This window comes from Diadema setosum, chromosome 17 (assembly GCF_964275005.1).
Source record: "Diadema setosum chromosome 17, eeDiaSeto1, whole genome shotgun sequence".
In the NCBI taxonomy this organism is placed as follows: Eukaryota; Metazoa; Echinodermata; class Echinoidea; order Diadematoida; family Diadematidae; genus Diadema; species Diadema setosum.
Window position 1 is genome coordinate 32631279 of NC_092701.1, and position 72089 is coordinate 32703367.

The 72089-nt window shown below is 38.6% G+C and overlaps 4 protein-coding genes across 4 annotated transcripts; 2 read left to right on the forward strand and 2 right to left on the reverse strand.

The window, feature by feature from the left end:
• Nucleotides 1-3844: 3844 nt before the first annotated feature.
• On the reverse strand, nucleotides 3845-20503 carry LOC140240713 (uncharacterized). Its single transcript, XM_072320477.1, has 2 exons — nucleotides 20232-20503; nucleotides 3845-7047 (listed from the first exon to the last, which is right to left on the reverse strand). The coding sequence occupies exon 2, from the start codon at nucleotides 6046-6048 to the stop codon at nucleotides 5248-5250; it is 801 nt and encodes a 266-aa protein (XP_072176578.1). The 5' UTR covers nucleotides 6049-7047; nucleotides 20232-20503; the 3' UTR covers nucleotides 3845-5247.
• Nucleotides 20504-25039: 4536 nt separating this feature from the next.
• On the reverse strand, nucleotides 25040-26427 carry LOC140240678 (uncharacterized). The gene is made up of 3 exons (XM_072320432.1): nucleotides 26373-26427; nucleotides 25523-25860; nucleotides 25040-25126 (listed from the first exon to the last, which is right to left on the reverse strand). The coding sequence occupies exons 1-3, from the start codon at nucleotides 26425-26427 to the stop codon at nucleotides 25040-25042; spliced, it is 480 nt and encodes a 159-aa protein (XP_072176533.1).
• A 24464-nt stretch (nucleotides 26428-50891) lies between these two features.
• Nucleotides 50892-51824, forward strand: LOC140240834 (toll-like receptor 3). Its single transcript, XM_072320605.1, has one exon. It carries the CDS (start codon nucleotides 50892-50894, stop codon nucleotides 51822-51824), a length of 933 nt encoding a protein of 310 aa, XP_072176706.1.
• A 13662-nt stretch (nucleotides 51825-65486) lies between these two features.
• On the forward strand, nucleotides 65487-68246 carry LOC140240619 (toll-like receptor 13). Its single transcript, XM_072320373.1, has 2 exons — nucleotides 65487-65945; nucleotides 67293-68246. The coding sequence occupies exons 1-2, from the start codon at nucleotides 65487-65489 to the stop codon at nucleotides 68244-68246; spliced, it is 1413 nt and encodes a 470-aa protein (XP_072176474.1).
• Nucleotides 68247-72089: the final 3843 nt, after the last annotated feature.

A 72089-nucleotide genomic window follows, 5' to 3' on the forward strand; every position in this document is an offset into this window, starting at 1 on the left:
CCTATGAGTTTACACTCGACACATGATTATTGTATAGGTTCCTACGGAACTAATTCTTTAAAGAAGAATGGGACCCAATCGGGTGTATGTGAATTAAAGGGGAAATCTAGTCCAAATATAAGTTAGTCTGGTAAGAAAGAGAAAAATATTGGAAGTTCAGGTATATAATTTTGATCGAAATCGGATGAAAAATAGGCCTACGGAAGTTATGACATTTTGAAATTTCGCTATTTCTTTCGGAAAACAGTCCTTGAACGGTCAATATGAATATGCAAATGGCGAAGTGAACATGCCATCCCCTCACAACTTACCATGTTTGTATAAATTTTTGAAATTTCCGGTTTTTCATTCAAACGCAATTATGCCCGAGGCTCAAAGCCTTATATATGTAACTGATCACTATTCTGAAGTTATTCAACCACGAATAACAACATGTTTCAGACTTCAATGACAGAAACATTGACTTTTTGTCATTTTGTTACTGTACAAACACGATCAACGGAAATTTGTGAGGTTATGACATGGTTAGATTACTCATTTGCGTAGTTTATTCATATCCACTGAACAAGAAATGTTTTGCAGAAAGTATTAGCAAAACTTCAAAATGTCATAACTTCCTTATTTTTCATCCGATTTCAGGCAACTTTGTTGGAGAACCGGACTACTGCGAGTCAGCGACCATGAAACAATGCGTCGGTGTATATAAAACAGACCGACTTCCGATAAATATAACATTCAAATTTATGCCCACTGATAGAAAATCCACATGTATCGCAGTTGTTGCCTCCGACTACAAAGACGCTTCCCCAAGGATTGCATGTCTTTACGTCACAGCAATTTTACGCATGTAAACTAGATTTCAGACATACAAACCGATGTTTAATGTAGTACAAATACAATTTACACTAACCCCTGTACATGTACAAAAATACAATGTATAGAAACGGATAAATGGAGTAGACCCATGGGCCGAATTCACGAAGGTGGTTATTTGTCCAATCATGGACAAAGATCGTAGTTTGTATGGGGCGCCAAGTGTCGCATGGCCTATTTCGTTACGATATCAGTCATTTCGTTAACGAAACGAAATGACCGATTTCGTAACGAAATAGGCCATGCGACACTTGGCGCCCCATACAAAACTACGGACTGTGTCCATGGTTTAAACCATGGACAAAGATTATACCGCCTTCTAATTCGTGAATTCGGGCCTTAGCCGAAACGAATGAAGTATCCAAATTTGAATGAATAAACCAGCCAATCACAGCTCCCTTATGTAATCTGGGTTTGCAAGCATGAAGTGTAGGCCTATAACTGTATTTCCTGTTGAATAGTCAGGGACTGCCTATTAGTTTGTTTTTTTTCACTCATTCCTTCAGTAAACATATTTAGTGATATGATTGCTCGCATACTAATATTGTGTAAGCCATCAGTCTGCGTTGTAGAGTCGTGTCTACAAAGATTTATTATTCGTTCACAACCAACACACACAACACGACCAGTCAGAGGTTCACTTCACAAAAAGTCTTTATTGAATCAGATGGGAACTCGAATACCAAGTCAGTACTGTACAAGCGCAATGGCAAGGACGCGCACTCACATTCACTGAAAACTAAAGATATCATAAAATGATTATCTATGCACCCCACGGTAAATCAAATAGTATGTGTGCTTCAAATGCGCAATTTCAATTACACTGTAATTGCAGCTTGCTTCACGGCAATCACACCATATTATCTGTACACCCAATCATGATAATATTCTATATCACGTAATGGCACACGACGCGTATGTAGTAAGCGGTGCTAGTATGTTGTCACTCGGGAAGACTTTTACGATAATTATGATATGGATTCTGCTGAGCGCAACATTTCCACTAATGCCCCACAAAAGTGCTCCGTATAGGAAGCAAGCAAACAAAATTGATCAAATTTGTTCGGAGCAATATGTGACAGTAACATATGCATGATAATATCACCAGCATAACATATAAAAGCACGAACGTTCTTCACGTAATCGCACCATTGACCAATTTTGTCCATACCTCTACTACTTGAACCCATGAAGTGCACTATGGGTAAGCACACATGACAATACATTGGAGTTAACTTGTTTATTATAGAGCAATATACATATGTATTTACCACTGCATGACATGCTATAACATCACGCGATCTAAAACAATTTAAGCGACCGTTTTGTTATTGCAACCATAAACACGAGGCGATACGATATAACCGCATAAATTTTATTGTATACAGAGCATTGGGTTCTTTTCCAAATCTTCCTACAGTAATTTTCCTAGCATGCACAGCCCCCACCCGAAAAGAAGAAGCAGGTAAGTGATTACGTAAGACATTACCATATCAATGAATAATTCCTAAAATTCACTTGTGATGGTTTCTATTTACCCTGCTTAACATTATATTTTGCCAGTGTTCTAATGACTATAAAAAAAATACTCGAAACCAATTTGTTGTTGATATACATTGTTATTTGCACCAGTATTTTTTTTTTGAATTTTAAATCAAATTACTTCCTCTTTGTGGACCTGAAAAAAAAAGAGCAAACACTCTTTGAATACACTAAGTTTCTCAAATCTGTTTGAGGTATTCTGGCATACGTTACGAAAAGTGCTATAAATAATTTCTGCAGTAACTGCCCTTACGATATTACACAGATTGTGACATGAATATCTCATTGAGTTGTTTTTACTGGCGGTCAAGTTTCTCCTTAGATCCCTTCCCCTAATTTTTCGTGCATTACAAATGAAGCTACAGTACTTCCTCACGAGGCAAAAACATTAGCGGCCACTTCAAATAGCACGCTTTTTACAAATATACCGATGATAATATTCTTTCACGTGGATGATATAATGCCCCCCCCCCCAAAAAAAAAAAAAATAAATAAATAAATAATAAAAAAAAATGAATATCTTTCATTCACAGAGCTGTAGTCGGGTATGCGCTCTCCTTTTGTTTGACAAAAAAAAAAAGAAAAGAAATCAGAACAGTTCGTGATCCTGGTTTCCAAATACACTGTACCACGTAGGCCTACATCGCTGTAGCAACGGATTCCCAGACTTTGCTTTAAAAAAACAAACAAACAACAAAATACCAAGAAAAAAATACACAATCATCCATTTCATCCCGTCATGACTGTGAATAAATCATCACGCATTATAACTTTTCACACATAAATCATTCTTCAATCAAAATATACAAACCGTTCAAATTTCAACAAATATAATATACTCTTATCCAATTCGGAACAATACGTGCAGCACATATTTCAGACAATTACATATCCAAATTGTGACGAATACAAAAGTTGCATTGATGTACGGCTATAACCAAGGTTTACCTCCTTGGTCTAACTAGACGATCATTTCAAACACACAGCTGACGTTTTATCGTCATTCGGTGAACATATTTGAAAAAAAAAATGTAATGAGCACAGGTTCGAGAAAACGGGAAGCAGCGTAACTCACAACATGCACACGCCATCATTGACGATGGGCGAAATCCCTGTCGCTGTATAAATAAGCCAAAAGCCCGCCGCACACTATACGACTTTCGGTCGCACGACTGACAAACTTTGGATTCGAAATAAATCATAACAACCTCAGAATAATCACGTTAGTTTATTTCAGATCCCAAGTCACTTAGTCGCGCTATCCGAAAGTCATTAGGGAGCTTTAGATTTTAGACGCGCGGACGTTCAAAGAGAAAAAAACATGTTCTGAGCGTGCGCAGTAGCGCGGATCAAGTTACTGCGCACACTCAGATCATGTTTTTTTCTCTTTGAACGTCCGCGCGTCTAAAATCTAAAGCTCCCTAATATCGTGTGCGACGAGCTTTACATTCACCAAGTTTGAAACACTAATTAAACCTGGCAGTTTCCTAGATAGATGTCACATGGAGTAAACATTGAGATATTAATACCGGTAGTCAAGTTACAAACGGTTATACAATGTAACAGAGTTTAAATGGAGGTAGACAAACCGGCGCCGTACATTTCGGAGGAAGAATATCCCGGCGGCAAACACAGGATAAGCGCACGCGCGCGGGCGCACACACACACACACACACGCACGCACATGGTTTAACAGATGCCATACCCACACAGCAGTCCTGCCTATCAAAATGGATAAACGAGTCGCACGTGTTTTTGGAACACCTATAATCATTAATAAGACCAATGAGTGATGCTTTTCAAGTCCTTTATCAAGCGTCATCGTTCAATGCTAGCTGTGTATGGGAATTATGGACACCGATTATGCATCCTCACTCATGCGTTTCATTCACTCTTTGCAACTATTTTTTTGACTCAAGATTTGGCAAAACAAACAAGATTAATATAAAGGCAAAGCAGCTTTCTTTCTTTTCATTTTCTTTCACATCAAGTTAAACAACAGCTTTACAGATTGAACTGTTTCTGTACACGGGAATTAAAAAATAAAAAAAACAAAAGGAGAAAATACTATGAAGCTATGAAGCTATGAAGAAAATATAAAGGGGTAAGCAGTTTTGACTTTCAACGGGCAAGTCTGTAGAAATGCAATGCAATGTACGAAGAAGGGCTGATCAGTACACCGCTCAAATTTCATTCTGGTCAGCTATTTATGTTCAAGTAGAATACATAGTTTACCGGTACTAGAGCATTAGCAGAACAGATTTCAATGAAGGGAGGCTTGCGTTTCCATATAGCCAAAGAGAATGCTACATACTGTAGCCACACATTTTTAACTTGCACAAATTTCGATGTCACGAGTATTGCTCAAGTTTAGAGCTCTTAAAATAGTCTCCATGGACAGACAACAAAACTTTAAATATGTCATTGTTGCTATCCATTTTTGCTTTTGGGTGTCTCAGCATTATTTTCAATAAACGCTTCTGAATGCAAAAATGTGAAAGGGGACCCATCATCTTAACCATAATGTAGCAATCTATCAAGGTACATACACGGAAGAGAGTGGGCAGTCATTTTCCGACTCAGCTCGCAACAACCACGGCATCAATGCCATTTCACAGCAAAAGAGCAAAAGTAATCAATCTTTGAACTAAATACAAGATAAGATATATATTTGCACACACGACTTTAACAAACCAATGTTTACAACCCAAATTCACCTCAACTAGTGGATGGCAAAATATAATCAATAATTCATATCAGATTGCGTCATTTTCTCTATCCCTATACGAGACAAAAATCTGTCCACTCTTAACAAGGGGCAGAACTCCTGAATCACCGGGGACTTGGCGGGGAAGACTTGTCCGTCAAGAGGCCTATCATGTGCATGAGATCGACTATTTCTTGGCCGGCTTCCTGAAGGTTCGGTGGCACCACGTTCCGGTACGCCCTTCGCGCGTCTTCCAGGCTATCCCCCTTCTCGCGATCCAGCTTCATCATCACCTCCAGCGGGTTCGAGATGTGCAGGTACGCCGACGTGGCCGCGCCGAGGACAAGTCCGTGTGCCTTCCTCCACTTCCACTCCGATTTCAGCGCCGCCCACTTCTCCGCCGCGCCGTCCAGGCGGGCCGCCTTGCTGGTGTTGGCATACTTCTCGATCACGGCCTCGAGGTCCTCCACGTGGCGGGGGAATATATGCGGCTTGATGAGAGACTTTGGAAGCACACGCTGGAAGATGTACGACTGAAACTTGAAGGCCGTCTGTCCCGCGAGCATCGCCCACATTTCCCGTTCGCGAGTCTTGTTGTCGTCTTCGTTGAAGAAGTCGTCGGAAAGCACGTCGTTGCTGGAGTTGGAGAGGCTGTGCGACTTCGCCCTCGTGGACGGGCCCGGCTGTGGTTGCTGCTCCTCGGACGGACTCGAAATCGGCGAGCGCTGACGTGCGATCAGCGGAGTGACATCGGTGGCAGCTCGAGGGCGTGCCCCACTGGAGCACGCACCACTGGTAGACATCGGTTCTTGACTGGCTGAGGAAGTACTAGTAGTCTGTACAGCTTGTTCTTCTCTGCTCACGCCAGGCTTGTCTAGCTTGCCCGGACAGCCGTTCTCACCAATCGTCGGTGAAATTGCATCCATTTTCAAAATATCAGCTGCTTTTCAAGTCACTTATACCTATATCAGTATCAAATCTTTTCTTTGGACGGATTCGACAGTAACTGAATTAAGAGCAGGGTAAACCTGCTTATATTAATATTCATATCGACGAAACAATGACATATCTTGTCTCTACCGATGAAGACATCTGGCGGCTGAACACTGTAGTACTCGTGTAAATGTTTCGCGGAGGACAACTGAGCGCAATGGATTAAGGCTTGGCGAGTGAATCATTGCGAATAATACGCGATAGTGCACGCCTGGAAAAATAGCACAACTGATAAGCGGGTCCAAGAAGCTGGTGGGGCACAAATCTTAGGAAGGAAAAAATAAGATAAGACCGAATACAAACACAAAGCACCCACGTGCCCTCCAGATATCTTTATTTACGACGCACCTCTGTACGCAAAGAGGACGGACACAGTCAGGTAGCACCTTTTCCCTTGAAGTTAGCCCGACTTATATCACAGTTCCGATGATGCAATTAAGACAATTCCACTTAAAGGTAATCCTCTTCATACTAATCAACGCGTTCCTGTAAAAAGGGAAGGAAAGAATAAACGCGTGATGATGTCTTCTGCTCAAAAATTCTCCATGTCAGTGTTTCTTTGAACTTTTAGGACGGGTATACCGATGGCAACAAGAACCCCTCTGCACGAACGGTGGCAGTGGCTAAACCAAGGAGGCTCGATCGATTAAGTCCCGCGCGAAAGGACTTTCATCGGCCCAAGACAAAGGAAGATCGAGGGGACTGAATGGCGATCCTTCGGACCAGCTACGCTCAGGTGCATTGTTTACGCCACATTCCCATTTGATCGGTCGATTTTTGCATCACACACGTAGAGAGGACCCACGTCGGATGGCGGCGCGTCTAAGCAACCATACTAGTAGGAACCAGATGAGCTGACCTTGCTTTGTCAGTATCGACAAGGCAAGGGGGGCTCGGTCAGCTTGCCATGGGGGGAGGATGTTCCGTCTAGCCTGCAGGGAAGACAAAAGAGATCAAGAGTAAGACATTTAATTAAAAAAAAAAAAAAAAAAAACGAACAGTCAAAACCAAACTTTGTTGTACCTCATCCTCGCAGGTTGTCTGCGATGACGACATACGTAACGCTGTAAGACCTTGCAAACCGGAGATAATCCATTTGTTCTAACACAATACAATCACGTGTATGCAACGCGACATTCTCTCACCCCTTTTACTTGGCCGTGACAAACACATCAAGCGCCACTGTCAGCGCAAGTGTCGCCATGCTCGGACCTCACGATGAAAAATACATGTACTTCGTTTGCCAAATCAAACGATTTCATCGAAAGAATGCTAACTTAGACACTTTGCCGGCTATCGCACGCTATGATTTTCACACAGTAACCTTTACCCGTAATGATGCTTATCAAATGCTCAGAAGGACATGTAAAGCTAGAGAGTAAATAAGCCCCTCAGTCTGCTACGGAAAACTTCGCAGACTTCGACATAAAAACATTGACAGACATACCCCGTCTGACGCTCCTCTCAACCTGTCTAATTTGTCTGTTTCATGTTTCATGGCAATAATGCCTATTTGTAGTTCATGAATAATAGCCAGGACCGCACACACACACACACACACACACACACAAACAAACAAACACCATTTTTCTATTTTTGAATTGTCTGTATTTGATTTTCAATACTATTTAATCTTGAATGTATACATGAAAACACGATCAAAAACATAGAAACAGGGCATACATGATATAGACAAGAAAAATCACTAAATGAAATATCACTGATTCCTCTCCTATATCTCAATAAATTAATATCACACACAATATGCGCACATAACACACACACACTAACAGACAGATTGAGAATGTTCTGGGCTTATAGCATCAATAATGTGAAAAAACAACAACAGCTGAACAGCAATAATTTTCATTTCCTTCATCAGGATTGAATTCTTCATGATGATATTATTACTCATCGCACAGAAATGGTGACAGAATACCCATTTTTCTCATAGTTTGTTCGACCAGTTTAGTCTGTTTTGTTGGGTTTTATTGGGGGGGGGGGGTGTGCTTCGACCAGGTTTGTTTTGTTGTCGTTTGTGTGTGTTTGTGTGTGTGTGTGTTGTCTTTGTCTAGGGGAGTAATGTTTACTTATGTAAAGGAGGGGTGGGGAAGGGAGAAAAGAATATGGTCATATTTCCCCTGCATCCTCTCCACGTGAAAAGCAATATCGACGTTATAGGGCACTTGTGGATGAAGTGACGGGTTATTGTTTGTTGACATAAAAGTATCCCTAAGCACTTCACAGTGAAAGGCTCACGAAGGAAAGGTGGTAATATAAACCGTCTAATACTGTATAGGCCCCATTACTACGTTGTACCAGCTTGACGTCATTTATCATCAAAGGTTAACCTGGTTTGGTCTCATTTATCATTTTCGTCTTGCTTCGTCTAATCGCAGTCTGTTGTGTTGATGGTTGATTGGCTGCGATTTCACTGCTGGAAGCTGTGGACTCCGATACTAGAGCAGAATTTTTATGTTGATGTCGAAAGAGCTTGAAGGAACATGCAGTGTTGTTCTATGTGATCTTCTTCTCTGACAGTAAGTGAAATAACTGAGTGACCGCGAACCTGACCTCGTGTTGATGCAGGAGAGAACAGACGTCGCTTGAGCGTTTCTGTTGCCATGGCAACGGGGATCAAAGATCGGCGCAACCTCGATTACCTACTCATAGTCTAGCCTCAAGGCTGAACAATTTCTTCACCGCGGAAACAAAGAAAAACAGCAATAATGATGATGATAGAAAAAGAGAATTTACATAATCATAATTTTAATAGTAATGATGATAATGATAATGATGATAACAGACTGGATAACAGTAATAATGACAAAGAAATCGACAGAAATGATGATACAAGGATGTACCAGCAGGATGGCGAAATGAGACGGTATTTTCATCTGATCAGCTATACACCCTTCGCATAGAAATTTCTATTAGTCATCGAAGGTACAATTCGTCGTATTATGATGACATTGAACGGCGATGGGAATTGAATGTAACACATGCACAGCTCTGGGGGCATGCCTACTAAAAGGTCCGTTTTTGCTCAATGCCTGCAGACCTGTCTGTTGTGGGGCAAAGGGTGTGCATGTCGGAGGGAGGGTAAAAGAAGTGATGGGGACAAGGGATACAAAATGGAAACCTTTACTCACGCAGTATTAAAGGCAGCTTGCTTTAATTTGAGGACACGCACAGAGAGCAGTCAGTGTGGACCATAGAGCTGTATTTAATATGATTTAATAATCCAACTCTATGGTGTGGACTAGTACTCGCACAACACAGCGCGAGCGGGGAGCTGCGAGCGTAGCTCCCTGGCCCTTTGCGCGTACCTACGAGTCCACTGCTTGCTGTGTGCGAGTCCATTGCGAGCTGCCTTTGCAAAAGGCTAGCAGTATTAAAGGTGGTCACTATATATATATGCAGGCTGATGACCAATATGATTTTATCGCATACTAACAATACCTATAGATAATAACACTCAAATTCACTGTACACAATATCACATCACTCGTCATCATGCCAGAAATGACTTCACGTCTTGTTTCGTTAGAGCTCTGATTTCACGTTAAAAAAAAAAAAAAAGTGTTTGTGTACAGGTTATAGCAAGACTTGAGAGGTGAAGACATCATCAACTACTGTACATTTAATGTATAGTCCACAATTTATAAATCGTGTTGTCACACAGTTTCATGAAAACACCCTGAAAAGTTTCAAGTCCACATACACAGCAGCTTCCTTATTCTTGTCCATTTTTTTTGATGAAATTTATACTTCCTGTATTCTACTTGTTGGATTTTACTCCACTGAATACATGAAACCCAAATTGGTCCAAGAGTGGAGTTTAAAGTTTGATATATCTGGATTTCTCACATATTTTATAGACAATTTGGAAATCCTACAGTTTTATGAAGGCAATGAATAAGATTAATATCAAACATATAACTACACAAGCGCATATACATATTTTGGGGGCAAAAAGCAGATGGCTATATACCAGTGATGCTAAATGATTGTTGTATACAATGCCTTTTATTTCTTTCCTTTGAACATCTGCATAATGGGAAACTGTAGCAGGGAACTGCTACATGTATTTACATAACCCATCTATTGCGTATTATCTAAAAAATTAAGGTTATGATATCTATAACGTCAATTTGTACAGTTTGTATCATAATGCAAACACCGCAAACCAGGTTATCTTATCAGACAGGCATACAATTGTAGGTGTTGAATGCACTGGTCAGCCCTCCAGGGTAACAAGGGGGGGGGGGGGGGAGAAATGCAAGCTGCACACTCTTTCTTATCACCCCACACAAACATTGAACGTCAATCTACTCACATAAAGCTCTCTCACACTCCAGACTTTGAACATTGTCTGGAAAATCTATTTTTTTTATTCTTTTTAATGGCACAGGACAACAACATCAATAACGCAACAGATCTTGCAGCAACTGCAAATGCACCATCACTGCACTTTACATCATCAAAGAAGAATTTGACATAATATAAGACTATATTTGGGGGTTATTTTCGAATCTGCACTCACAATATACAAATAAGCTACATTTATTACATCACAACTGGCAATATATTATTTCGAGTTATAAAATCTAATTAATACTGGGAGAGTAGCAATGATGAAACTTCAGATCTTTCAGATACACTGTAATAGAATATATAATGAAGGGAGAATTTGACAGCACAGGATGAAAAGTAAATTGATTATCAAAAGTCAAAACAAATGTATCTGATTTAATTTAATCATTATCAACATGATATGGATAACTATTTTTGAACAAAAACTCCTAGGTGAGCACATCTACTTCATCCATCCATTCTGACATCATCAAAGACCATACACAGAGGTGGATTTTGGATATATTATTTCATGCCAGGGAGAGATGAAATAATGGTTTATTGTGCAGACATGTGAGATATCTTGAAACCTGTTTGTACTTAGACCTCGGGTGCTGGGGCACTGGAGCAGAGAACAAATTTACCCAGAAACAAGATAAGACCTTGTCTGATGCTGTGCAATGGAAGCATTAGGGAGTTTTAGATCTTTGCGATGGGGACGTTCAAAGGATCAAAATAACATGTTCTGAGCATGCGCAGAAGCACACATCAAGTCAATCTATTTTTAGCTCGCGTTTTTCACTATGCATTTTTCACTAGTTTTTCATCCGCACAATTTGCGACGTAGAGAACTACTTCATGCACCGATCAAATGGGGGCGCCATTTTATTTTTTATACGTTGCATCCCAGCGTAATCTAAAGCTAGTTTTTAGCACAACACAGGGGAGAGGAGAACGTCCAGCTCAAGCGTCGTCTCAAGCATCCGCACGGCAAAATCTAAAGCTCCCTATTAACTCTGACGCAGAGAAGCAAATAGTGCATTCATAATTAATTCGATTGGCACAATTTTGGCAGGAAGGGTGACATAAACTCGGTATGCTCAAGATCCTATTGATACTAATCTTTACTGTGCTACAATGGCCAATCTGCATCAACTGGCAATCTTCACTTACTGTTGTGCGGACAAAATTTCCTGAAAATGTGAACTGACAGTAGATACACATAATATCAACATCATTATCTATACTCTAATGCAAAAGTCTTCAAGCGGGACCATCCAAACTGTTACACCCCTATGGCTGTGATAGCTTCAAATGGCTTGAAAAAGCAGGGGCACATGAGGGCTTAAAGGAATGGTTTGACATACTGTACCTTTTAAAAGCATAAACCTGAATCAGTTTCAGATGACGACTTGTCATACAATCATGTTCAAAAACATATACAGTATGATGAATCATACATGTATCATAATTTTAACTTACCTTTTTCAAGCATTCTTTACATTCTTACGTATAGTTTCTACCTTCCACTCTGATTAGATTAGTTTGAAATATATACACGTACAAGTGTGTACATCACATCACATCAAGCATTTCACAAAATTCTGATCTGATGCTGAATCTACATAAAAATATCATGAGTTAATCACACAGTGAAGGGGTTTTCTGGATCTGGATTGCAGTACAACATGCTGTCAATTGGAACATTGGTGGCTGCAGGATATGTTGCTATCTACTTTAGCTCCCCCCGTATTAAATTCTCTTTTATAGCCTCTTTATCGGAGTGCTAGGCACCCTGTATGCAAGTTTGCAAATGATTTACACAGGCTTGTCGGAGGAAAATTATCACAGGCCATCTTCATTCCTTGGTCCTCATCCTATGCATTGTTTTAAAGCACTAGGCGACTGCATGTCACACTACACTGTGTTCACTCCCCAGTTCTACATTCTCAAGAGGTCAAAAAAGTGATCATATCAAGTCTCTCTCATCACCACCCCCCCCCCCACACACACACACATCATCCTGCCATGAGCCCAGGAGGCCAGTTTACTGACATACATTTGAATCAATGGACAGTTTGGGTTGTTTGGGTTGTTTGGGAGTTTGGGTAATTTGCAAAAAGCATCAAGTCCATGCCTTATACAATGAATTACATTTTAATACATGGTATGTAACCCGGATTATGTTCATTAGTTATGCAGGGCTCAACACTAACGGTGGCCCGGTGGCCCGGGGCCACCAAAAATGAAAGTCGGGCCACATAATTTCAGAAAAGGGCAAATTTGGTGGCCCACCTGGGGCCACCAAAATTTTTTGAAAAGTGTGTCAATAAATTCGTAATTCTTTGCGCCGGAAATGCATAAATGCATGCAGTGAGTGTGCGACTTATTTAAAAAAATGGACTTTTATCAATGTTTTTTTTTTTTTCGGGCCACCAATTTTTTTCTCTCGGGCCACCAAAAATTTGAAATTGATGATTTTGGTGGCCCCATCGGGCCACCAAAAAATAAAGTTAGTGTCGAGCCCTGTTATGCCAGGCAAGACTTGCTCAAGATACAAATGTACAGTGTAGTTGATAGTGAGAAACATTTTAAATTTTAAATTTTAAATGTCTGCTTAAAACCTTTACAATACATAAACTTGTCTATAGCCAAAAGGTATACATGAGCTATCACAGTGATAACTTTAAAGGGACTGTACAGTACTGGTTGAGGTGGGGATTCATGTTTTGAACATTCCTAAGTGAGATAATGAGAAACCTCGTATGAAATATGAAAGAGCACGTAATTTTAAGAAGGATTCAACGTTTATTTGATGAAAATTGGTTTTCAAATGGCTGAGATATCAAAAAAAAAAAGTGATAATAATAAAAGGCGACAGGCCACGCCTTTTATTAGGATCTCTTTGTTTCACATTGTTTTTGGATATCTCAGCCATTTCAAAACCGATTTTCATCAAATAAACTTTTGATACCCCTCAGAATTGCATGCTCTTTGACATCTCATAGAGTGGTTTCTGAATATCTCGCAGAACGTTAATAGCTAAATCCTCACCTCAACCAGAACTGTACACACCCTTTAATCTCCCTGCTGCTCTTTATCCTTGGTATTGATTACACAGTAATAGGCATCATTTATACCTCCATGGAGATTACTTATGTTCATGCAAACATTGGTTTGTTTGTCTGTTTGCAAAATAACTCATAAGAGATCTGAACGGATTTGAATGAAATTCACAGGAAAAACTGATAATGACACAAGGAACAGAACTTTGGTAATGATGCAGATCACTGTCTGGATCCAGGATTTTTTTAAAGTTTTGAAGGATTGCTTATCCCTAGCAAATGAGGCCTACAAACAGGGGAATTCAAGCTGTGCATATTTGACTTGTGCATATGTGCACTGATGAGCGCGGCACTTGAGGCGCAGCAGGGAGCTTACAGTGAAGACACTAGAAAGGATTCTTTATCACTGGGAAATAGGGCTATTTTCAGCATATAAATAATCATTAATCATGTGGAAATGAGCTGCTTGGGAGAGGTCTGGGTCTCCAAGTGATTTTCCAGTTTAAGTATCAATTCTTTGGCGATCACCTGGGCTGCCAATGGCAGTGAAAAAGTCGACTTTGGGACTGCGATCATAGCAGTAGGTATGACGGTGTGATTTGACCACTGCACTGGGATTTCTCCCTACTCTCGACAAGAGAAGTGGGTTTCTTTTACATGCATAGGGTACGACTCTCCAATGCATGGGACAGACGGCTTTAAGTTTCCTCTGGAAGACTTGCTAATAGAGGAAAATCACCTGTCCATAGGGCACTACTGCTGGGTATTGCCATGAACTTTGTGATACAGAAGTTTATTTTCAAATAATGTTTTTATCAAATAATGATTGGAAGATAATACATCAGAGAACTTCGTGACACAAATGATAGTGAGCTTGGGATTAAAATGGACCATAAATCCATGAGATCAAAAAAATTCACATTGCCAATACCATACCCTAGAAAAACAAAATGAATGTAACCATCCATTGAAATAATGCACCCCCCCCCCTATCATTTTTTTTTTTTTTTTTTTGGGGGGGGGGGGGTCAGTTGGCAAAAAATTTTAATCGAGTTTACCGTTTTGCATTTACAGTGTATTATGCTCTGGGGTGTTGTTGTTGCAATTATTATTATTATTCACTGCTGCCCTGTTTACAACCATTAACTTACTGCATGTATTACACTAAGCTGGCAGTGCTCAGAAAGATGTACCAGATCCACAAATCTTTCTGCAGATGTGGCAATTTGATAACTATACTAACCATCAGATTCACATGTCAGGTGAACTGACACTAGTCCTACTAATCTTAGTCAAGGCTTTTATGGTAGCAAACAATGTAACTACAAACCATGCCTGCTTCAAGTTCCTTGTCCCTACAACTAGCTTCCTTGTTTGCCGGTTATAAAACCAGTAAAGCCAGGCCAGATGGGTCTTGGGAATTCATAGTTCTTTAATCAAGCACTCAATGAACACTCCTGATGTTTGAAATGATGTACTTGAGTCTCTGTAAAGGCATCCAGACATGCTCTTCAACTACACAGGCTATTTATTAACTTTGAAAATTGTCCAACCATGCTGTCCTACCACACAACACAATGACCATATTTATGGACCTAACATGTGGGCACGCAAATAAATCTAGTCACACGTATTAGGGTATAAGGCTCACAATGCTGTGGCGTATTATCCCATTGGCATTGTAAAATTTACCATTCTCTCTGTGCAACCAACAATGAACATGCACATACAAGGTAGAAAACCATGAGGTCTAGAACAACAGAATATGGAAGTTTGTTTGATTGTGATCATGTCACAGTCTTTTGTCAAATATCATTGCACAAGTCTTCTTGCAGTGGCTTGGATCTGGGTACAAGAATATGGTTTGCAACAACTGACTTCACAAATATTTGGGAGCTATGTTTATGTGAAGTTGTTTAGAACCAGTTTCCAAGGCACGGACTGGCTATGGCGTCAAGTGTACACTTAAGTATTCTTCTATAGTGCAAGATTATCCATCGAGTTCTAGAGAGTATCAATTCTAGACATACATGTACAATGTAGCGGCTGTTTACTGTGCACAGCTTAAGAACTTCCCCAGTACCAGGCCCCCAACCACAGCTTGGACTACAGTACTGTAGATACAGCATCCCCTATCTAATGAACTTATTCCTCACCCATCTTTCAAGTTAATATAATAAGGGCTCTCCTCAGGTTGTGTTGAGCATGTTCTACCCAGGTGCCTACCCCCCCCCCCCCCACACACACACACACAGTTTACAATTGACCTTTTTGGGCAGGGAGAAAATGAAGGCACATTAAGATGATCTCTACAAGTGCAGCTCAATTTAGTATGTAAATACTTAGGTTCATCTTATTCATTACACACTTAGAGCGTGTTTCTACTGAGAGCACCTCGCATCACCGTGAATTTTGTCTCTCGCATCACCTCGTATTTTACGATCACTCAAGCTGTTTCTACTGAGCGATAAAATATGCAGTGATGGGAGGTGACGAGCTAAATGCGGTGAATCCAAAAGTAGCGTATTTTCAGGTCACAGATCGGGTCGCGCTGCCTCTGCCATTTTGTGGTACAATGTAGGCCACTGAATTTCGTTTTGTCTTTCCGTCCAAAATGCCCCTCACCAACATTTCCTGCCACTTGGTTATTAGGAATCGTTACAGGTCGAGGATCCAGTTAATGCTCTCCCGGGGCTCCGACATACTAACGTCAGTATTCCAGCGAAAACAAATTAAGGAATCTACAACTTCGAGACGATACGATGTTATGGGAAAATGAACACAGTGTAAAAATCAGAGTATAATGTAGTATAATAGGCTGTTGGGCACGCAAACAATAGATGATGAATGCACGCAATTCACATGTACCACCTCATGTATTTAGTAGGAGTTGGTACAAGGCATGATGTGCGCGCGAAACTACTGTTGCTGTGTCGGAGTGTGCGATGAACCAATATGAAAAGCGCGGGGTGAAAGCTCCCAATAATTTGAGACTTCCGGTACACCGCGAATTTTGCTACCCGGTGTGTTTCTAATGAAAATCGTCCCTCGCATCACCACACATCGACCACCTCAAAAGGTGGACAACAGAGCACCTCGCATCACCGCGCATCGGCCACTACCCGATCTGTTTCTATTGAGGAAAAATTTGAGGTGTCACCGCGCATCGTCGCACATCACCGCGAATCACCTTGCATCGCCTCACATCACCTCGAATTTTCATCGCTCAGTAGAAACACGCTCAATGATCTACACTAAATAGGAGACTACAATGTGTGTAGCGCTATATAACACAAACAGAAACACTCCCAGCACAGCAATGTATTTTTCAGGAGACCCTTGAAAATAGTACCTGGTACTGAAACCTGTAATGCATCATTTCAATTTTACCAGAGTGCTACTCAATGGGGTTGTTGGTGTCTAAACATTCTTAATGTCTAGAAACCTAGGTCTTGGACAACTACCTAGAGTACATTGTAGGTCTACAGTGTGTAATAATGATAGCTGGGTATAGGAGATCTAGTATTAGTACCGTAAATGCAGTGAGTTTCATTACCTGAATTATTAATGATGATGCCCAGTACGTGAAAGACTTGGGACAATCAATAGGTCTGATCCTGAGCCTCGAAAGTTCAAAAATGATATATCCACAAGGTGGTCAGTTTATGCATTCTGGAATTATTACACTATTGTTTTCAGTGGTCACTGAGTTTAGACTTGAGGCCATTAACTGATGAAACCTCAACAGTATTTCAGCAGAAAGAGCTGTTCCAGGAATTCACTGATCTCTGCAGGTATCTTCCCTTATCAATTTAAGCTTATGACTGCATGTACAATCTTAAATCAACACGGAGAACAGCTGGATCAAAATCTTCCATATCATGCATTATCTTCAGGAGTTAAAATATCTGCATGTTCACATCTATCAAGTTGAGGAATGAAATTCCAAAAGACCTCTCAGAATATGACAATGATTTAACTTCATCAGAAACTAACTTGGTCGCTCTCCTCTAACCCAATTCAAGCTTTCCTGCATCACACTTTTTAAGTTCACATTTAGTTAAAAGAACAATCTTCTATTAACTTTTTATGCGCCATGGTGTAAACCCCCTATGTGCCACATTATTCTGAGACTGCAACTGAACATAGACATGCTTTGGGAAAACATTAGTTCTTCAAATCTATGAAACTTTTTGTAGATTTTTTGATACACTGGACATGTAGTGGGCAGAGCTGTAGAAAAAATGTCAAGCTTTGCTTTGATGTATTCCTAAAATCTTATGACAAATCTATGATTATTTTTCTTTCAAATTCATGACCAGTAACTGTATCACTGCCCATGACTTTTGCACACAAGACAGTGACAGAAACTTAAGAATTTACTCACAAATCCAATAGGTAACGCCATTTGATATTCAATCAGCACTTATACAATGTAATGAAAGCTGCGTGTGACAGTTATTGAATCAAGGGCATTAATATTGCACTGTGGCATTCAGCGATTTATCCATTGGTTTGGGCCGGTTTGTGGTGTTGAGCAAAATATGCAAACTTGGCAAGCCGTCGATTGAGTCGAGCATGCGAACTAGCACACACAGAGTTAAAGGGGAAGGCTAGTAACTGATCAGTGGGAATCAGTAGAAATACTGGGAGATGATTGTTCCAATCCTTATGGGATTCATTCAAGAGTTCATTGTATATCTATTGTTGTGTGAAAATGATTTGCTTCAGAATGGTCTCATATTCAAGTAATGTGCAGTTTAATGCTTCCAGGTTAGCGTCCCTGGTCAGTGACGGAGCATTAATATGCACATTACTTGAATATGAGACCGTTCTGAAGCAAATCATGTTCACACAACAATAGATATACAATGAACTCTTGAATGAATCCCATAAGGATTGGAACAATCATCTCCCAGCATTTCCACTGATTCCCACTGATCAGTTACTAGCCTTCCCCTTTAAGAGCTGCCTGACTATTAACTAGAGACTTATTACACAATAAAACAAACACTAAATTCAGAGTCAAGTTAGTAAAAGAAAAAAAAAAAAATCTTTTGCTCTTACCAAGTACTTAATTTGCACTGGGCAGCAAAAAAAAAAAAATGGCTGCTGAAAACTGCTTATCCAATGAAGGCGAGCCAATGAAGTAAAATGGAGTCAAAAGGGGCCTGAGCTTTCAATCCTAGCAGAATCTTCGTCAGAGGCAAAAAAAAAGAGGGATTTTTTTTGCCTCTGACGAAGATTCTGCTAGGATCGAAAGCTCAGACCCTTTTGACTCCAATTTGCACTGGGAACGACTCTGTGTACAGCACTGTACACAGTGCTGGGAAAAATGTGTATGGGTAAGACTTCCTTATTAATGCATCCCCCCCCCCCCCCAATACCCGACCACTTGCCTATGTGTGTGGGACTGTGAGTGCATGCATCCGCACATTAAAGCTAGCAAAGGCAAGGTAGGATACTAGGACTGACTGGTTAGTGTAGAGTGGTGTAAGTGGAAAAATTAGTGGGGGGGGGGGGGGGAAGAGACATTTAATTTTAAGTTTTTCCAAGAAAATACAACCCAATATCGCCTTCTTCCTTTGAATGTAACTTACTATCAATCTTCGTTCATGATGATCACTCTCTTCATCTGAATTTGAATGCATCTGATATCGAGGGTTTTTGCTATGACATGGGGATGATGCATCAAAGTGACATTTTCCAGGACTGAATTTGAGCTCTAAGTTTATTAGAGAGTGTAACACTAACAGTTAGTACCACCATACGTCATTACGTGGTCGGACCGGAAAAGTTGTGGGACCGGACTAAAAATTTACTTCCGCAAACACAATAAAATGCCATAAAATAAACACAAAATACAATGGCTTTTGAATGAATATTTCATACCAATTTTTGAGGTAACTTCTCTAAAGCAGAATTCGGCGATTTGTTTCATGATATGTCAACCAGAAGAAGCGCACAATTGATCTATCACTCGGGCGATGTGAAACTTGTGTGCGTGTTTGAGTCAGAAACAACAAACTTCAGTGTTAATCCATTCCCATAGACAATACACGCAGGCTGGAACAATGTACAACGTTCAAAATATATAAATGCAACTGCAAGGGTTTCAGTTAAGTTCTCTAATCACGACGAAAATTGATTTCGTTCGCTTTGCTTTGGAAGAACTGTTAAGTATCATTTTCAGAACCTCATCATTGTGTATTGGAATATTTTTATTGAGAATGGCAATGTGAAAAATTCATCTAACGTTAAATCTCAACTTCTGAAGTGTCCGGGTACACAACCTCTAACTAACGTTACACTGTATGTGTAACTCGTTAGAATCTGACTGGCATTTGGCATCATCTGCATACAGACTTACACTATTAAAGTACAATGTGATACATCATTCATAACGTTAGAACCCTATTTCACAATGACATTTGGAGCAGAACTGGGCCTTGGATGTTGGACACTTCCCTGGCTCCCGAGGAACACCACTCCAGTGCCTCCAGACTGTCCTCCACGAAGCCTCCCTCAGCTCAGCTAGCTCACCTCGAGTCGTACAATTGTACTCGTCCTCGGCTCGGACGATGACCCTGCGTCGAATCCTGCCACTCCTGCAGATGTGTAAGATGCGTCAATCTAGACTCTAGTTTAGGGGCTATATTAATATAAATTTCACTCATAAATAGATCACAACTTACGATTAGAAAAGCTTGAATGCATGGCCTGTGGGATCACCAACAATAGACAACATCGCTTGTCACTCCACTTTGACTGCACGGCGCGTTTCACGCAGCAGCTGCAGATGTCGAACGTTGATCGGTCCGGATCGTTGATCGCCCCTCGATGTAAATGTTTGTGGACAGCCACAGGGGCAGGATCGAGCTAGAGGATCTAGATTAATGGATCATGGACATAGACCATACACAGCTAACGTTAGCTGCTGCATGCATGCAGTACAGTAGGCCCTATAGTAAACAGAACCCTGTCTGTATTAGCTGGCTGTGTTGCTAGCATGCTACGCTAGCTTTTCGTCATAGCATAGTGAGTGTCCCTGCCCGCGCCTCGAAATCCATGCGCTGGGGTGTTACTGAACCGCGCGGGTTGACTACGACGTAACTACGGTGAAGCGGCTACAGCGCCATCACTCGTTTTTATGGTTGGATGGCGCTGTTTCACAATAGTGCGGCGTCGTCATTGTGAATAGTACATGTATTCTATTCCCCTCTTCCTCTCTGTATTTTATCGTAAAGTAATCATAATTATTTTGGGATTTTATCATCAAAATTAATCAATAACATATTATCGGGTTCGGAACAATGTCGCGGACGAATTTCATCGGAAAAAACAGTGAAAACAAAAAGTCCTACGAAGTACATAAGAAATTAAAAAAACAATAAAAATGATTTGTTTTTTTCCTGATGGCACAATTTTTTCATCTACATCAGCTATAAGGATACTAGAAAGGATATTTACACAAAAATGTGACTTTTTTAGCTTTAATTAGTGATTTATGGCAAATGGTCTTATATTTATGCATCGTTATGCATAAATTAGCTTAAATTACCACGGTAATGATCGCAGTCTCTTGCCTTTCTGTGATTATAATGCCCAGAAATACACAATATTCTAAAATCTATTCTTTTAAATCCCCGGGTTTTTTTTTTCTTCTAAATTTCATTTATTGTAACAACATAACATATTCTGAATAAATGATAAATCACTTAGTTAGTGTTTATCGTGATTTTCACGATTCCTGCTGAACTTTTTGTGATATTATGTAATATAATTATTATGTCTAATGCATCAAATACTGTCATGTTCATAAAGTATGCATGTATTGTGTTTTGAATTAATTCGTAGGACAGTGTGCTAAGCCATTACGCCATGTAATGTTATTTTCAAGATGTATGTACTGTATTCTCTTTATTAATGATGAAGAGAAAACATGTGTGATTTTTTTTAAGGCAAAAAACAAAGCAAACAAAGCAAAGCAAATGATTTTTTTTTTTGGAAAAATCTGAAAAACTTTACATTTTTTTTTTCAGATTACGTCACAGGCAATGTGTGTGTTAATTTTCGTCGCTATCGCTCGGTAAACGGCCGAGATTTCGGCTCTATCATCTTCCGAAATAGCCCGGCCCACCCTGAAGGCGCTTTGTCATTCATTTCGATTGGAAGTAAATTCCAGACGATTTCCATAATCATTCCACATCATGTAGTACACACATCGACAGCCCATGTATAGGTTTGTGGAATTCCTTGAGATGTGGTCCTTGAACATGAGACACCAATACTAGTACTCTGAAAGGCCCAAAACAATCATTGAACGAGGATGATGACATAGGAGGCTCCCATTATATCAGAAATATACAATGTAAATCCATTACAAATTTTTGGCGCTTGCTTAAGAAGTTCAACACGACAATTGCTCCTGCGACAACATTGCTCCAGTCTTATTTTCTCCAAGGACTTAGGGTTAGGGTTAGTGATGTGAGAGAGTTTTATATAGGTTTAGTTTGATGTGAGGATTAGGATTAGGGTTATAGGGTTATGTGGGGTAGAAATTATGTTTGGCTAAGCGTAACATTTCATGGGAGCAATATGGATTGTCGCAGGAGCAAATGTCATGGAATTGTAAAATTTCTGCATTTTTTTTTTTTTTGTTATCTCCCACTCATGCATTCTTATGGTGAAGCTGGCCATGTCGTCACGACCTTGTTCAAGGTGATTTGTTATAAACTTTTAAAACGTTCTTATTCCTCATCCAAATCACTATAAATTCTGAAAATCTGTACCCAGTATAACCAATATATAGTTTGTTCAAAATGCCTGTTATTTTTTAAAAGTCTAAAAATTATCCGGAGTTCTCAACTCTGAACAAACTCGGGCACATGCCCGCCGGGTGTGAAATGGTCCCGGTTGCCTGGAGCGAAATACTACAATATCCCTAATTGAAGCTGTAAGTTGGGAGAAAACACACACACTCAAACACGCACGCGCACACACACACTCAAATAAACAAACAAACACACGTATAAACTCACTATTGTTTTCGTTAGTTACGGAAAGATGTCATTTACACTAATACTTCTCGCTGTAAAGAATCAATGCTCGTCATTAAATCACATGAGTTTGCATATTACAATTGCTGAATCAAATATAACACACAATGTAAGCATACAGATTATATACACATACATAATCTATACGTACTATGTAATATGTCTGTGTGTTAGTATTTTATGAGTGTTTGTGGAAGACAGTGTCCAAATTTGCTTCATATCAGACCGTTTTTCTTCATTTTCAGCTGCCAAGGTGAAAATGAAATGTTTACAGGGCCTATACGTATCCGTTTGATCCATTGGTGTTACAATGTAATCAAGATAGATGTTTACAACACATACACACACACACACACACACACACACACACACACACACACACACACAGTCACATGAACAAGACTACACTTGTACGAACAGATTTCAGATGCATGATTGTGCGCTTTTATTCACCTGTTATACACAACAGGTTTGTGACAAAATTTGACAAAGCATGAATGCTCTCAGGTAACAAAGTGATCCACTTGTGACACATTGAGTATGACGTGTACAACACAAATGCATTTCTCGTTCATAATTTTGCACTTGTCTTTAGCATGATCGTCTTCTTAAACACATTATTTGTGGATCTTGATCCTCATCCTCATAACATCATTAGAAATATTTTCATTACCTTGAATTTGGTTTTATGCAACGCGATTTTATCACGAAGAAAACACGACCATGTTATGGAATGCTTTTTATGAGACTGACATAATTATTATCCAAGTCCCTTCCGAAGGAGCTAACCAATGAGGGTTTATACCTTGCGGTAGCCCAAGCCAAACACAAATCGTGGCCGTCACCCAGAACTCGAAACAGGGACCTCGAGATCGGGAACTCGTTTTCTTTTCCACTGATCCACAGCAGATCCTCTATTGTTGAATCGACCTTACTACGTTTGCTTCTTTCCTGTAGTATACCATTCCTTCTGCTTCACATTGTGCCCATTAGGTGAAGTAATTGGAAACATGAAATTTATATTTGACTATCACTTTTTATCCTCCTTTGGTTATTATCATTATTATTTTGATATGAAGAGATCATTTTGAATTTTTGGAAAGTATCTCATACTTTCAGGCGTATCTTTAACATTTCGGAGGATGCGATTTAGTATTCATTTGTTAAAATAACCAGGAGGCCACAAGGCTTCTTTTGGTTTTAGTACTGATTGAAAAAAAAAAATCGGGTCTTAATCTCAATATGACCAAAAAAAAAAAAAAAAGAGTAAGGCACCTTGTAGTGGAAATAAGCTCCTTCAGAAATAAAAAAAAGAGCAATAATAAAACCCACAGCCTGATAAATGACACCAGTCGCGTGGTACCATTCGCAATCAAACTCCGCTGAGTAATACAGTACAGTTGGCACCGAGTTAAAAATGCGAAAAAAAAAAACTTCATGAGTTTGAAAATATATAAGTTGATATAAATATAATATACATATATATAATCTTTGAATTTCTATATACAAGCGACAGATAAAAAATACTCGTGCCTCATCTCTGTGTCCGTGATGTCCATTTAAAAGCACTTTTTTTTTTTTATTGAGAGTGTAAGTTGATGAGTGGGAAAGATGTCTTTTCCCCAAAAAGTCTCTCTTTAGTTTGCGGATGTTCCTGTCGTCAACACATCGAGCGTCACAAGAGGGCGGTATTCCCCTGCAGCGAGATGGCAAAGCAGCTAGCTCACGTGGGAGGAGGACCGAGTCCGGTCTACTTGAACTGTATGCAGCTATCACGCAGCGGACGTGACTAGGATATTGTCGCCGCCGCCGCGGCGCGCCGTGCGTCCCGCTTCTTGTACCAGTCCTCCCGGCTGCCGGTGTATTGCTTTCGAGGAACGGAGCAATGAGGGAGAGCAAGATTCATCCGACGCGTAGTTTAGAGTACTGTTCATCATCTACATTTGGAAAGATAAGCCATAGGAAAGATGACGTAAGTTTATGAAATACAAGTCACTATGGGGAATACAATGAACAGAAAGTGCACAAGTTTCGATGGGAGGAAACAAACAAGAAATGTTTTTTGATCGACTTACTGTCTAACATTTATAGTTAAAACGAAAATTGTATTACAGGACAGTCAGACTTTTGTGTATTATTTTCATGAACTTTTAAAAATGAAAATGTGACCTTCTGTTAAGGAAAAATTGAAATATAGGACGAAGCTTTTGTGACAGCTTTCGTGACCCCGACGGCAGTTGCCTAACAAATAAACTACCGTACTTGGAATTACCGTGCTCGTGTATGAATGGTTCTAATATTTGTCAGACTATGTTCCATAATATCTACAATCATTTCCAGTAGCAGGAACAGTGTAAGAGACGATACTTGGCAAATAGCGTCATTTATACACCATACTTACGATTTGACCATTGGCGCGGCAAGTTGTCAGTCGAACTCGACGTTCATCTTGACGTCGACTCTAGTGATGACGACGACGCTGTCCGCCTGCATGACGGTGAGTAGGGAAACTCGTCCATGCCATTTGACTGCTGGAAAAAAGGACAAAAATAATGATGATATTTAATTGCATTCAACAACAAAAAAATGTAGACCATTAAGTAATTCGTCAATAATAATGTATGCTAGTTAACCCATTGACTTGATTATAATGCATTTTTCGTAAAATGCGAATTAATCTTACTTGCACTTTATTTCAATTCATTTAAAATTCATTTGGGAATGATATTAGAGTTAATGTGTGATTGAATGTGGATTAAAGGTGTACTATTTTTTTTTTAACATGAGTATCTAAACAGAATTCAAAACAATCACATTTTAAGGAACTTTATCATTGTTAATAGCACTCCGTACAGGAAAGTCTGCATGATTTTTTTTTCTTAATTTACTTTCAAAGAATAACTGGTAATTCTGCCTCTACAACTCACCCTAAAGTATCGGGCGCTCTTCATGACCTGAGCGAGGTTGACTATCCTCCTCGTCTTTGATTCTTCGTCCTCCTCCTCATCGTCTTCCTCGTCCTCCAGGTCGAGAATGTTGTCGTCGTCGAGATTCAACGTCAGACTCGGTGGAGACAGAGCGCCGATGTCGACGGTCGTCGAAGAAGTCTTGTCTTCGTTGGATGGCCGGGACATCATTGATCGCTGTCGGAGCGTGTGAATGGAGAAGGCGGCGACGGCGATGATGCAGCCTGCCATGGCAATAAGGAACACCGGAGCGATGGCGGCCACAACGCCGGACTGGCCGTCGGCGGAAGCTCCGAAAGCTGAAAGATCGACATTAGCGAAGAGTTAGCATCTGCATCACTGGGGATCAGGTTGGCATGATCTAATCGCGTATTAGCAAGTAAGTGCAGCTTACCAGCAAACGATGTAATTATACGGACAGTTTGATTACTACGAGGTCATTTACAACTCAAGAAATAATGTGGGGGAAATCCTAATATTTTTTTACATGTAAATTACTGAACAGCGTATACATCAGGTAATAAACTTTGTAATGTAATAAAACGACATAAAACGAAATGAAAGAAACAATCGAAATTAAATGTATAAATGGCGAATTCAAAACAGGACCTGGTGACTAATCTTTTCGGACCCAGCTCCATACAGGACGCTTCGCATCGATTTTGTCGATCGAATTTCCGAATATCTGGAATGCGTTTGAATCCCAAGAACGCCAGACTATGCCCGTTTAAAAAATTGATCGATAAAGAGAAAACGGAGGTTTTGTAAAGTGGAACAAATTCAAAGGCAAGAAATTTAAATTTGATCTCACCTTCAGCAATCATCGAAGCAGACAGGACCCAGGTAAGTACTGAAGAGGATGCCATTTCTAGCTGAATAATGAACTATCGTCCGATTCTCCAACAGAGTTTGCGAAATGATTTTATCGGAGCAGCTCCCTTGATGTGCTCAGCCTGATTGCCAAAACCAGAAGTGAAGAGTTCTTGTGAGTTGCCGGAAGGTATACCAATCCTTGATGTTTACTTTGGGTAAAGTTTACCGCGCATGGACGTCATCCAGAACCTTGACAACTATGTCCCACCATTGAAGCCGCCGTGGTATCAACTGAGACCAACGCCCAAAGAGAGAAACTCACTTCAGGAAAGCAGGCGTGCAGAGCGTGAGAGAGCGGAGCCGCGAACCGGGCGCCACGATGCGAGATCAACACGGAATGGGCCTCTCTGCACGATGGTGGTCCGCTTTATATACCCGTCCCAAAATAGCTCGAAGAGGAACAAAAGATCGGGGGTACAATGCCAAGCTAACGATTTCTAAAGGAACTTTGTGAAGTTGGTTTTGAACAAATGGTCGGTTTGCACAGTACGTTCACTGAAAGGGCTTTAAGCAGACAAGCGTGTTCGGGTTTGACAACAGTCAAAGTTTTTTTTTTCTTTTTTTTTTCAACTGTAGAGTTTAAGATGTAAAGCATGATTTCTGAGCGTGATCAACATTAATGTGCACTCTAAACTGATGTCAAGATCATCAATTAATAAAATCCATCTCCATACGTATTACAATGTCTTTTTGAAGCCATTGAGAAAAAAAAAATGAATACCTAATTTCATGTCCTACAGCATGACAATTTTATCAATTTGGTAGACGCTTGATTTGCCTAGCACGTACAGAGTAGCTTGATTACTGCTAATTATAGTAAACTCGATATTTGCAGTCGACATGTCATTATGAAAAAAAAAAACACCTTCACACAAGTTCAATATTCATCCAAATACTAAGAGATCATGACATTTCTCATTCGACAATTCTCAAGGAGGCATCTGACTAACCTTCAAAGGCATTATTTACCATTTACAAATGAAACAAAAACCCAGGTTTAGTGCTTCAAAATACTTCTTAAATGTGAGTTAGGGATAGGACAACCAATGTAAAAATGTTAATCCTCCAGTTAATACAAAATGTGAACAATAAAATTGTTCCTACACTATTAACCTTATACAGTTATGGTTAAGAAAGAAAAATAATGATATCTCCTTAATGTCCTAGGCTTTATTGCAAAATCATTAAATGGTAGGATGTTTTGTGATACAACTAACCTACATGTGCATCAAATGTGATAACTCTAACTTAATTCTTTTTAATCACTTCTCCCAATGGTTAACAATACCTTGAAGTTACACTTTGGTAAAAATTTGACTTCCTTATGAGAATCGATTAATTGAACACCATACAGAATTTCATAACGTTAATAAAATCATTCTGACACTCACCCACATAATATGAACACTGATCCATGTATATATATGATACAATTTTTATGTACAAACATGACTTGTGTGCAAGCCTGCGTTGTTCCCGTGCATGTTACTTTAAAATAATGTCATTGTATTATGTTGATTGGATGAAATAAAGGAAAGGAAAAGTTGATCGAAATATTCTCCTAAGTTCTTTTACATGACATATTGTGATAAAAGTGCACAAGTTTCGTTTTTTAGTATGATCACGATGATTATGCTTTTAAACATTATCAAAAAAGTTTTACAGTAGAAGTCGTTTAAACACATTCACATTAGATACACGATGGGCATGAGGAATGAAATTTCGTTGAACGCAAGCAATAAACATTATGAATCGTCATTCTGATAAGTATTATATAGTGAGGTATGCCATATCATTATATGTCTGTCACTATCACCTTGGTCGGTTTGATCTACATTCATTTCGGAAACACATACACATTAAATTGATGAAGGACTGGAGAGCGCATGTATTTAAAGGGGTAACCCAACATATCATATATATATGTATATATATATATATATATATATATATATATGTATATATAATATATGATATGTCTCTTTGGACACGCGTCACTTGAGTATTGCAGGAGGTCTAATAACGAAAGTGGAAATTCGGCTGACGCCTACAAACCACGACCAGTAGCGTTAATGATGGCATAATGTCGGACAAAGGGAGGAATTTCGTATTGTAATGGGGCCAGTCTTAACACCAACTCAGGAAAACCGATGGATAATGAAAGGCATTGTTCACACAGGAATGTCGAATCCTCTATTAGTGGTCATCCCATTCATGAGCGTTGGACCGATTGATACAAAGAGAGTCTATGTTGGAAGTGAAAAGACACTCGGATTGTTCAGGGCGAAGCCGCATGGAATCTCTCTTCTCTTTAAGCCCCTCCCTTCTCTTCCTCCCTCTCTCCCCTCCCTCTCCCCCTCCCCCTCTCTCTCCCGCCCTCCCTCTGTCCATACATTATTATAATATACCCATCTATTTCCTTACTAGTTGTTAGATGATTATTATTTTGTTGCCCCCTCCCCCCCCCCCCCCATGACCACCACAGGCTTGGCCCATTACACATGGCTTATACAGAGAATCAATTCTCCTTGTACAAGAGAGCACTGAAGACTAATAGTTGTCTTTAAAAACTAAAGAAAAGAAAAATGAAGCTAATGACGAGGAGGAAGAAAAGGACAGGGAAGAAGTGGGAGCAAAAGAAGAAGTAAAAAAAAAGAAGGAGAAGCGAAGGAAACAGCAAAATATTATAGTGGCCATATTGTAACTGTGATTACAGTAAAAGGAAGAAATGAAGGAGGACAAGAAGAAGAAGAAGAAATAAGAAGAAGGAGAGGAATATGAATTATGATAGAAGGGAAGAAAGATAGGAGGTTACATATTAATTTGTACATTTGTGCCAGGAATGTCTGGTGTACGTGCTTTATTGTGCGCCCTGACGGATTTTCTTACTTGATGCGTCGCTGCTACACTGCCCTACTTTGGCAAAAGGAAGCAAGTGACATCGAGTACAAATACTACAAATGAAGAAAATATGTTTTTGGGTAGGCCCTTCAACATGGAAATTTGTGATGAGAAATAATGTCGATGTTCGTGCAAGTTATATGGTGATGTTTTTATGACAGTTCGAAGAATTTTGATATTCCCATAGAAACTCATTATTATGTAACTTGCTTCCTTTTGCCAAAGTATTATAGATTTGCAGCAAACATAAAAAAATGGCAAAAGGAATCAAGTGATAATCATATCATAAGGTTGTAACTTGCTTCCTTTTGCCAAAGAATTTCATATTTTTAGCTAACATGAAAAATCTGGCAAAAGGAAGCAAGTTACAATCAAATCATGAGAATGTTACTTGCTTCTTTTTGCCAAAGTATTATAGATTTGTAGCAAACATTGGGCAAAAGGAAGCAAGTGACAATCATATCATAAGGATATTACTTGCTCCCTTTTACCAAAGTACTTTAGATTGTGTGTAAATATAAATGATTTGGCAAAGGGAAGCAAGTGACAATCAAATCATGAGGTTGTAACTTGCTTCCTTTTGCCATTTTTTTTTCATGCAATTTTGTGCACTTGCTTCCTTTTGCCATCCGAATATCTCAGAAATGGGCCAAAATTGTAACTTTTGGATTTTTCAGTTAAATAGTGCATGCCTCAAATATGCCAAATCAATAAAAAAGTCAATATCCATAAAAGATGTCACTTGCTTCCTTTGCCAAAGTACGGCAGTACAGGGGAAGATTCCTCAGACATGATACATGCGGCTGCATGCAGAGTATAGTACTTACAATCTCTTTTAACGTTTGTTTGTTTGTTTGTTTGTGTGTGTGTGTGGTTTTTTTTTTTTTTTTTTGAAAAATGACAATCTGTCATAATCTTGATTATATAATAATTTTCAAAGCATTGGTCGATTATATGTAGCACTATTTCTAATAATGATCTCCACTACAATTTATGATTTCGCAAAGATTAAAACAATGTAAGTACAGGACGATATCAAGAGAATTGTATGCATCTTTATTTGCCAATAACAATATAATTTGTATACAAATTTCCTGGGTATATTAAAGATTTTTTTGTCGAGGGAACTATATATCTTTATCGAAATTTTCCAGAAGAACTCAGTTTCCCTCTGTGACGATGTCAGAGAAGTTTTGGAAGGATTGTTGGGTTTATCTCATACTTTTAACGAGTGTTTCATTAATCTTAACCGATATACATGCGCTGAATGTATAGGTGATTGGGGGATTGAATGTAGGGTACAACGCTTAGTGATAATGATTTAAAAAAAAAAGTTATGCAAAAATTCAGATGATCTCGTTTTGAGATTTTTTTTCATTGTTTTCAAAGCATTTACCACGCCAAGGTGTTGAAGCTCCAAAAATGATTCATGACCGTCACGCAGCTTGTTACATCTCAGTGCTAAATTTGCAAATTTGCCAATTTGCCAATATTGAAGATATTTTTTTTTTCGAATAACAAGAGTGATGTAAGGTAAAAAGGTGTGCGGTAACATTAGGTTTAAGTAACCCTTGTGAGGACTGTTGATTGGCGGGAGACGAATCTAGAGCGAGCCGAGGAGAGTTGAAGAGGGAAGCGACATTTAATAGCGACAGTTCAGGGGCAGCGGTGAGCTTGAAGTAGGGGCTTCATGATCTGGAATCAGAATCACTGCACAAAATGCTCTGGTTTTCTTGTTACAAAATAGCGACCTTCGACTCATAAGAATAATTGTCATATATATATATATATATATATATATTTGTTGTTGTTGTTATTGTTGTTGTTGTTGTTTTTTGTTTTTTTTTTGGCTGTCTGTTGATGTCTCATGTCTCCCCAGCCGTCACAGTGTCCTCTAGAAAACTGTATCATATCTTTTGTTCTCTGGCCATTAACATATTAATTCTATATAATATTCCAGACCCATTATTTCTCTAATGACTACTTATCAAATCTCTTATATTCTCCCCTGTCTGTCAGATGAACCCATTAGGCTATCATTAGCTGAATTCATAATTGTATTTACCGTCGTGTCTATAATTACATGCTCGACTTCCCTGTCTACCTCCAAAAACAATATTTTGTTTGACATTATGTATACATGAATATATAATATATGTATATATATATATATATATATATATATATATATATATATATATATATATATATATATTATATCAGTTTATTCTGCGAACGTGTAACATAAATAGATATCGAAGAAATGTGAGTCAAATAATTTTTGAGGGGGAGAAGGAGCCAAGGAATTTTTGGCTCTTGCTCTGTTTATTTCTAACTCAAGAATGTTATATATATATATATATATATATATATATATATATGTACATTACTAGTATAATGTACATTTATTGTATATTGCCAGCAAAATTTGCATGAGAGACGTGTCTGTGATGCTGAGTAGCAACCCCTTTAATTGATATATTTATATGATAGCAACATAGGCCTATTTGACTGTCCTTGAACCGTCCCGCCATGTTCTGGTATATATTAGTAGTTCAGTTCAGTTCAGTTCAGTTCAGTTTTTATTTCTGCATTTCAAAATCAATACAAATCCACAAATCAACAAAATACTTACATAGTCATTTACACAGCTAATATTCGTAACGTTTGGATCTTACATACATTTTTTTTTTTTTCAAGAACGAATATCATATATGAAAGGAAGCAATAGGAAATGATAAAAATGAAATGCAGGGGACCATCATCATAAGCTAAGCTTGACGAGGAAGATGGCCCCAGGTAAAGAGATACATAAAGAAAATCTTGCCACTCACTGAGTGGGGGGGGGGGGTAATTGTGCAAAGGGCACAACGAAGAGATACATAAAGAAAATCTTGCCACTCACTGAGTGGGAAGTAAATTGTGCGAAGGGCGTGCGGTGCAGTGCGGTGTGCATTGTGTTGGGATGAATCTTGGTTTGTACGTTGAGTGTTATTTTGTGTATCAGTGTGATGAGGTGAATATTACTTCAGTTATGGCCGTGAACTCATTGTTTAGGGTGTTTGTTGACCAGGTGGTATGAATATTTTTATGTGTCAGAAGTATACTGGATTATGAGGGTGTTTTTTAGTTCTCGTTTAAAAATGTTCAACGACGTACGTTGTTTTAAATTAGGGGTTAAAGAATTCCAAATATCTGGTCCATTGTGCTTTAAAGATTTTTGAGCTAAAATGATTCTGGGGTTTTCGAGATGGTAATCGGACGACTGACGTGTTGGATATGAATGAACGGTGAAATTTGGAGTGAAGAAGCCATCAAAAATTTTTGGAAGACAATTAAATGTATATTTATACATAAAAACAGCAGTTTGAAAGGTGTGAAGATCCTCAATTTTCAATGTTTTTAGTTGATGAAATAGGGGATTGGATGGGGATAAGTAACGGGAATTGGTAATCAAACGTACAGCACGTTTTTGGAGAGTAAGAATTGGATTAATTTTAGTTGAGCCACAGTTTCCCCAAACGATATTGCAGTATGTGATATGTGGTAAGATTAATGCATTGTATAGAATAGTCAGGGAATTTTGAGTATATGGTAAATTAGTATATGGTTAGGAAGGGTAGTTAAGCTAGCTAGGGAGAATGTTTGAGGGACGGGTTTTAGTTTAGATCTAATATAGGTCTACTGCCATTTTTCTTTGGTAATTTCTGTACTATTGCCATTTTATTTGTTATATTGAAACATGAAAAATGTATGACTATTTCAGGTACCTTTAAAGGAATTATTCTTTTATGTTTGTAATACAGTAATACCAAAGTAAATTGATGTTTCTTGTATTATTTGAATGGAAGTGAATAAATATCACTTAAAAAAAAGAAAGAAGTGTTAGTATATAGGGCAAACTCCCTCTTTGGAGCCTCTTGTACCTTATGTGTCTTCTAGCTTTGATGTTACTCTCGAGGCCACGGGGTTGTTCCCCGTAACTTGTTTACACGATTCGGATATGTAGCATATTATGTAGACGATGGTCGGGAATACCACGTCAACATTAAAGAAGAAGAAGAAAAAACAAAAAAACAAAAACCGTCATTTGAACACAAGACCGCTCACATAATATAATGTGTCCTGTCAACATACGACTTCATTCCACTCACCCTTTCTGATTGCCATAACATCAAATCCTTCCTTTCAATAGCACAGAGCAAAAGCCTTGATTTCTTCTAAATTTAGTGAGAGACAATGATCTACATACATATGCCTATTGAGTAACATTGTTTGAGCGCGGTATGTAAACAGTTAAAAAAAAAAAAGGAGACAATTGTCAAGAAAAGGGTAGCATTCATGTCATCAACTGCACCTATCATGAAATAACAACCCGCACAGACCTCGGTTAGTTAGCTATACTTTTTAAGAAAAAAAAAAAAAGAGGATAGATCAACTCGCATCACAGACGGTCGATTTTTTTTTCTTTCCTTTTTTTGCTGATGTTGGACAAGAACGTATGAAAATAGCAACTCTTTCCACACACTGTGAAACGTCGTGAATCTCAAAAGCATATTAACCCACAGACTTCCAACCATACTTATTGGTCCTCTTTCTTGATCTTCGTGATTCTGCGAAGTTAACTCACTTCACTTCAGGCAACGTTTTTATTTCACTCCTATAGAATGGGTCACGTAGGTTTTGGACGTCAAGCACGGCGCACGTGGAAATATTGCCACGTGAAATTTTCTTTTGTTCACACATGATTATTTGCTTTTCATTTTTTTTTCAGGTAAGGTTGATTGAAAGAGCGTCGTAACCGAAAGTAAAACTCATTGTCAGTCGATGCCAGTAGCCTGGTCATCACTATACTGACTATAAAGTGTGAAAAAAAAAGATCCTCGGACCTGCAGTCACGTAATCCATATACTTTTAATCAGTATTGAGTTTGACACTCGGAAACAGGAATTTCGACAATCATTTCTCCACATTAGCGCACGGATACAATAGTCATGTATTATATGATTTGTTTCTCATCTAAGTTGACGAGTTAGATGCAGCTGTGTTAGACCTATATTTCACTCTTGTATGCTTTTCCATTCATAAGACAAAGTATATCAATCAGAAAAGTTTGACATCACTTCTGTGAAAGCGAAATATCTCTTCAACCGAAAAACAAAACAAAACAGAACAAAACACGGTTTTGTTTATCGGGGGGGGGGGGGGGTGAAAAGCAATCTAGCCTTACGGCATTACAAGCAGGAAAATGTAGGCTAGTAAGTATGTATGTATGTATGTATGTATGTATGTATGTATGTGTTTGTATATGCATTTCATACAGTTGAATAGTGAACTTATGATTATAACTGCAAATTGTATGAGACTAGCTGATTGGCGTATGAATATAGATTATCATATCGAAATGGCAGTAAGGCAAGACCTCCGACAATTGGCAGCAGCATGATATATAACACAAAAGGCTGACTTTTTTGAGAGGGGGGGGGGGGGAGGGGATCACATATCTTTCATCATTTCAGTCTTCGCTTTGCATGTAATTTCATGTCTGTGATTTTAATATTATCCTCCATAATAAAGATTGATGATATTTGTACATTAAAGAGATGTATCATTATAATTATGTATAGGCCCTACACATTGACATCGCAACAGTATTAGGAGCCGCATGTCTGGAAAACCATGAAATTCCACATTGTGTGTTATCTCTTACTCCATCGAAGGACAGAGAAGCATTCCATTTTAAACGATTTTACGAAGTCATCGTACAAGACCCAGAGTTTACATGCTAGAAATTCAATTGCCTCATGTTAACACAACGTTGCGCGAAGAAAATGCGCAAGATCGTTTGCCGTGTGCAAAACTCAGTCAACGCTCTGCCCGAGCATGCGTATTGGTTGTCTCACTATCAACTACACAACCAATCGATCTAAGTAGCCTTATCCATTTTATATACTTCTTTATCAATGCGGCACATATCTAGACAGGATAGTGATCACCAGAGCTTGCTGGTTGCACTGTTTAAAGGGATGGTATAGTTTTGGCTGAGATGGGGATTTAGGATTTAACTTTTTATTATTGATTATTAAAGAGCATGCAAATCTCAGAGGAATTAAAAGTTTATTTGAAGAAAATCGGTTTTGAAATGGATGAGAATTCTAAAAACAAAGCTAACCAAAGTACTTGTTCCAACTAAAAAGTGGGTCCCACATTAGATAATGACCACTTTGTTCTTGATATATATGTATATATATTTCAAAACTGATTTTGTTCAAATAAACTTTGAATTTCTCTTAGATTTGAATGCTCTTTGATATTTCATATAAGCGGTTTCTAATTATCTCGCAAAAAGTTAACATCTTAATCCCTGTCTCAGCTAAAACTATACAATCCCTGTTTAGAGTACAGTACCCTCCATTAACGATAGAACAAAAGCGCAAAAGGAAACAAACCACAAATTCAATGTCATCGGAGTAAACGCTGTAGCTGATTAAGTCTCGCAAAAATTTCTAAACACAGTTTTCGCTACCATGACGTACTATGAGCATCATGTATCGCTTTAAGTCGACTTGATCCTAATGTATCTCCGTATGGAGAATGCATTCAAAAAAAAAAAAAGAGAGGAAATTTCACACTGTTATTGCTATTCTGACGTCATATAAAGCTCGTTAGTTGATCCAATGTTGCAGCAAATCAAGAGTGCTCTCGAAAGTATACATGTAGTAAATTAGAATACTTCCTGTCATGTTGCGACATTGCTGTAATACCTGCCCCCCCATAACACGCACGAATAGACTTCGTGATCCTCGTGTTGACAAAGTGCGGCCATGACGACAAAATAACTGTAAACCAGTCACAAATAACGAATCTGAACATGTTCTGTTACTTTTTTTTCTCTCTCTCTCTCTTCAACTGATGTGGGAATAAAGAGTGAAAAAAAATACAAGCGAGCAAAAAAAAAACAACAAAAAAACACGCACTCACGGTCTACCGTAAACATGAGCTCTGACACCACACCCGATAAATCTGCACGCCTTTCATGGGAAATTCATTGACGTACTATACCGCTATGCTGTGCTCCAATGAATGAATATCAACCACTTCCTTCTTTAGGCTACGGTCACAATTCAGAGCGGCGACCGACCGATGTGTAGCCTGCTCGGTCGCTGCTGAAATTTTGGCACCGCTCAGCAGTTTTTGGAGATGCTGAGCAGGCTGTAAAACTCTAGCGATGGCCAAGCAGTGCCCTGTCGATTTCCCGTCGGTCACCGATCGATTTTCAGTAAAATTTTGGCCAAATATGGGGATCTGCAACGCGCAGAGTCCGAGCAGTCACCGAGCGATGCCCCATCGGCAACTGGACGATCTCCTACCGGCCACCGGCCGATTTTTACGAAATCGCCCAGCGACCGACGGGTGATCGATAGGTCATCTACCGGTGACCCGTAGGCGTACCGACGGCCACCCGCCGGTCTCTGCCGGAAATTTCTCACGAGCTACCTGTGTTTATTAATGTACCTATGTGATTTGTGATGAGTTAATTAATTTATTTATTAAGATAATACTCAAGGCAAAACATCTAAGAGTTAAATTATCAACTAACAAACCTCAGCTATGTGATACCAAAGATAACTAGAAATTAGGAAATAAAACAAAAGGGAGGAATATCCAAGATGGAACAAAGATTAGAATAGATTAGATTTTTCCAAAATATCTTGTTTGCTTCTATATTTTACAGTATTTTTCTATTCCTATTTAATTTCATATTCTAATTTTTCCCATTTCTTGTCATTCATTTCTTCTTCAATTACTAGGCCTTTAATGAACGATAAGGTAACCAAATCATATTTTACTACGTCAACATATCAACACTAACTTTTAGCTTTCATCTCTTTTGCCCCAAAGTGGTTGCTTCTGACTTTCATGTCCCTCATGTTGGTTGCCTAGATTATGAGATCCTAAAATGTTGGTGCGGTTCCTTGCCTCTTATCCCTCCCCCTGCTTCTTCCAAATTGCGCTACATTATCTTCTCCATCTAGTCCCTGGTTTCTTTCAGTGCTTCTGTCATTTTTACCTTAACATTTTTTAGTCCCTAAATCGCTCGACGGCGACCGCTCGATCTATTCTCCTGGTTTTCTTCTGTGCTGCTGTCATTTTTTGTCTCTATTATTTTTTTCCCTAAATCGCTCGGCAGCGACCGCTCGATTAGGTCAGTGCCTGGTCGGTTCCCGCTCGGACACCGAGCGTATTTTGGGCAGCGAGTGAAAACTGGTCGGTCGCCGCTGAAATTTTAACTCCGCGTTAAAACTTCAGCAGCGATCGACCGATGCCCTAAAAATTATTTATCATATTTTAGGTTGGATTGAACGAAAGCTGAAAAGAAATTATTTTTGGGTAAGTGATTTAGTTAATAGAATTTATAATGTAATGAAAGAATAAAATTGTTAAGAGAATGAGGGATTAGTAGTGTAAAACTAGAAAAGAAGAGACGTTTATATATGGATTGTGTATATGGATTGTGAAAACAAAATGTATCAGAGTGTATCAAAACATATTAAACTGATGTAAAGTTTTGGTTTAAAAAAAAAAAAAATCAGTGGCGCCTGGTCGATCACTGGTCGGTCACCGGTCGTTGTCCGACCAGTTTTGGCTAAAAACTCGCCGACCGGTCGCCGAGCAGGCTGATTTTGGGGGTTGTGACCGTAGCTTTACAAAGGCCACAAAAAAAAAAACAACAAACAAACAACTATTGTGGTGTGGAAAGTGCATGTTCCAAATTTCTAGGAACATATTAGACTAGAGCAACTGCAACAACAGAGAAATCTGAAATATTTTATTCACATAATATATCTATACGGTTTCTGCAATCTCTTTAGGAAAGAAGTGTATTTAGCTTATAAGAGAACATGCACATTTCCCACAACAACCATATTGGAATTTTGTAAGAGTTGTCGTTATAGGTATAATAGACTTCCTTTGACGAACAAAAGTTTTATCGTCAAGGGTCAGGGTCGATCACACACACACATGCACACAGAAACACACGCACGCGCACACACACACACACACACACAAACAAACAAACATGCATTGCAAACAAATACCAAATTCCACAGAAAACACAAGTATACAACAGATTTAGTGTCGCTTCTAATGAGGTCTTGATTCGCACTTCGATACTCTTATATAGCAATCATTCAGTAACAGTACATGTCTATTTCATCAAAAAATGGAGCATGTTGTTCTTTTTTTTTCTAATTAGTTTTTTTTTTTTTTAATTCCATTTCCTGATCATGTAGTCTGGCCATTCTCGACACGTGAAAAGTGGAGAAAAATATGCTGACGGTCTTTGCAAGAAAACAAAATTAAAACAACAATCCCAGCACACAGTCATGCACACACGTAACACACAACTCCCACACCCACAAAAAGCAAACTTTTTACACAAATCTGGCATTTTTCCCTCCGTAGACCTACCCTATATTCAACCTTTCTTTAAACGACAATGGTAATGATAATAACGACTATGATTACATTAATGAGGAAGATCATGATGTCATGATAACAATAGCATAATACAAAAAGTAACAAAATAATGTAACTTGATAGCATTACTAAACATGATAGCATCAATGATGACTGTTATGATGTTGATGTGGACGTCATTAATGCTTGGTTTAGCCCAAGACAAATTCTATGGTCTGAACTTTGTACCTGAAAGGAAATTTCAAAATCAGTTTTTGTTGCAATACTGCTAATCTCCCTCAAAAACTTTCCCTTGAAATCTTTTTTTTCGGAGCTAAATCATCATTTATCAAGAAAGACTCGATTTTCTTTCCCCCCTATTTTCGTGAAGTAATTTCTAATTATTAATTAGTTATTTCTAATAATTACAAATTGAGCTAAGATGAACTTTAAACATTAAAAACGGAGAGGATCAAGATGCCTAAAAGCGGTGATATCACTCCCCCGCTGATTTGCATGGTACAATAAGTGTATTTGTGATTCATACCCCTGGTTGGTGAAGTTATGTGAAACTTAAATTTTACATAACATTCTTTATTGAATAAAGAATGTGTTCGATGTTATGGGTGGTTATTTTTTTTTTTTAGTTTAATCTTCTATTGGTATGTCATTATTCTTAACATTAGAGTCAACCTGAAAGTGAAATATGAATTGATAAAATCTTAAATCAGAGACACGTCACTCATGGATATACAGAGAGAAGGCGAATAGGAACAGACTTGGGAAGGGCAGAACTGTCACAGTTCGTTCTAAAGGATTGTTAAAGGTTCGTTAATCACAAAATGAAATAGGATTGGTTAATCCGCATAAGAAAAGAAGGTGCTTACTAACGAACTTTCGCAATTACGAGCCTTATTTCATTTTAGGGATTAACAAGCCTTAGTATTAACGAACCTTTTTTAATTTTATTGAAATAAATTTATTTAAAATTTATTGAATTAAGAATCTTTGCAATAACGATTCCCTGAAATAAATCCACAAAAAAAAAAAAAAAATGTTCGGATTAACGAACCCTTATTCACTTTCGGATTAACAAACATATAGGTCTACGGAACTTATTGTTTTTGAATAACAACATATGAGTGACGATGCTTCTGAACCCGCGCCGATTTGGTGAGTGGGCCGAGTTGGATGTTGTCATTTTTTTTTTTGACATTAAAATTTTTCTGTATTCTTGGCAAATCGTGCGCATGCTCCGTATGAACAGCCCCTAATCCAGACGTTACACTGTACCGAAGTTGAGCAAAGATGGACACACGATAAAGGAAATATTCAGATACGGCTCTTATCGTATCAACATCGGTAAACATTGATATATTCGTGAGGACATTTTGAAGGCATCCTATAACTACCTGTCCTGTGGAGTTTCTCAGGCTGCATGCTAACGAGCGACCTTATAGTTGCACAGTTGGCTTTTAATCGACTTTTAACCAAGTTCGGTGCTAACTTCGAGCGAAATTGAAAATTTCATATTTGTAAGACAATTTTTTTTTTTTTTTTTTTGCGTCAAGTTCTGAGCAGTGTGATGCCAGCCTATATAAATGGCTGATTTCAGGCAGCAAGACTGGTTCTCGGTTCCATTGTCAGAACACATTAGGAGAAAAAAAAAAATCAGAATGTTGCACTTTGCGTTTTTTCGACATTCGCAAATAATATCAATCCATATTCTCGTGCTCAGTGCAGTGAAATCAGCCCTTAGGCTGACGTCGGACTGTTCTGAAGTTGAGAGAAGATAGCAATACGAATATGGAATTTCCCTTCAAGCGATCGAGGTTGGCCCCAATCCCATTCAAAAGCCGATCGATATCCGAATCCGGAGTTCCACCGGTGGTTGAACAATGGCATTAAGATGTCCTCGCGAATGGCCCGATGTTTTTTTACGAGCCGAATTTGAAAATTATCTTTATTGTGTGTTTATCTTTGATCACCTTCTGGGCAGTGAGACCCCTGCTTAGATTATTGTTTGGCACCTTCTTCTGCACGTTCCAATGCAAAGCTCCTGCGCACCACAAAACACCAAACCAAAGGCACAATGTTTGCTTTTTTTTCTCTCTCTCTTATTTTTTTTTCATTCCTTTCACTCATTCATGACCGCTGTAACAGTTGTCCTTGTGTACAGTTCTGCTTATGATAGTCAGGGATAATCCTACACAGCAGTAATAATGAGGCGCTTCAGCTGAGATAGAGAAAAGGAAATAGGCGACCTAAATATAATATTTCTGACCCGATTCTTTGACCTCATATACGGCACTCCAGGCTCACGTGCGAGAAAGGACGCCGCCTACGGGAAGAACAAAAATGCACAGATTGCGCACCTGTACACAAACCCGACTTTGCTGCTGTCTTCAGAGCCTGGCCGAACTTCCCCATTTTTTCCTAATTCCTATACATGTAAATTATTAATTGACAGTGATCAAACACTCAGTGCGGCCGAACCAATAAAACTACCTCGACAAATATGACCAGAGGGGTGAAATGAGAACTGTTTCAGATGTAGGATTTAAAAATGTGTGTGTTTAATTTCAAAATGATGGGTACATCAACTGGAGATGATTATCATTCTTAATTATGATGGGGTTGTCTTTGTTTTATTGCATTTGCACTGACGACTCATGCTTTGCAACAAACATGGGGAAATAAAAACAGGAGGAGAAAAAGAAGCGTTAAGATTATAACCGCAAAATTTCAATTCTTAATTAAAGTGCACTTTATCGTCTTTCATGTAGACGGGAAATAAACACAGGAGGTGAGAAGAAGGCTTAAGATTATAACCGCAAAATTTAAATTATTGCTTAAGGTGCACTTTATCGTCTTTCATGTAGATGTGAAATTTATCGTCATTTATTCTGATGGGCTTTCATTGGTAGGTGGAAAGCTTGTTTTACACCGTGTGATTGTGTTGGCACCAAAGCGGGTAACTCCCCTTGCAGGTGAAGAATGCGATGCTGCAATTATGAGGTCCCAGTGTGTGTGTATTTTTTGTTTTGTTTTGGGGTGTGTGTTTTTTTTTCGCGAATCCTATGCACCAGATGAGTTTTCCTAAAATCGTTACCAGACTTAATGGGTAATCTGTTTTCCCGTTGTCATATAACAGCATATTAGGTAATTTTTCTCTTTTCGCTTTGAAGTTCACTTCAGGCAATATTTTCCTCCGAATTCACAACAAACATTAGCTCCGCAGTGGTTTCATATACTGGACTTTATTGATTAAAAAAAAAAAACACACTTTTATCTTTCTCTTCAAAAGTCTGCTACTGCTGTATTCAACTCTCCACACATTTTTTGCACTATGCACACATTGAGTAGGAGACTTTTAGCATTATCTTAATTCTGTTGCTGTTGTTGTTGCTATCGTTATATCATAATATGTACATAATGCTGTATTTTACCTTTATGTCATACTTTTTTTGATTGATGCGCTTAGAAACATCAGTATTAAGCGCTATATAAATGTTATTCATTATAATTATCATTATCATTATGTGATAATGCTACATAACAGAATGAGCTTAGACTTATCATTATGTGATAATGCTACATAACAAAATGCGCTTAGACTTAATCATTATGTGATAATGCTACATAACAAAATGCGCTTAGACTTAATTATAATGTGATAATGCTACATAACAAAATGAGCTTAGACTTGTCCAGCGGTAAAAAAAAAACAAACAATGAACCATGCTACATAATACAATTTTATAGTAATTTCCAGACAAGAACATAACAGAAAAGGAAAATGGTTGGAAAAGTAGGGAACTGCTTAAAATGCAACTCTGCTGTAATCAGGAGGGAAAGAGGAAAACTAAGTAAGTGTTCCATACAGTGAATGTCTTTACATGAATCCGTGTGCATTGAATAAGAAGGAGGATGTGAGTTTATCCTTTAATGGGAAAATTCGGCGTTGTGCATTTTGATCCATTTTTCCTGAATGATGCCATTGGTGAGAAACATGTTTGTTTGTTGATTTCTAGGGGGGGGGGGGTCGGAATCGAGGAACAAGGCTAAAAAAAAGCAGATAGTAACACAATATTCACAGCTCCAGGCAACATGACAAATGGTGTAGACGAATAACGGATGAAACACTTCTTCTTTTTTCGTTCACTAAGTGTTTTATAGCGGCACCTCCCCGCTTCATATATACTACAAACATGGTGTGGAGGAGGGTCCCCCTCCCCCACTAGGGCAAAATAGGGCGTAACCTAGTCTGGTTTCCAGACCCTTTGCCAACTGGACTCCGCGGCGACGAAGTCGCCGCCCCGCGACGAAGTCGCCGCCTTTGCCGAAGCCTCTGCGCGAGAAAATCAACTTAAACTATACTAGTTTTCGACGTTGAGGGCGTCAATATCATGGATAGCGAAATAGTATGGGCAGAGGGTCTGGAAGCCAGACTAGGCGTAACCATTTTGGGTCCCCACTTTTTTTTTTTACCCCGGAAGTGGCAGTACAAAAAAAAAAAATAGAATGAAACCTTTGAGCCTGGTAAGGCCTTTTTTTTTTTTGTTGCTCTAAAGACTTTTTTTCGTTTTCTTTTGTTTTGTTTTGTTTTGCTTGATTTTTGCTTGTTAGCTCATGAAACCCGGAAGTGCTCCCCTCCCCCACTTTTGGAAACGTGGCGTCGGCGGTAAACCTACAGACAAAATGGAAAGCTGATACATTGGGTATGAACAAATCACTTTCGCTTCTCTCTATATTTCTTTCTTTCTTTCGTTATTCATTTCTTCCTACTTGCTCCTTTTGGGAGAGATATTGCTTTGTTTTCTTCCATTCTAATTGCACTTTCTCTCTATCTATAGCTCTCGATATTATGACTAGATAGAATTTCAAGCACCTCTTCTGAAAGGTAGCTTTACAAAAGAACAAAAGTGAAAGAAAGGGATGAGGTATATCTTTTGCTCTTGCTCATTAAGTAACCTAGACTCCTAGGAAAGGCATAACAATTATTTCATTCAGTACTGTAAAGTCAAAGTGTAATCTACTTCGCTGCAAACCACGATGGCTGGAGGTACTGCTGTCACGGTTTTGACTGCCCTGATGACTTTGTCATTTATTGCTGGTCACTTGGAACAATCTCGTTCCAAATGCTCCTTCTCTTACCCCATCCCCTTACCGTATGCAGACTGCTCTCACCTCAACCTCTCCGCTGTCCCCCAGACTCTTCCAAGCAACCTTTACAAGATGGACTTATCACACAACGACATTGTTACCATCACAGATGTTTCGTTTGTCAGATATCGCAAGGTCCAAATCTTGCTTTTGTGTTGGAATGCCTTGAATCGGATCGACGGGAAATCGTTCGAGTTGCTCCGAGACTTGAGAGTGCTTTACATGAGTTACAACAACATCAGCCGACTTCCAGACTCTCTGTTTCATAAGAATCTCCGTCTCTCGCTCCTTGATCTGTCGCACAACAGACTGACCGAGATCCCAAACAACGCTCTTGGGTCTATCAGAGCCATGCAGATCATCTCTTTCAGCAACAACCTGATCACAACCATCAATTTTGCTAAGTTTTCTTCATGTAAAAGCCTATCAAAGATCAATCTAGCCAACAACACTATCACGCATCTTCACCAAGAGAGTTTTGCTGCCCTCGGAAACTTACGTCACCTGAAGTATATCGATTTGAACGACAACAATCTCTCTACATTCGACGTTATGGCCTTCATGGGAAATTATAACATCACTGGCATATTCATCAAGAGTGCAAATATCCATACCATTATTAGTCTAGTGGGATTTCTGAAAAAGGGCTCTCTAAAAAGGTGTTAGAGGCATTTTTTAGTAAAAGTTGGGAACCGGGCTATTTTACCTAATTTGAGTATGCTGAATCCAAAAAATCCGGTTCCCAAGCGAAATTCACTGATCTTGACCATCTAATTTGCATAAACAAAATGGCTGCTCAGCCACAGAAATTGTCAGTTTCAGACACGCATTTTCTAGAAATTCTTTGCAAACAAGCTTGAAAAAAGTGATTTGAAATCTTTGTACAGAGAATGGAATTAGCAATTTGAGTGATAAACGTTTCCCAGGTGGTAAATGGTATATTTCTTTTGTAATTATGCAAATTAGGACTGAAATATGCATATATATATATATATATATATTAACACTGGAAGAGTAATTTTTACATTTTCCTTTTTCTTGAGAGGCAATTAAGTTAGGCACTAAATATGTAGACTTTAAGGTTTTGAGGGTTAGGAAAACTCTGGTTCCCAAGCGAAATTCACTGATCTTGACCATCTAATTTGCATAAACAAAATGGCTGCCCAGCCACAAAAATTGTCAGTTTCGGACACGCATTTTCTAGAAATTCTTTGCAAACGAGCTTGAAAAAAAGTGATTTGAAATCTTTGTACAGAGAATTGAATTAGCAATTTGAGGGATAAACGTTTCTCAGGTGGTAAATTGTATATTCTATTCATAATTATGCAAATTAGGACTGAAATATGCAAATATATAAGTATATAATAACACTGGAAGATTAATTGTTACAATTTTTTCTTGAATGGCAAGTTAAACACTAAATATGTAGACTTTCAGGTTTTGAGGGCGAGGAAAACTCCAGTTCCCAAGCAAAATTCACCAATCTTGACCATCTAATTTGCATAAACAAAATGGCTGCCCAGCCACAGAAATTGTCAATTTCAGACAAGCATTTTCTAGATTTTGTTTTTTGTTTTTTGCAAATGAGCTGGAAAAAGTGATTTGAAATCTTTGTACATAGAATGGAATTAGCACCTTGAAGGATAAACGTTTTTCAGGTGGTAAATAGTAGGCCTATATTTCTTTCAAAATTATGCAAATTAGGACTGAAATATGCAGATGAATATATAATTATTAACACTAAAGAGTAATTTTTACATTTTTTGTGAGAGGGAATTTAAAAACATTAGATATGTAGACTTTCAGGTTTTAAGGGTTAGATAAATACCAGAATCCCTTCTCAGTGGTATCAAAATAAATTGCAAATATTGTAATTGATATGCACATCATAATGTATGCTTCATGAGTTTTTAATTTGTGCATGTAGTTAATTCAATAGCCTGTATACCCTGGTGGGATTTTATTTTTCAAATCCTGTAAAAGGGTCCTTTTGGATTTTGTTTTTTTAGAATTCAAGTTAGGAACCCGATTCTTAACCAAAATTGATTGCGCTAGGGCAAGAAAACAAAAACAAAACAAAAAACAAAACAAACAAAAAAGGGTCTTATTCAAGAGAATGAACTTTAACATCTAATTTGCATAATACATACAAAATAGCCGCAATATTGCGTAGTACATCGATAATCGCAAAACGAATTCATGAAAACTCTCTCTACGCGGATCATGACTCAACTTTTTATGGAGGGGGTGGAAAAATGTCATCGATCAATGCCATCGTGTTCATATGCAACATCCATTATTGTATTGTTTCAATATGCAAATCTGTAGCATCAGCACAGAAATTCTATTTCCCAGTTAGCCAGAGCATGGTACTCTCATATATGATAACATATGATTATACATAGCAAGAATTCGTCTATAGCATGTATAGGTTGAAATGGGATAGGTGGTTTTATAGTATTTTCTCTTGAGGCGTTTTTTTTTTTTCTTGCAAGTCGAAGAAAAACATCTTTAATATCACAACAAGCATTACTGATGCCCCAATGAATAAACAAAATATGTTGTAAGTCCGTTAGATGAAATCATATATTTTTTTTTTAAAGACTGGAGAAGGATCCATTGGGAAGTTAAGCTTGTAGAATAGCCGCGATCACACACTGGCAAAAGATCAAAAAGTTTAAGATCGCGATCTCCAAGATCTCAAAAAACGCGGTCAGATTGGCAAAATATCGAAAAGTAAAGATCGCAATCTTTAAGATCTTAAAGTTTTTCAAGTGCGTGTGACTGCAAACTTTCCGCGAAACTTCCCACTACAGGGATATTTCATTTTATAATGCCATCCCCGCCAAACTTCTCGGTCTCTTGCCAGTGTGACCGGACAACAAAAGATCGCGAAGACTTCACGATCTTAAACTTTGCGATCTTTTGCCACTCTGACCGCGCCTTGTCATGATAATCTTAAATAACGATGTTACAATAGCAGTGAGGGAGAGGAAATGAAAAAAAAAAAGACGTGTGGCATACATCTACCTAGATTTGATCCTTCTACATCTGTTCAAAGAATGTAACTTAGTCAACTTCAAGACAGTTTGAACTCTGAAATTGCCTCGGCCAGTGCAATCTGCGAAATAAGGGGTTTACACCTTCCTGGTCCTTTTTTTATTTTGTTTTCAATATGCGTGGATAACATACCGCCAGTGATAACCACTAGGTATTGATGCATTTCAATTTATTCTTAACTGGACAACGCCACGTTCCCTTGTGTGTCTGACTTCTGATATATCTCACGAGGTGTGATTCAGATCATAGAAATGACATTCTTAGCAAATAGGCCTCTAGCTTTAAGGACCAGTGGTTTGTAAAAACTAATGAATACTGAATACTCATTAGGAACCATGTTACATACAAAAGATTCCACATCGTATCAGACGTAAATGGTCGCCATTTCGCCTCTCATTATATGCTTTATCAAGTATAGTTTTTGAATATCCATGTTGTCACTTGAATTTCTGCCCAAGAATTAAGATATTGATCTTTTTTATGGAGGACCTGGGTTTTCCACCACCTTGCGAACATGAAGTTACTTTTGTTCCCTGGAGAGATAACATCGATCCGATAGCTACCTCAAAGAGACCTTTCTTCCGTAGATGCTGGAGTTGTGTTTTTTCAGTCAGACTGATACTGACAGTAGCACTCTTAGTAAAGTAAGTGATCAAGGACTCACAATCACCAAGGATGCTGCTTGTACGAGAAGAAAACTAAAGGATTCCAAGACATGGTTGTTATCAGTCGTCTTTATAAGAATAAACTTATATTATATTCAAAAGATGCATCACACAAGCTCGTTTGGCACAAAAAAAAAAAAAAAAATTATGTTCCGCCATTTTACCGACAAAAGTAAACTGAACGCTCGCGGAAGCAGATCAACGACAATACTCCTGCATAAAAAAGAAAGAAAGAAGAAAACCTGCTCACTGTGCCAGACCTGATCTTTCTTCACCTTTAGATAATGGGTGGGAACGTTTTGATCTGGCCTACAGCCTGTACAACTGATGTATCTAGCTCCAATCCTGCAAAGTTGCCGTGAGATGATTTCATTTGCATGCGAAAGCAATGCAGAACGTTTCGATGCAAATGTCACAAATCAGGCCTACGATGTTCAGCAGCGTGTGCATGTTAGCAACAGTGTGATGATGCAAACCTTGCATGAATGTATAGATCAATTAAGCTCGATTGAGAAATAGACTTTTCGACTCAGATTATGTTTCTTCGACAGCCAAAATATAAAGGTGTTGATGACTGAAGAATTACAAAGTCATCCTTATTTTCTGTTTCCGACACTGTCCGGAGATACCAGGATTTTTTTTTTTTTTTTTGACCCTGAAGAATGGGTGAAGAGATAGATAAAAAAGCCATAAATTATGTTCGCAGACGAGATTTATGAAAGTTGCCAGACTTGCAGATTGAAACTGCAGATTGAAAATAATTATAAACCAATTTATCCAATGGAAACGACAAAGTACAGGGAAGGATAAAGTGACCTTGCACTAATCTATAGGGTAATGTATAGTGATGTGATTGCCCGATAACTAAGATAGCAAAAACTTGTTTTTTGGTAAATATGGACAGAAAATGGGTAAATATTTGCATAATTTATTATGCGAATGAGATAATAGAGGTGTGTTGGTTAGTAGTTGCAGTTAATTTTTGTATCTCTTAATCACACCAGGAATCATTAACAGGCCTTGATGTAATCTGTTATGAAACATATTCATATATTGCGGCATGCGTTGAAGAATCTTGAAACCTGCCTGGTCTACGGCCTCTTGAATACCAATTTGCAAAATTTGCATCAATTTAGGTCTTGATATGATCACTATAATGATTGAGATTCCTATATCGCGGCAATGTGTTGGGGAATCTCTAAGCCTGTCGTAGTATAGCCTCTTGCATACCAATTTGCATACGTAATTGCAAATTTATTGTTATATTTTTTTTTTTCTGAATTGGTTGATTCCAGTGCTTAATTTTCCTCGGACTCTGATGACACCATGTACACTTTGTTTGACCGATAGCATATCACATTTCACTACGCCAAGGTACATTTTGATAGCAAAACTTTGTTTTAGGGGAAAATATGTTGAGAAAATGGAAAAAAAATGCATAATCTATTATGCAAACGAGATGCGTGTTTTATTTTAATACTTAACGTTGGTTCTTGTATCTCATTATCAGACGAGGAATCGTGAACCGGTCGTGATACAATGATAACTATCATCAGAATTATGATTCAGATTCATATAATTTATTGCGGCGATGCGTTGTAGAATCTAGAACCCTGCCAGTTTTATGTATCCTCTTGTATACCAATTTGTATAGATATTTGCATAAGTGTCATTCAACTCTTATGAATTGATTGATTGCAGAACTTGATTGGACTCTGACGACACCACGTACTTTTTGTTTGCCCGATAACTTGTTAAAATGATTAAAAATAGAAGTGAATAAGTATAAGTAGGGCTACTGTACATATGCGGTAATGCATTGCTGTATCAGCGGCAACTCCTAATTTGCATATTTCACTTCTTAATTTGCATATAATAAGTGATAGTTATGAACAACAACGACCTGGCTATTGTCTCCGCACCTTAATTTCTAAAATTATTACTATTTCTGCATGTCTATGGAGATTTCATGAAAATTAGATCATCGAAATACCTTAAAAAGCGATGGATTGGCGGCCATTTTGTTTATGCAAATTAGATGCTCTTAGACTCAAAATTCCGCTTGGGAACCGGAATTTTTGGATTCAGCGTACTCGAATTATACAAAATAGACCGGTTCCCAACTTTTACTAAAAAATGCCTCTAACAGTCATATTTTCTCCAAATCCCACTAGACTATATCCCCCTGACACACAATAACAAACGGCTAGACGTTCCTCTTTTGAGAAATATTAGTCTGAGGCAAAACAAACTCTCTCAGATCCAGAGCAACGCATTCAGGGGGTTCAGAAACCTGCGTTATTTGGACCTCCAGGACAACCACTTAACCTTAATCACTAACGCCTCATTCTGTGGATTGGATTCCGTCATCCATTTGAATTTGGGTTGGAACAGACTTTCACATTTGCCTATTTTTGCGTTTGCTTGTACCAAGAATCTAAAAGTTCTCATTCTGTCGAGCAATGAAATTACAGTGTTGAAACCCTCAGTGTTTTACGGAGTTCCCTCTCTTCAAAATCTGAATCTTTACAAAAATTATATAGACAATCTTGCAGGACCTTGGAATCTGCATTTCTTACAGGTACTGCACCTGCAAAGAAACAGACTAGTTTCTTTGAATGAAACTATGTTTGAAGGAATGCCCAATTTGCAACAAATCAACATCAGCCAAAATCTAATCGCAAACATCGCTAAAGATACATTTCTCAGACTCAATTTTCTGGAATCTATTGATTTGTCTCGACAACCGTTACTTACCCTAAATGGTATTTTTGAAAAATCGAGGCATCTCAAGTACATAGCCATGAAGGGATATCGGATTCAGTTTTCGTCACTAAATCAATTTACATACCAGCAAGCTCAATGAGAATACTAGTCATGTCACAGGCAAAGTTAACTACCAGTCACCTGGCAGGTGAGCGTCAAAATTTGTCTGTTTTCTACGGGCTAGAGTCACTAAGAGTCCTCAATCTATGGGGAAATGACTTGGCTGATTTACACAAGTTTCCTTGGGTTTTCCAACCGTTACGTACACTGCAAGTAATTAACCTAAGCGAAAATAAAATCACTGTTTTGACAGCAGGATTGTTTTCTTACTTATCATCCCTAAAAATACTACTTCTATATTCAAACAAGATTCAAACAATCCCCCACATACTTTCCACGGACTGGGAATCTTACAGCAATTGAAGCTGAAGAATAATATGATATCTCTGCTTGACAAAAATCTATTCAAAGACACGCCGAAACTCTTAAGATTGTACCTTCACGAAAATCATCTCACTACGATTTCTGCAGACACATTTATGCCAGAGACACTCGTGCGCCTTGATATCTCCCGCAATCCTTTAACTTGTGACTGCAGCTTGGCGTGGTTCCGAAACTGGTACCAAACGACCAACGTTGATATCTCCCCAAACAATGAAACCGTATGTTCCCAAACCTCCTTCAAACAACTTGTGAACGTGCCTCTTGTAGAATTCTATCCAGACGACTTTTGTGGAATCAACGTACCACTCATCTTTGGAGTCATCCTTGGCAGTATCATGGTTACCTGCATGGGACTTTTGATTTACCGGAAACGCTGGTGGCTGAACCACAAGATCTTCTTGCTAAAACTTTTTGTCCTAGGTTATAAGCAACAAGAAGAAGACCGACAGGCAGATGACTATGAGTATCAGCTTAACATCATGTGTCATGATGATGATGATGACTGGGTTCATGGTGTCCTGAGACCTGCATTGGAAGAGAGGATGCCCCATCTCCAACAGGTTGCCTATGGCGACGAGGCTCTCAGGGTGTCAATGTACTACATCGATGCTATCTACCACATCGTCGAGAACAGCTACAAGACTGTCTTATTGCTTAGCAACCACTGTACTGATGATGCATGGTTCATCACCAAGGTCAGAGTGGCTCTAGAGCATGTGAATGAAACAGGACTTGACAAAGTCATCCTGGTATTTTGGGAGGACATACCAGATGAGCGGTTGCCATACCTGGTAAGACTCTTTCTGAGCAGAGACAGGCCTAACCTGGTCTGGACGGAGGACCACGATGGTCAGGACTTGTTCTGGGCATATTTTGAGAAGTGCATGAGGTCAAATCCACAAATCAATCATGCTCTTCCGATTTAATTGGGATCAAAATATGACAATCCTTAATCTCCGTCTACCGATCATTATAATATAAGACGAATTTGCTTTGAACACATTTTTTTTTCTCGCATGATAGCGTTGCACACTATAACTACAATTGTATTCAATTTTATGAATACTGATAAGCTGCAAGATCAAAAGAAAAAGACCATGTTATTTCATTTGAGTTATGTCATTATCTTTTCTCATTATGAAAAAAAAAATAACATGCACAATATAAGAGTTACATATTGTGTAAAACGTAAGAAATACAACGAAAATTCTACTAATCACTCCAGTGCTGTAGAGAAATAGGGCCTATATGAATTTGTTTCGTGATATGATACCAAACATTAAAAGACAGAGCGCTGGGGGTCCATTACCTTTAAAGGGTAAATCCAGTCCAATTATAAGTTATTCTGATGAAAAAAAATAAAATCTTACGAGGTCAATTGTAAAAAATTGACTGAAATCGGATGAAAAATAAGGAAGCAATGACATTTTGAGGTTTTGCTAATTTCTGCAAAACAGTTCGTGTACAGAGGATATGAATAAACTATGCAAATCAATGAGCTAACCATGTCATAACCTCAAAATTTTCTATTGATCATGTACAAAAATAGAAAAAAATGACAAAAAATTAATGTTTCTGTCATTGAAAACTGAAACATGATGTTATTCTTGGTTGAACTTCAGAATAGTAATCAGTTAGATACTGTATATGAGGATTTGAGCCTCGGGCATAATTGCGTTTGAAAGAAAAAATTGCAAAAATTTATGTACAAACTATGTGGTAAGTTGTGAGGGTATGGCATGCTGACTTTGTCATTTGAATAGCCATGACCAATCAAGAACTGTTTCCTCCAAAATAGCAAAACTTTGAAATGTCATAACTTCCATATTTTCCATCCGATTTTGATCAAAATTTTACTGTTGAACTCATACGATTTTACTCTTTCTTAGCAGACTAACTTATGTTTGGAGCGGATTTTTTTCCTTTAAAATCATTATTGTTCAGACACACACATGAAATTGTGAATACATTGTAAATTTGTACTAAACTGACAATAGAGAATGTTTTATTATGTATCAAGAAATTCTTCAATTCACCAGTAGTTCTAAACACTCTCTTAGATCATTTTATTAAACGTTCCTTTCAATATTTGTTTTTAATTGATATCTTTACATACTTTATTAAATTATGTTATCACTGACTGTTATATTCTGTAATCTTATCTGTTTATCGCTACATGAGTCGTGTAAAAACTATAGACAAGTTTGTTGTATATGCTGCTCTCTATCACACGTTCTATAATATTTTTACTACATGGAAGAAGTGAGAAGAATGTCATTATTATTGCCTTTCGATTTATGTTCAATATCTAATCATTTACTCAAACACTTTAATGACTTACCAAAAGGCTCCAAGAATCTTCAGCTTATTGAAGGAGGCAGACTTAGCCAGAAGAAGAAGTCCCGGTTGAGGTGAAGGGAACGAGGCCTGTAGCCTCGCCCCGAACCCTCACTCTCACTTTTCGATTTCTCCAAAATAATAAACAAGCCACACAATTATAGGAAAGAAGCAAACTCAAGAAAACCATGACTTCCAAAGGGCACCATGGGGGGGGGGGGGCGGTGGAGGTGAGCTTTGTAGCTTGACCCACCCACAAAAACAGTAACTACACCCAAAACCCCAAGCTCACCTCCACCCTCCCCTGCAGCCACATGAATTCCGGTGGCCCCTGATTTAAATCTCAACTTGTTAAGTGTACATGTAATTGTGTATAAATCATGAGGATTTGGTGAATCATTTTTTTTTTTTTGTACTTAGATTTGCTTTGGTTTTGGTAGATTTTCTTATAATGCGTGTAAGATTGCAAATGTATTTGGTCTTATTAGGCGTTTTCACATCAGCCCGATAAAAATCCAAGCTCGAAATATTTTCCGCGATTGCGAATTAGAGCGGTATTTAATTTCTTATTCACATCAGCCCGAAGAGGGGGGTAGCCCGAATAGTTAAAAATTGTAAAATAGCTAATTCGACAGCTGAGTATGTGCAAACAGCATCAGTAATGTGTGTGCCCTCTCAAAAATTCCTCATGATTTGTGTGCAGTTTGCCTCGGTCGATCGGGTCACACACGCTAGGCATGATGGGATTCATCGCGCTAATTTCTCGAGTCGTTTTCACATTATCAAATAGCGCGCTACTATTCCGCTATTTCAGAAATTTCCCGAGTTGGACTCGAGAAATTTTCTCGATCAGAGCAATACAACTAGCGCGTTAATTTGTGTTCACATTATCAAATAGCGCGCTATTTCGCTATCGGGAAAATTTCCCAAGTCAGAAAATAGCGCGCTATTTCGAAACATCGGGCTGATGTGAAAACGCCTATTGTTTCTGACATCTCTTCGTCAATATCGATTGTGTATATATCACTCAACGTTACTTCATTTATTTCACAGTAACTTTTATAAATATGTTGAATATGGACTATTGGCACCTAAGTCACTATTTATTTTACTTTTTATGAGTTAAATCTTTGATGTACTCGTGATTATGTTTCGGCCATAAATGTTCTAATTCTCATCACATTTACTCGGTTTTATTTCAATCTCATTTTCCTTTTGTACGTTTGCATGAATAAAAATATAAAAAGTTGTATGTATAAATATCATGGCATGCACACACCTGTATTTAGTGCATATCTCCTTACTGAATATTTATCATGTTTATACAATAGACGTACAGAAAACATTTTCCCAGTTTCGGGTGTGATGATTATACGCAATAACAATATAGGATCTGCAAGGGTTACATTTGTACCTATAAATATTGTTTGTACGTCATACAAAGCGTATAAAAAAAAGGTAATCCAACTTTGGAGGATTACCATTTCGTAATTGTCAGCTCTGGAGAGTCCAATGTTAGTTGTGAGGAAAGAGGAACTCGTCCTCGTTACATCAGTACCTAATTATGCTGACAAATGTTTGTTTGTTTGTTTGTTTGTTTGTTTGTTTTTATTTCTGCATTCAATCAAATACAATTTGAATACAAACTTCAAAAAGTACAAAAATTAAGATAAAGAATAACAAGTGCAGTGAAATAAATTGATAACAGTACATAAATAGATACACATAGGTGATTACATTGAGCAATGTAGATACACAGAAACATAAAATAAGATATACAGTATTTTTCAGTAAACAACAGAGATCATTGAATGCAGGAGACCACCATCGTAAGCGATGTCATGCATGACAGAGCACATGAACTTTAACGACAATGACAAATTAAACTTTTTCTAAGTTTTAGTGATATCGTGAAGGAACAATGCATGTCTCACTGAATGGATGGAATCTCTCAATGAAAGTGGTAACATTAACAGGCCAGCCTGCATGACTGCAGGTATGTGTTTAGGGCTAGTGTTTAGGGTTTCTTCTAACCTTTATCGTTCATAACCTTTAACATGGCCACCTGTCCGATAACTTGGTCACTCCTACTAAGGCAAACCCACACAGTCCACGTTTCCCTGTCCATCAACACATACAGCTCGCAGTGCAAAACCAAGTCTTAAATGTGAAGAGAGAAAATGTACTTTGGTTCAGCCTTTATGGGAGTGACCAAGTTATCAACAACGGTTGCCATATTGAAAATTACAGACCATTACAGGTTAGAAGAAGTCCAAAACACAAACCTGCAGTCTTGCAGGCTGGGCTGTTAATATTACCACTTTCATTGAGAGATCCCATCAATTCAGTGAGAATGCATTGTTCCTTCACGATATCACTCCAAAAAGTGTAATTTGTCATTGTTGTCTTTAAAATTCATGTGCTCAATCATACATGGTATTTGTCAACATAATTAGGTATCAGTGTAAAGAAGAAGAGTTCCTCTTTTCTCACAACTAACACTGCACTCTCCAGAGCTGATAATTATGAAAAAGTAGCCCTTCAAAGTTGGATTACCTTTTTCTTTCTTTTTTTATACGCACTGTATATTAACTGCACTTGAACTGTTTCTCTCCAATGATATGCCCGGAAAATTCTTAAATGAGTTTGTAAACTTTTTTTTTTCGACTACTACCCGTTGGCCACATTATTGTACTGAGATTTTGTCTTCTATGTTCATAGGTGATGTTCGTTATTTCTATGGTTTGTTAATCTTAAAATGAAATAAGGTTCATTGATCTGAAAATGGAAAGACTCCCGGAATAAGGGACTGTAAGATCGGAAGACCCTCCAGACGTATGTGGTGATTGTGATTGTTACAGTTCGTTTCTCCAAAGGTACATTTTTGTCCGAAAGTGAAGAAAAGGCTTGTTATTCTAAAGGTTCGTTAATCCGAAAATAATTCCACTATTTCGTTAGCAGGTACCGTCTGGTCGTTTTGATGTAGAATTTCTGTGTAGGCATACTTCACTTTGCTGTTAAAGATGAAATAGAAGTAATGGGAATGGACCCGTAAAGGAGAAACATTTTGTGAATCAGAGTATAGAGAATAAATTAGCATAGATTGGCCTAACTTATCACAATTTTTTTCATGTACATGTACTGTAAAGTAAAGGTAATGAAAGTTAGACACCATAATTGGTCGATAGAGTGTAGACAAAGAAGTAAAAACATGAAAGCGAATTAAGCAGAAGAACAAAGGAATATAAGGCAGGCATCTGCATTAAAATTTGGAAAGTGCACGATATCATATTATATAATGTTCTTTACTTCCTGTTATCACTGTCGTTATGGAGTACATTGTGGTCGTGTGATAGTACGTGCAGAAGTGGTGGCCTGAAGAGCGGGAAGAGTGCGAGATTATAATAGGGACACAGGGAGTCATCCCAGGAGACCGACACCTAGGAGCCATACGGCCCACGAGTTTTAAAGGTCCATGAGTCATACAGACCAAGGGTCATACACTCCATGAGTTCGACGCTAGGCAAATAAGGGTAATGAGACTAGCACTGGGCAACCGAAGCCCACAATTTCAAACAAGGCCCACGAGTTCGACTCCAAGAAAAAAAAAAGACCTGCGAGTTCGACACTAGACACAAAACGGCCTATGAGACGAACATTATATCACGTGGCTCAATATGTCCGTCTCGTGAGTCTCTTTTGCTTAGTGTTGAACTCATGGGTCTTGTTTGCCTAGTGTCGGACTCATGGGCCTTATGTGCATATAGTGTCGAACCTATGGCCCTTATTTGCATAATTATAATGTCGAAATCGTGGGCTGTATAATTCGTGGGCTCTGGGACTCTGGGCTATATGACTCGTGAGCTATTATGACTCGTGACGTGCACCCAGGGCACAGTATACTCTGTGTGTGTGCGTGCGTGTGCATGTAAATGTGTTTGCAAAGAGAGAGAGAGAGAGAGAGAGAGAGAGAGAGAGCTAGAGATAATCTTCGGTCACAATAATTCTTGCCCAGTGCCGATAGACTTTTGAAAACAACGCTAGGGCCCGAATTCACGAAGGTGGTACAATCTTGTCCATGGTTTAAACCATTGACAAAGACTGTAGTTTTGTATGAGGGGCCATGCAAGTGTCGCATGGCCTAGTTCGTTACGAAATCAGTCATTTCGTTGACAAAATGATCATTCGTTAACGAAATAATCATTTCGTCGACGAAATAATGTTAACATTTTTGTAACGAAATGAACATTTTGTCGACGAAATGACTAATTTCGTAACGAAATAGGCTATGAGACACTGGTCTTGTTGCCCCGTACAAAACTACGGTCTTTATCCATGGTATAAACCATTGACAAGATTGCACCAACTTCGTGAATTCGGGCCATTAAACATGAGCTAGAGGCATCACATTATAGCTCGATCGCTCAAAACATTATTACCCATTATCAGCTGGATTCATGTATAGGACAGTAATGATAATTTCGTGAGTACTGGTATGTAAGGGCAGCATTTAATGTCAAATTGCAGCAGAGCTAGAGGGGATAAATAACAAAGAAAATGGATGGAAAAAAATGATACCGTATATAATCTGTGTTGAATGCAAAAGCAACATGTGTCGCGGATTCATCAATTGAAAGCTACTCTCTAACAAAAGAAGAGTGAAAAAGTTCACTCTTGAAGGAGTGAATAACAGAAAAAAGTGAGTTTCAAGTGAAATTGGAGTGATTTTTTAGTGAAAATATCTATTTTCACTAATTTTCGAGTGACCTCAGGTATCACTTGAAAATTTTGGAGTGATCCCTGAGGTCACTCCAGAATTAGTGAAAATGAACATTTTCACTACAAATTCACTCCAATTTCACTCGAAACCCACTCTTTTCTGTTATTCACTCCTTCGAGAGTGAAGAGTTTCACTCTTCTTTCTTTAGAGAGTATAATGTACATTTTCAAGTTGATTATTATTACGATGACTAGAAAGTCACACTCCACACTATGATGTTGGTAACAATTCATATCTAACAATGACTGAAGAGTGAAATATATACGCTCTATGAAAGCTGATCATATGAAACAATGGCTGTTAAAAAGTGAATCGTACTTCGTCTGATAGATGATCAGATCAAACAATGACTGAAAAGTGAAATGTATACTCTCTATCATATCATAGCTGTGCATTCAAATCTACAGACTATGTAGACAATTAACTTTCAGTTTATAGCTCTGCTATATTTTGACATTAAATGCTGTCTCAGTGATGTTATCAGTATTCATTTCTACTCATCTCTATGTCTGTAATCGTGATATGAATTGATAACACTGTCAGCTTATTGGAGACAACAGTTATTTTCCCTCTCCTTTTTTTGTCATTTAAAATTGGGCAAAAAAAAATGATAGCTTTTTATCTTGTCACAAACTCAATGACAACATCAAAGCATCGTCAAATTTGTCACCAAACTTAGCAGGAACTATCGCACGAGTGCATGATGGAATATAGATTTGTTCAATCCATCTATCCCCCCACCCCCCCCCCCCCCCCCCCCCGCCCGGAATATCAGAACCCACCAAAATATAGAATCTTAAAAGAATCAATGCTCTGATATGTTAGTGAACGTTCTTTCAAGTTTGTTTATAACATGTAAATCCAGTGATAGACCATGATGGGTCGGGACCTAGTGGTCAGTTCTCAGTTGTCAAGTTGTGAACTTCTTTTTTACACTACATTGTCAAATTTTCTACTTGGTTGGTATTATTGCCAGTGTGATAGAATTTACAAATGGGTACATAAACCCCTATATACACTTAAAGCTCATTTTCAAAATTCAGAATATCGCCCATATTAACCTTATTTATAAATTTCCCAATTTTAGGAAGGAGTTGTGAATTCTTCACCCAACTTATACTTTCATGTACAAGCAGATGTAAAGAAATTCAAATGAAAAGTCAGTCAAAAATCTTCAAAGGGTTGATAGTGTATAGAAAAGAAATAACAAGAAACTGAACTAGAAAAAGAAGAATGAGGTAGTCATCTGCATTGAATTTCTTTTCTCATCCCCCGATATCATTGTAAGGAGATGATTTAAATCTTATCTAAATATCTCTCCCGTTCCAGAGCAAGTTAGAGTAATTTGAATAGGAATTCATTTGTAAAGTGGGTGGAATCCTACAGGTGTTCGACAACTATTGTCCCCCAGCACCCAGTGCGAGCTGTGATGCACAGTTAAGTTTGCAGCAGCCAGTGTATATAGGCAAGCTCACAAGACAGTGAAACTGCCACACCCTGTCTTACCAGAAGACTGAGCAAGCACCACTTCGCCAAGCAGTGATGTCTGAGCTGGTGTGTCCAAGGTCCAACTGTAAGTCCAGGTTTTATTCATAATTTTGTACTGCTAATAATGGAATGAGTTTCTTTATTAACTGTTTATTGTTTGAGTTATGTTTTGGCGTTAAGCCGTACCCCGTACATATTGGAATTAGGGCAGTACAGAAGTCCTATTAATTGCGGTTGTGATATGGCTATAGACCTAGCATAATTTAATTTGAGAAAATTGATGGACTGTTAGATCTAGGGTCCCTTATTTTGTATCGGAGCTCGAAGAAAGTTGAAGATATTAACGTTGAAAAAGGCTGATTTTAATAGTTGAAATTGAAGTATAGATTGTAATATGTGGAAAGATGTTTCCGCGTAGTGAATTGCAATGACGATGGTGTTTTGAGATTAGGGTGTGTTTTGAGATTAGGGTGTGTTTGAAAAGTGTTTTTGTAAGATTTGTTGTATTTGTTATATAAATGGCTTAAGCAGGGTGTTCGAGTGCATTTATAAGGCACTTATGATGATAGCGAGCTGGTGACAGTTATAAGACAAAGGTGTTATAAAGACTGATATTTTAAGACAGCTGTTCCATAGGATTTCGTTTATAATATGTTCTTTTAGACGGCTGTTAGGGGTATAGTGTAGCTTCGACCACATGGATAAAGTCTGGAAGCTCGCACATTCTCCGGGCCGAGACTCCATAGGTGTCTCTTGTTCAAGCGCTACCTGATCCCTTTGCTCGGACTTCCCTCGATGAGTTCGAGACACACCCCATCTACAACAACGCCGATTACACGGGGCTGGATTCGTCGCCTTCGCTGAACCGCGGTCGGCCGGACTTCGCGTCGCCGCGTCAAAGGACGTCGTTGTCGCCCTGGCATATTCTCCAAACGACCCGCGTTCACCGCCTCCAAGGACACAAGCAGACAAGGCTGTCGTCACACACGGAGAGCGCTGATTCGCGAAGCAAAGTCAGTATGTAATTTCCCACCGTTTGATAAACCAGAACAACAATTTTCGAGCTGAACCGAACTTTACCCTGAATCAACATAGATGTATTCACGCATATGATTTGCTGTGGCAAGCCACATCCCCACGCCGTCATATAGGTTAATACTATGAGAATTTCATTATGTGATAACTCAATAGTTTTATAAGCTGCAGTGGATAACATTGAGAATTATTAGTTTCAGGAATTAGACAGTTGTTAGTATTTGACGCATGCAATTAAGTCATTCAATTCGGAAGGTATGTCCATCAATTCTGAGCTCAGAGGATTATATATAATTATAATGGATGTATGGTTTGATTACGTGATTTCACGCAAGTGCACTTGTAATTTCATTATTGTGTAAATGCTGAAACTCCCCCCCCCCCCTGGTATTTTTATGATAATTTATGTTACAACTCATTCCTTGAAATAAAATCATCTACGATAGATTAATAACAAGTCCTATCAGAAGATTTTCATTTAAAAGAATGTCTCCACACGACAGGTAACCAAAGAGGGACAAAGTGGATAAATAGTCTTGACGAATGGTGCGCTAGTCAGATTTGAACCCAGGATCTCCCCGCCGCACATTATACGACTCACGACCTTACGACTGATAGACTTTGGATCCGAAGAAATAAATCACAATAGCCTCAGAATAAACACGCTTGTTCATTTCAGATCAAAAGTCTGTAAGTCGTAAAGTCGTGAGTCGTATAGTGTGCGGCGGGCTTTACTCTCAACCGCAACATCGCAGTGTTTCCATGAGTCGGTAATGTAAGGAAATTTGAGAGATTGATATTGACCGAGTCACAATAGTCTTCTTCCCTTTATACCAATGTTCGATGCCGCCACTCAAAAATATATATTAAGTAGGCCTATATGTCAAATAGACCGGCCTCACAGATAGGAAAACAAAGTGATTCATATCATAATGACCAGCCACTCTCTAAGGATGATATGTCTTTTGGATGTTAGTTACTTTTTTTCGCCGTTCCCTCTTATAAAAGAGTAGCGGTTAATGCTGTTAGAGCCATGGGGATGCGCGAATAATTTTCGCAAATTGCGCAAAGATCGATGAAAGGAAAAATCAAACTGACTCGATTTTACATGCCTTTTTCTGACTTATCAATTTATAAAGAACGCTCCTTGAAGATCATACCATAATCAGTTTCATTTGTGGGAAGTGATAAAAAAAAAACCCGATAATATCGGCTTTCAAGTGAATGTTTTTGAGTGAGTTATTTACTTTTGTTTGAAGGGTGAAATTTCATTTTATGTGTAAACAAACACAATTTACCCAACATAATATTGGATCAGCGTTCAAACTGAATCTTCAGATTGCTCAGAAAGACGGGGGCATAGAATCCGATTATCAGGGCCCAAGTGCACCTGAGCAAGTCTTTGTGCATTCATAAAGGGGAAAAAACTGTCAGCTTCTTAAATATTAGCGGTGGTGGCTGCATTCCTGGAGCAAATTCAATGCGACGCCGGTACACATGTCTGATAAACCTGCTCTTTGGATTCCTTGTTAGCATCCCATTCTATATTATGACCTCCCTCTTGGAGACATTATATTGTATATCTAATAATAATCTTTGATTTGTTTAAGATGTATTATGGTCTGATTTTATGTTCATATTGTCTGGGGCAAATTATTCCTTAATAGGGTCCCATTTTTGTAGGTTTTTCTACATTTCCCTTTAATAACAAAACCCTCTGGAAGTCCATCTAACGACAGATTATCGTATTCCTCATTGGCTCTATGCAATTTTACCTTTGTTATCCATCGCGACGAAAAGGGCGGCGCTTTAACGCAGCGCCTTTTTTCTCACTGAAGACATTTATTGGTTCGCCTATAGGTGGCAGTACAATACGAGTCATACTATTTCTCAGCCTAAGCTGTTTGACGAACACCGAGGACGCGGCAATATAAGCTCTCAGGTTTTTCATGCATAATGAAGGCGAAGACTCGAATATGACACCATAGCAGAAACAAAGAAGATCTATCACGATGATTTTGATTTTCCCTTTTGGAACAAGTAAATGTCAGGAAAACAGTGCAATTTGTACGTTGACGACGCTTGCACTGTGTGTTTGTGTATATTTTTTTTTTGCGAATCCTATATGATTCAAATGATTTTTCTAAAGTCGTTACCAGACTTAATGGATAGTCTGTTTTCCCTTTGTCATGTAACAGAATGATATGTAATTTTTCTCTTTTCCCTTTGAAGTTCACTTCAGGCAGTATTTTCCTCGGGATTCATAACAAACATTAGCTCGGCAGTGGTTTCACATACTGGACCATATTTATTATTAAAAAAAAAACCCCAAAAACACTTTTATCTTTCTCTTCAAAAGTCTGCTACTGCTTTAGTTCACTTTTCACACATTTTTTTTTTTTTTTTTGCACTATGTGCACACACCGAGTCCGAGACTTTTAGCATTCTGTATCATGCTTAATAACAAAATAAGCTTATACTTGTCCAGCGACATGTTTGAGAAATTCTCATATGTGCGTGGGGCAATTTTGTCTATGAAGGAAAATACTTGGGGAAAAAATGACTTAACGAGACTCTCCTATTTAAATACGTAAGTGTTTTAAGACTTAACAAACTCCACAGAAAATACTGATAATATTTCAAGACCCATTGCTCTGGGAGACAATTTCTCTTCCCAATATTCCCCAAACCAAATAGTCATGTCATGTCCATTTCAAAAATAGAAACCATATACACATAATGGTTTATATAATGCGTAATCTAAAACCTGTAGAAATTAACAAATATAGCAATAATGAAAGACAGGAATTCATCAAACTTGTGTCGCGGCTATACTGGGAAATACAACAAAGAATGAAATAGCAACACTGAGCCCTGATTTCTAGCCATCAGATATACTGGTATTCGATTGTTTTTACGATAGATATTTTGATTTCATGAATTGCAGAATTATTGAATCACGTTTGATTAGTTTGATTGTATATAGGCCTACTCTAGTTTGTTTCCTACAGTATCACATTGTCTATTCTTAATAACGAATCTGCACAATTATGCTCAAAATGTGACTGTGTTAAATTTCATGCAGTCACTCCTACTTGAAAATAAGTGACATAACATTTTTTTCTAGAAAACAAATTTGAATCTCATAACAGATAGCAACATGCATTCCTCTGAAATTATGGTTGTGTTATGTATAACTATCAACTCCCTCCCTTTCTTTCATAAAAAGTACAATATCTGTAAAAACACGTAAAAATGGCTGTACTTCGACCCCGGGAATTTGGCAAAGTTGAAAAGTGGTTGTGAATGTCTTAGACCAGTATACCTGGCGGTCACAAAGGTGAAATGAATAAAATGCTTCATCACAATCACACCTTTACTTAAATTACTAAAACTGAATTTTGATATTGCGCAATTTTTCAAAAGAATCATCTGAGTATTTCAAACCAGAAGGAAGTCAAGACTTCTTTCGAAACAAAGTCCAACCACTTCGTTTCGTTTCGTTTCGTTTATTTCATTTCTAACACATATGATTAGAACATTTGAATTACATTCTTATAATACAACAATGCAGTGAAAAACAAACAATGAACCATACTGCATAATACAATTTTGTAATAATTTCAAGACCAGTACAGAAAAAGAAAATGTCTGGAAATGGAGGGAACTGCTAAAAAGCAGAGCTTGTAGTCTGCAGTCCCCTCATACAAAAAAGAAAAAACAACAACCTGTAGTTACAAAACTGATAAAACAATGCAAAGAAAGTAAAGTAAGACAGAGACGAAGTATACACACACAGACACATTAACAAACACGAGACAGCTCTTCTGTAATGAGGGAAAGAGGAAAACTAAGTAAGTGTTCCATACAGTGAATGTCTTTACATGAATCAGTGTGCATTGAATAAGAAGGGAGATGTGAGTTGATCCTTTAATGGGGAAATTTGGCATAGTGCATTTTGATCCAATCTTTGATAGATGAGGCCGTTGATGAGAAACACGTTTGCTTGTTGTTTTCTTGAGGGGGGTGGAAATCGGGGAACAAGGCCCAAAAAGCAGATAGTAATGTAATATTTACAGCTACATCGCAGGCAACATGTCAAATGACGTAGAGGAATAACGGACGGAATACATAGGGTGTTAAATGTACTACTTTAGGCTCCCCTTTTTTTTATCCGGAAGTGGAAGTAGAAAAAAAAAAAACCAGAATGAAACCTTTGAGCCCGATAAGGCCTATGTTTTTGCGCGGAAGACCTTTTTTTGTTTTGTTTTGTTTTGCTTTTTTGGGGGGCTTGTTAGTTCATGAAACCCGGAAGGCCCCCCCCCCCCCTCCCCCGCACACCTATGTTGCATAGGACAACATAGGGTGTAAACATTTTGGGTCCCCACTTTTTCTTTCTTTTTTTTTTACCCCGGGAGTGGCAGTACAAAAAAAAAATAGAATGAATCCTTTGAGCCCGGTAAGGCCTTTTTTTAGCGCTAAAGACTTTTTTCGTTTTTTTTTTTTTGTTTTGCTTGATTTTTGCTTGTTAGCTCATGAAACCCGGAAGTGCCCCCCCCCCCCCTTTGAAAACGTGGCGTCGGCGGTAAACCTACAGACAAAATGGAAAGCTGATACATTGGGTATGAACAAATCACTTTCGCTTCTCTCTATCTTTCTTTCTTGGGTTACTCATTTCTTCCTACTTGCTCCTTATGGGAGAGATATTGCTTTGTTTTCTTCCATTCTAATTGCACTTTTTCTCTGCAGCTCTCGATAATACGACTAGATGAAATTTCACGCACCTCTTTTGAAAGGTAGCTTTACAAAAGAACAAAAGTGAAAGAAAGGGATGAGGTATATTTTTTGCTCTTGCTCATTATGTAACCTAGACTCCTGGGAAAGGCATAAAAAGTATTTCATGCAGTACTGTAAAGTCAAAGTGTGATTCACTTCGCTGCTAACCACGATGGCTGGAGGTACTGCTGTCACGGTTTTGACTGCCCTGATGACTTTGTCATGTATTGCTGGTCACTGGATACAAACTCATCCCAAATGCTTCTTCTCTTACCCCAGTCCCTTACCGAATGCAGACTGCTCTCATCTCAACCTCTCCGCTGTCCCCCAGACTCTTCCAAGCAACCTCTACCAGCTGGACTTATCATACAACGACATTGTTACCATCACAGATGTTTCGTTTGTCAGATATCGCAAGATCCAAATCTTGCTCTTGCCGCGGAATACCCTGAATCGGATCGACGGGAAATCGTTTGAGTTGCTCCGAGACTTGAGAGTGCTTTATATGAGTTACAACAACATCAGCCGACTTCCAGACGCTCTGTTTCATAAGAATGTCCGTCTCTCGCTCCTTGATCTGTCGCACAACAGACTGACCGAGATCCCAAACAACGCTCTTGGGTCTATCAGAGCAATGCGGAACATCTCTTTCAGCGATAACCTTATCAAAACCATCAATTTTGCTAAGTTTTCTTCCTGTCAAAAATTATCAGACATCAATCTATCCAATAACAAGATCACGCATCTCCACCAAGAGAGTTTTGCTGCCCTCGGAAACTGTTCTTTTGACTACCTCAGTCTATCCTTCAACAAAGTCTCCGAACTTCCCCATGAAGTCTTTTTCCATTTACGTCACCTGAAATATCTCGATTTGAACAACAATAATCTCTGTACATTCGACGTTATGGCCTTCATGGGAAATTATAAAATCACTCACATATTCATCGAGAGAGCAAATATCCATACCATTACCCCCCTGACACACAGTGGCAAACGGGTTGACATTCCTCTCTTGAGACATATCAATCTGAGGCAAAACGAACTCTCTCGGATACAGAGCAACGCATTCAGGGGGTTTAGAAACCTGCGTTATTTGAACCTTCGGGGAAACAAGTTAACCTCAATCACTAACGCCTCATTCTGTGGATTGGATTCCCTCACCACCTTAAATTTGGCTTGGAACGGACTTTCACATTTGCCTCTTTTTGCGTTCGCTTGCACCAAGAATCTAAAAACTCTCTGGCTGTCCAGCAATAAGATTACAGTGTTAAATCCGCTTGTGTTATATGGAGTTCCCTCTCTACAATATCTGGATCTTTACTTTAATAATCTAGAGAATCTGGCAGGACCGTGGAATCTACATTCCTTACAGCTACTGCACCTGCAAAGAAACAGACTAGCTTCTTTGAATGAAACTGCGTTTGAAGGAATGCCCAATTTGCAGAAAGTTAATTTGACCGAAAATATAATCGCAAACATAGCTCAAGATACATTTCTCAGACTCAATTTTCTGGAATCTATTGATTTGTCTCGACAACCGTCACTAATTACACTAGATGGTATTTTTGCAAAATCGAAACAACTCAAGTACATAAATCTGAAGGAATCTCGGATTCAGTTTTCGTCACTAAAAAATCAATTTACATATGCAAGCTCAATGAATATACTACTCATGTCAAAGGCAAAGTTAACTACCAATAACCTGGCAAGTAAGAGTCAAAATTTGTCTGTTTTCTCCGGGTTAGAGTCACTAAGAGTCCTCGATCTATGGGGAAATTACTTACCTGACTTGTACAAGTTTCCTTGGGTTTTTCAGCCGTTACGTAAACTGGAAGTAATTAACCTAAGTGGTAATGAAATCACTGTTTTGAAAGCAAGGATGTTCTATCACTTATCATCCCTAAAAAAACTAGATTTATATGCAAACAAAATTCACACAATCCACCCACATACTTTCCATGGACTGGGAATCTTACAGGAATTGACTCTGAAAAATAATATAATATCTCTGTTTGACAGAAATCTACTCAAAGACACGCCGAAACTCTTAACATTGTACCTTCGCGCAAATCATCTCACTACGATTTCTGCAGACACATTTATGCCAGAGACACTCGTGCGCCTTGATATCTCCCGCAATCCTTTAACTTGCGACTGCAGCTTGGCGTGGTTCCGAAACTGGTTCCAAACGACCAACGTTAATATTTCCCCCGATAATGAAACCCTGTGCTCGCAAACTTCCTTCAAACAGCTTGTGAACGTGCCTCTTCAAGAATTCCATCCAGACGACTTTTGTGGAATCGACGTACAACTTATCCTTGGACTCATCCTTGGCAGTATCATGGTTACCTGCATGGGACTTTTGATTTACCGGAAACGCTGGTGGCTGAACTATAAGATCTTCTTGCTAAAACTTTTTGTCCTAGGTTATAAGCAACAAGAAGAAGACAGACAGGCAGATGACTATGAGTATCAGCTTAACATCATGTGTCATGATGACGATGATGACTGGGTTCATAGTGTCCTGAGACCTGCATTTGAAGAGAGAATGCCCCATCTCCAACGGGTTGCCTATGGCGACGAGGCTCTCAGGGTGTCAATGTACTACATCGATGCTATCTACCACATCGTCGAGAACAGCTACAAGACTGTCTTGTTGCTTAGCAACCACTGTACTGATGATGCCTGGTTCATCACCAAGGTCAGAGTGGCTCTAGAGCATGTGAATGAAACAGGACTTGACAAAGTCATCCTGGTATTTTTGGAGGACATACCCAGTGAGCGGCTGCCATACTTGGTAAGGCTCTTTTTGAGCAGAGACAGGCCTAACCTGCTCTGGACTGAGGACTGTGACGGTCAGGACTTGTTCTGGGCCCATTTTGAGAAGTGTATGAGGTCAAATCTACAGATCAATCATGCTCTTCCGATTTGATTGGGATCAAAATATGACAATCCGTTATCTCCGTCTGTCGATCATTATAATAATTATAAGAAAAATTTGAACACAGAAGTTCTATCCCGCATGAAAGCGTTATACACTATAATAACTCAATCTAATGAATAGTGATGAGCTGCAAGATCAAAAGAAAAAAGACCATGTTATTTCATGTGCCAAGTTATGTCATTATCTTTTCTAACTATGAAAAGACCACGCACAATAGAGAGTTACATATTGTGTACAACGTAATAAATACAACGAAATTTCTACCACTTCAGTGCTGTACTTAGAGAAATAGGACCGATATGAATTTGCTTCGTTATTATGATACCGAACAAAAAACAGAGCGCTGAGCTCCATACTCTTTAAAATCATTATTGTTCAGATACACACACACTGCAAAAAGTCCGGTGTTAAATAGTGAACACCGAGCTGGTGTTAAATTTTCGGTGCTCATTTATGGTGTTAAATTAACACCTACGGATGTCATTTCCAAATTTTAAACTGTTTTTTGAAGAGTTTCTTAGTAACTGCACTTCTTGTTGATTTTTAATTTAAACAAGACGATCAAGAATTTTACATTAAAATACTAGATTTTTGAAAAAATGTGAAAATTTACATCAAAGTAACACCAGCTGGTGTGGTCCCTTATTGAAGCTGGACGGGTGTTAAACCATTGATATTAACACCAGCAAATATCAAATCAACACCATGTGGTGTCATTTTTTTAATTAACACCAGTACAGTGTCAAAATAACACCAGGTACAGTGTCAAATTAACACCACGAAGTGTCAGGTGAACACGTCTTTTCAACACCATCACAGTGCATTCTTATAACATTTTGTGGGTGTGGTCCTTTATTGAAGTTTGATCGGTGTTAGATTTAACACCCGTGGTCTTAAATCTAACACCGATTTTTTACAGTGCATGAAGTTGTGAATGCATTGGAACTTTATACTAAACTGACAATAGAAAATGCTTTATTATGCAATGTATCAAGAAATTTTTCAATTCACCTCCGGTTCTAAATATTAAAGGTAGGGGATACCTTTTACAGAACTCCCAAAATGCAGCAAAACATTAAATATGAACCTCAGGGGACTTGTTTAGGCCACTGCTTAGAAATTTGGAAGTCAACAGTTATCTACAATTTGAATAATGCACAAAACCCAACTACTCAGTAGTTCTGTGTGTCAGCCACACTTAAGCCTTTTTGTTGCAGTCTTCTGTATTTTTTATCTATAAACACAAATCTAAAAGTATAAGAGCTGGTGTAATAACATATAGAGTGTGTGGCAAGAATGTATATAGAAATGTTTGTAAGTTTTGATTAAATTTATTCACAAAATATGCACGATGGACACACATGCAGTGCATGGGTCTGCAAAGGTAGCCTAGTAATGTACTGGAATTTACGGTGAGCCCCGAAAAGAATTCAATTCAAAATCTAACGGTCAAAAAAAAAAATGTACTCAATGTTACCTTCCACTTTCAATATTTTATGGGAGTTTCTAAAATGATACTCTCTTCAACATACCACTGTGTTTATACAACTCTTCATTTAAGGCGTGCAAATGGGATTCCCTACCTTTAAGACTCTCCTTACATCATTATTATCAAACGTTCGTTTCAGTATTTGTTTTTCATTGATATCTTTATAATGCATTAATATACAAATGATGCACAGGAGAGAGTGCGTTAGTGGAGATGTAGCGCACTCGAGGGTATTTACAATTGTGAAACATGCACGAGACGAAGCCGAGTGCATGTTGCACTACATTGTAAATACCCGAGAGTGAGCTGCATCTCCACTATCGCCACGAAATAATCCTGTGCATCATTTGTTTTATAAAATGGGTCGAAAACTAACAGCATTTTTCACGTACCTTTGTGGGTCAATACCAGTCAGCTACATGTAGCACTCGCTCAAGAGTCAAGATGTCAGACGATATTCGTCCCAAACATTTACGCACGTCGCACTCGGAAATCCCGCACATATAAGTACTGTACGTAATAAGAGTATACGTACGCCACAGTCATGTTATGCTTATGCACACAAGAAAGGCCGGCTGGCAGCCCGAACTAGAAGTTGTTTACAGGATTGACAGCGCGTATAGTAGTGCGCGACGCACTTGTAACAACTGATTGAGTGCGCACTGCTAGTGTAAACATTGTGACGTCAGGCCGTGCACGTTAGTGAGAAATTAATACACGCACACGTGACTCATTTCAGCGCTTCCAATTGGCTACATTCTTGAACCCATTTTATAAATTATGTTATCACTGACTGTATGTTCTGTATTCTTCCCCGTTTATCGCTATATGAGTTGTGTAAAGTTGTAGACAAGTGTGTTGTATATGATGCTCTCTATCACATGTTCTATCGTATACTACTATATGGAAGAAGTGAGAAGAATGACACTGTTGTTGTCTTTCGATTTATTTTCAATATCTGATCATTTACTCAAAGACTTTAATGACTTAACAGAAGTCTACAAGAATCTTCAGCTTATTAAAAGAGGCACACTTAACCAGAAGAAGAAGTCCCGGGTGTGGAGGACGGAATGAGGCTTGTAGCCTCGCCCCGAGCCCTCACTCGCACTTTTTATTTTCTTCAAATAAAAAAAAAAAAAAAAGCCGGGGGGGGGGGGGGGGGTTGAGCATTGCAGCTTGACCCATCCACAAGAACAGGAACTACACCACACACCACCCCAACCCCACCTCCACTCTGTTACGGCACATTTTGGTAAATTGCACATTTTTGGTAAATTACCAAAATGTGCAGAGTTATCAAAATGTGCCGTAACATGTTACGGCACATTTTGGTAACTGCACATTTTTGTACATTAACCAAAATGTGCAGGACATTGACGGCACATTTTGGTAGCTTTCTGCCCCTCCACAATCATCACAAAAACAAATTGTAGGCCTAAGTGCAGTTGGTTTTGTCCCCACCGAATGAGTTTGGTAGCCTAAAGGCCGTGTCACACCTTTCCGGGAAAGCTACGCGGGCTTGTTGCGAGCAAGGTTTTTCCAGCGCGTAGGAAAATGATCTCGCCCGTAGTTGCACGGAGCTGCGCACGCAAGTCCGATTTACCCGCAGCCAAGTTTTTGGCAGCACCTCGCAGGCAACTCCCACGCAGGCAATTCGCAGTCCCCGTATGCGGCCAGCGCGGCTAAGACAATGATATTCTATCATTTCTGTTGGACTTATGCCATTCCTTCAGATGAATTTCTGAGTTGTCACCCCCCCCCCCCCCCCCCAACGTGCGCCTGGCACGCAGGTCACACAGAACACCCGCAAGAAGAACATAAGTAGAACGCATGCAGCAAGTGAGACACATGCACAACTCGCCCAAATCCTTGTCCGCCCTCAGAAATTGTCCGGTATGCTGGAAAATCCTCACAAGCAACAAGCCCGCGTAGCTTGCCATGAACGGTGTGACAAGGCCTAAACATGGTTACGGGTAAAAAAGATTTGCGTGCGCACCTCCAGGCGACTACGGGTGAGATACGTGCTAGGTACTGTTATGTGCAGGTCATCTGCGGGGACCTCCGGGTAGTAAAAATTGTTCTTCGCAAGTCGCATTCAAGGCTTGCCTAGAGAGATGTGACACGGCCTGTAAGGCCGCGTCACACCTTTGGCGGGCAAGCCATGCGGGCTTGTTGCGAGTAAGGATTTTCCAGCACGCAGAAAAATTTTCTGCGGGCATACAAGAATGTTTGCGAGTTTCGCGCTTGTGTATAATACCTGCTAGACGCGTGCTACTTACCTTCTACTTGCGTGTATTCCGTGTGACCTGCGTGAGAGCTTTGAAACCGGTCTATTTCTGTTA

Bases quoted from the DNA above. Each gene is read 5' to 3' on its own strand.
- LOC140240713 (XM_072320477.1), bottom strand. From the start codon at position 6,048: ATGGATGCAATTTCACCGACGATTGGTGAGAACGGCTGTCCGGGCAAG.
- LOC140240678 (XM_072320432.1), bottom strand. From the start codon at position 26,427: ATGGCATCCTCTTCAGTACTTACCTGGGTCCTGTCTGCTTCGATGATT. The intron at 25,861-26,372 runs GTGAGATCAAAT...TCGATCTTTCAG, and splicing joins TGCTTCGATGATTGCTGAAG to CTTTCGGAGCTTCCGCCGAC. The intron at 25,127-25,522 runs GTGAGTTGTAGA...CCTTTTTTCCAG, and splicing joins AGAGCGCCCGATACTTTAGG to CAGTCAAATGGCATGGACGA.
- LOC140240834 (XM_072320605.1), top strand. From the start codon at position 50,892: ATGATATCTCTGCTTGACAAAAATCTATTCAAAGACACGCCGAAACTC.
- LOC140240619 (XM_072320373.1), top strand. From the start codon at position 65,487: ATGGCTGGAGGTACTGCTGTCACGGTTTTGACTGCCCTGATGACTTTG. The intron at 65,946-67,292 runs GCAATGCGGAAC...GGAATCTTACAG, and splicing joins ACGCTCTTGGGTCTATCAGA to GAATTGACTCTGAAAAATAA.